This window comes from Schistocerca americana, chromosome 6, assembly GCF_021461395.2.
Source record: "Schistocerca americana isolate TAMUIC-IGC-003095 chromosome 6, iqSchAmer2.1, whole genome shotgun sequence".
NCBI lineage: Eukaryota > Metazoa > Arthropoda > Insecta > Orthoptera > Acrididae > Schistocerca > Schistocerca americana.
Window position 1 is genome coordinate 31,048,134 of NC_060124.1, and position 72,089 is coordinate 31,120,222.

Genomic DNA, 72,089 nt, shown 5'->3' on the forward strand with positions numbered 1-72,089 from the left:
CTAAATCTATAGTGTACTTATATTTCAGCGCATATGGTCAGAAGATACTATTTGACCGAAACTGGTTGTCATTTATCAATAAACGTTCTATCTTGATATCTTAAAAGAATTGGGACTCGATGCTAAAACAACTGCAATAATTAAAGGTACTTTGACAAATACAAAATCGAAAGTAAAATTTAGGGGAGAGCTCTCACAATCGTTTGAAATAAAGTCAGGTGTTCGACAGGGAGATGGTCTGTCACCTCTGCTTTTCAATTGTGTCTTGGAGAAGGTAGTTCGAGAATGGAGGAAGGCCATCAATACTAAAGGTATTCAACTAGGGAGAAATCTAAACAAGATCACTGTCGACTGTTTAGCCTTCGCAGATGACATGGCATTGATTACAGATTCACTAGACAATGCCCTAGAACAAATAAGAGAACTACAAAAACAAGCAGCCAAAGTAGGACTACAAATATCCTATGAAAAAACAAAGTTTATGACAAACATCTGTGATGCTCCTCAAAATATTGCAGTTGACAACAACACAATACACAAAACAGATTCCTTTAAATACCTAGGAGAGTGGATTACATACAATGCCAAAGAAAAGATAGCTATAGAAACTAGAGTGCACAAAATGGAAAGAGTGTTTCATATGAACAAAAACGTTTATAATAAAAAATCCTTGTCCTGGAACACGAAATTAAGACACTACCAAACAGTGGCGAGACCTGAAGCTCTCTATGCGGCAGAAACACTTTAACTAACAAGAAATGGAGATCTTGAGAAACTAGAGAAGGTCGAAAGAAGAATTTTAAGGAAAATACTGGGAGCTAAAAGAAACGATAATTCTGAATACAGTTTAAGGCCAAACAGAGAGCTATATCTGAAAACGCAGAAACTAACTGATGTAATGAGGAAGAGGAGACTACAGTTTTTTGGACATATATTCAGAATGGATATCAACAGACTAACCAAGCGGATATTCACATTACTCAATAGCTACAAATCCAAGCCAGCATGGTTCATAGAGACTGAAAAGGACATTGAAAATGCTGGAGTTACAATAGACACAATAGAAAACAGAATACATTTCAGAAAGGCTGTTCAAAAGGCAGAATTTCAGGAGAGAAAGAAAACAACTAGACGAAAGTGGACTCAAGAAGAAAGGGAACAACACTCTAAAAGGATGAAGGAAATTTGGAAACTGAAGAAATCTAATACAATGAAGAGTAGCCAAAGTTGATTCATCGTACCCTCGAAATGGTTATTCGAAAGAAAAAAAAAAAGTTCTATCGCGATGAAGACTGTTTTAATATTAATTTCAAATTATAAAACCTACCTCACTTCTCGTCATACAGACACCTGGCGAAGAATGCTTCTGGCACTATTTAGTAGGATATTCAGATTGCCGCCCTTTCAAACTCGATGCCGCTTCACAGAAAGCCGTGAATCACGTGGCAGTACACATATTTCGCGGTATTCATGTGGGCACAAGTCCTTATTTAAAATTACTGGTTGTATATCAGTGTGCCCTAGTGACCGATGTGCACAGAAATGGAGTAGGCAAGTCATCAGTAACTTTTGGAAGGTTCATTAATAATCCACGGTACGGCTATTGAAAAAGTAAACGGAACAGCTGCGAACAGTAGCGGCCGATTACACCTGAACTGGAAATTTTACATTATTAAAAACAGCCAGTCGCTTTAAATATAAACGGGATTATTTATCGTTAAATAATGTACATTTGGGTGATAAAAGGTATGAGATACCTTTTAATATCGTGTCGGACTCCCTTTTGTTCGGTGTAGCGCAGCAAATAGACGTAGCATGGACTCAATAAGTTATTGGAAGTCCAATGCAGAAATACCGAGCGATGCTGCCCCTACAGCTATCTACAATTCCTGAAGTGTTGGTGGTGCAGGATTTTGTACTCGCGCTGACCTCTCGTTTTTGCCCCATACGCCTCTCTGACATGGTGCATTGTCATCCATAAAAATTCCATCGTTATTTGGGAACGTGAAGTCTATGGACGCTGCAAATGGTCTACAGGTAGCCGATCGTATCCATTTCCAGTTAATTATCGGTTCAGTTGAACCAGAGGATCTAATACTGAAATCGAGACTCACTTGAGTAGATCACGGTTTTCCAGTCACCTAGCATACAGTCGATATGGTCGCGAGTCCAGGAGAGGTGCTGCAGTTGATATCGTGCTGTCAGCGAAGGCACTCGCGTCGGTCGTTTGCTGCCACAGCCCATTAACACCGAATTTCGCCGCATTTGTCCTGACGGATAGTTTCCCACATTGATTTCTGCGGTTATTCACACAGCCTTCTTTGTCTGTTAGCACCGACAACTCTACACAAACGCTGCTAATCTCGGTCGTTAAGTGAAGGCCATCGGCCACTGCGTTGTCCGTCGTGAACTAATGCCTGAAATCTGGCAGTCTTCGCACGCCCTTGACACTGTGGATCTCGGAATATTAAATTCCCTAACCAAATCCGGACTGGAATGTCCCATGCGTCTAGCTCCAACTACCCCACTGGCCATTAAAATTGCTACACCAAGTAGAAATGCATATGATAAACGGGTATTCATTGGACAAATATATTATACTAGAACTGATATGTGATTACATTTTCACGCAATTTGGGTGCATAGATCCAGAGAACTCAGTACCCAGAATAACCACCTCTGGCCGTAATAACGGCCTGGATACGCCTGATCATTGAGTCAAACAGAGCTTGGATCGCGTGTACAGGTCCTGCTGCCCATGCAGCTTCAACACGATACCACAGTTCGTCAAGAGTAGTGACTGGCGTATTCTGACCAACCAGTTGCTCGGCCACCATTTATCAGACATTTTCAATTGGTGAGAGATCTGGAGAATGTGCTGGCCAGGGCAGCAGTCGAACATTTTCTGTATCCAGAATGGCCCGTACAGGACCTGCAACCTGCGGTCTTGCATTATCCTGCTGAAATGTAGGGTTTCGCAGGGATCGAATGAAGGGTAGAGCCACAGGTCGTAACACATCTGAAACGTAACGTCAACCGTTCAAAGTGCCTTCATTGCGAACAAGAGGTGACCGAGACGTGTAACCAATGGCACCCCATACCATTACGCCGGGTGATACGCCAGTATGGCGATGACGAATACACGCTTCCAATGTGCGTTCACCGCGATGTCTCCAAACAGGGATGCGATCATCATGATGCTGTAAACACAACCGGGATTCATCCGAAAAAACGACGTTTTCGCATTCGTGCACGCAGGTTCCTCGTTGAGTACACCATCGCAGGCGCTCCTGTCTGTGATGCAGTGTCAAAGGTAATCGCAGCCATGGTCTCCGAGCTGATAGTGCATGCTGCTGCAAACGTCGTAGAACTGTTCGTGTAGATGGTTGTTGTCTTGCAAACGTCCCCATCTGTTGACTCAAGGATGGAGACGTGGCTGCACGATCCGTTACATCCATGCGGATAAGATGCCTGTCATCTCGACTGCTAGTGATACGAGGCCGTTGGGATCCGGCATACCGTTCCGTATTACCCTCCTGTACCCACCGATTCCATATTCTGCTAACAGTCATTGGATCTCGACCAACACGAGCAGCAATGTCGTGATACGATAAACCCCAATCGCGATAGGCCACAATCCGACCTTTATCAAAGTCGGAAACGTGATGGTACGCATTTCATCCTCCTTACACGAGGCATCACAACAACGTTTCACCAGGAAACGCCGGTCAACTGCTGTTTGTGTATGAGAAATCGGTTGGAAACTTTCCTCATGTTAGCACGTTTTAGGTGTCACCACCAGCGCCAACCTTGTGTGAATGCTCTGAAAAGCTAATCATTTGCATATCACGGCATCTTCTTCCTGTCGGTTAAATTTCGCGTCTGTAGCACGTCATCTTCGTGGTCTAGCAATTTTAATGGCCAGTAGTGTATCGTTCCTCGTTCAACGTTAATTCTCGTCGTGTGGCTGTAATCACGTGAGAAACCTTTTCACATGAATCACCAGAGTACGAATGACAGCTCCGCCAATGCACTGCCTTTTATACCTTGTGTACGCAACAGTACCGCTATCTGTATATGTGCATTTCGGTATCCCATGACTTCTGTTACCTCCGTATACAATTATACAAACACAGTAGTGCGTCCTTATGTTATGAGTGTTCCTGTCGAGTGATGCATATAATGATCTCAGTTTCTGCGATTGCGCTTGGCCTATTCCATCTCTACTAGAACTAGTAACATTTAAAAACTGGAAAACCGTCTTATTTCAACTGTTACGGCATGTGCACATAATCACTCCAGGCTTCCAGCTAAAAGTATCATACAGCATCACGATTGCATCATGGGAAAAGAACAAAAATCATGACAACATACATTTGGGTTGTTTTCCTGGATACATAATGATATCCACAAGTTGTTGAAGCTTTATTCAGTTCCGCTGTGATGCGTACATACGAAGGTGGATGCGTAGCAGGAACGAACAATGTAACAAGTGACGTAGCAACCAACAGTTTGTTATGTCGGTTTTATCTGTAGCGAGTACTACTCGATGCACGTCGATACTTGCTGTGGAGTTGTTAAAGCTATATTACCTCTTGAGTCACATAGAGCAAACACAAGTATTAGGTTAAGAAGTGATAGAGATATGAACCATAAGTTTCTCTCAGGATATAAAATGTTCAAACAGCTTACAGGAATGCAGCCAGTGACGACAACAGCCAGTATTGCGGCAGTTAACCAACAACAAACCTCCGTCCCTGTTTATACACTCACCTGCTAATATAATTTCACTGCTTCCTTAATAATACTGTCCAAATAGCAGAAAACATACATTTTTCTAGAATGAAATTATCACTCTACAGCGATGTCTGCGCTGATATGAAACTTCCTGGCAGATTGTGTGCCGGACCGAGACTCAAACTCGGGACCTTTGCTTTTCGCGGGCAAGTGCTCTACCACCGAGCTACCCAATCACGACTCACACCCCGTCCTCACAGCTTTAATTCCGCCAGTACCTCGTCTCCTATCTTCCAAACTTCACAGAAGCTCTCCTACGAACCTTGCAGAACTAGCATTCCTGGAAGAAAGGATATTGCGGAGACATGGCTTAGCTACAGCCTGGGGGTTTCTTCTAGAATTAAATTTTCACTCTACAGCGGAGTGTGCGCTGATATGAAACTTCCTGGCAGATTCGCAGGAGAGCTTCTGTGAAGTTTGGAAGGTAGGAAACGAGGTACTGGCCTAATTAAAGCTGTGAGAACGGGGCGTGAGTCGTGCTTGGGTAGCTCAGTTATACCCCACCTGGAAGAAAAATGCCGTCAACTGGTTGAAGGGACACGCGGTATTTTACCTGCTGTCCAGTAAAGAAAGGAGCGAAGAAGATTTTTGGACGTACATTTCCGACCAGCATCACAAGCTACTACGCATGAATAATTATTATGATACATACGCCAACTTCCTCAGAAGAACAGTCATGTGAACTCCATTTTCGATGATGCGATTCAGAACATGAAGAAACGAGAGACAATTTGATCTTTGAAAAACAAATACGATCAAGTGACGAACATCACTATCTGGTTTAGACTTGGATTTTTTTTCTAAAATGCCAAGCAACCTTTGTTTTATTACTTTTAAATGTCAGTTGAAAAATATGTACTAGAATGTTATGACTAAAAAAAAAAAAAAAAAAAAAATGGTTGGTAGAGCACTTGCCCGCGAAAGAAAAAGGTCCCGAGTTCGAGTCTCGGTCCGGCACACAATTTTAATCTGGCAGGAAGTTTCATACATTTTTCTGTTTTATTCTGTAGGATGAAACGGTACGGAAGTAATGTTTTGCAATATCAGATCTGCACGGCTGTTGTAAGCGTGCGTGATGCTTATACTCTAACACCAGTCTTCACAGTCCTAATGTGTGACATACCACAACTGTGTGGGATACAGTGGACACAGGTCTTGTGTAAACCAACATCATTCCTTGACGGTGAGCTGGGAGGTGATAAATATCAGCCTGAAAATAAAAATTTCTGTGAGCACGCTTCCTATAAACGCTTCCTGTAAACGTCGCCCTGACCAACACAACAAGGATGGGATGGTAAACATCCTTTTACAATTCCATAAATAAAGGATCATTCGGGTGGATTGAATCCAGTCATTCTACATCTACGTACCCCGCAAGCCACCGAACGGCGCATGGTGGAGGGTGTACCACTGTTAGTCCTTTCGTATCCTGTTCCACTCGCAGATACAGCGAAGGAAACGACTATTTATATGCCTCCGTATGAGCACTAATTTCTCCAATGTCCAATGTCCTTAAGCGAAATGTACGAGTATGTCGGCGGCTGTAGGGTCGTTCTGCAGTCAGCTTCAAATGCCAGTTCTCTGGATTTCTCAAGAGTGTTCTTCGGAAAAGATGTCGTCTGCCCACCAGTGATTCCCGTTTGACTTCCTGAAGCATCTCCGTAACATTTGCGTGTTGTTCGAACCTACCAGTAACAAATCTAATATCCTGCCTTTCAATTACATACAGGGTGTTTCAAAAATGACCGGTATATTTGAAACGGCAATAAAAACTAAACGAGCAGCGATAGAAACACACCGTTTGTTGCAATATGCTTGGGACAACAGTACATTTTCAGGCGGACAAACTTTCGAAATTACAGTAGTTACAATTTTCAACAACAGACGGCGCTGCAAGTGATGTCAAAGATATAGAAGACAGCGCAGTCTGTGGGTGCGCCATTCTGTACGTCGTCTCTCTGCTGTAAGCGTGTGCTGTTCACAACGTGCAAGTGTGCTGTAGACAACATGGTTTATTCCTTAGAACAGAAGATTTTTCTGGTGTTGGAATTCCACCGCCTACAACACAGTGTTGTTGCAACAAGACGAAGTTTTCAACGGAGGTTTAATGTAACCAAAGGACCGAAAAGCGATACAATAAAGGATCTGTTTGAAAAATTTCAACGGACTGGGAACGTGACGGATGAACGTGCTGGAAAGGTAGGGCGACCGCGTACGGCAACCACAGAGGGCAACGCGCAGCAAGTGCAGCAGGTGATCCAACAGCGGCCTCGGGTTTCCGTTCGCCGTGTTGCAGCTGCGGTCCAAATGACGCCAACGTCCACGTATCGTCTCATGCGCCAGAGTTTACACCTCTATCCATACAAAATTCAAACGCGGCGACCCCTCAGCGCCGCAACCATTGCTGCACGAGAGACATTCGCTAACGATATAGTGCACAGGATTGATGACGGCGATATGCATGTGGGCAGCATTTGGTTTACTGACGAAGCTTATTTTTACCTGGACGGCTCCGTCAATAAACAGAACTGGCGCATATGGGGAACCGAAAAGCCCCATGTTGCAGTCCCATCGTCCCTGCATCCTCAAAAAGTACTGGTCTGGGCCGCCATTTCTTCCAAAGGAATCATTGGCCCATTTTTCAGATCCGAAACGATTACTGCATCACGCTATCTGGACATTCTTCGTGAATTTGTGGCGGTACAAACTGCCTTAGACGACACTGCGAACACCTCGTGGTTTATGCAAGATGGTGCCCGGCCACATCGCACGGCCGACGTCTTTAATTTCCTGAATGAATATTTCGATGATCGTGTGATTGCTTTGGGCTATCCGAAACATACAGGAGGCGGCGTGGATTGGCCTCCCTATTCGCCAGACATGAACCCCTGTGACTTCTTTCTGTGGGGACACTTGAAAGACCAGGTGTACCGCCAGAAACCAGAAACAATTGAACAGCTGAAGCAGTACATCTCATCTGCATATGAAGCCATTCCGCCAGACACGTTGTCAAAGGTTTAGGGTAATTTCATTCAGAGACTACGCCATATTATTGCTACGCATGGTGGATATGTGGAAAATATCGTACTATAGAGTTTCCCAGACTGCAACGCCATTTGTTGTTGAAAATTGTAACTACTGTAATTTCGAAAGTTTGTCCGCCTGAAAATGTACTGTTGTCCCAAGCATATTGCAACAAACGGTGTATTTCTATCGCTGCTCGTTTAGTTTTTATTGCCGTTTCAAATATACCGGTCATTTTTGAAACACCCTGTACATATCTTCCTTTAATCCGACCTGGTACGGTTCCCAAACACTCGAGTAGTACTCAAGAGTAGGTCGCACTAGTGTCCTAAATGAGGTCTCCTTTGGAGATGGAATATCCAATAAAACTAAATCGACCACTCACCTACCCTACCACAATCCTCACATGCGCCTTTCATTTCTCACACGGTCGTTTCATTTCTCATCGCTTTGCACCGTTACGCCCTTATATTTAAACGACATGACTGTGTCAAGCAGGGCCCTATCAATGCTGTATCGGAAAATTACGGGTTTGTTTCTCCTACTCAACCGCATTAACTCACGTTTTTCTACCTTAAGAGGCAGACAAAATTTGTAGTTGGGGTGATGGATGATAGCTAAGTCCTCTGGTATCATCCTGCAGCCACTCATCTTCGACACCTTCCTGTACACCGAAGCATCATCAGCAGCTGTAGATTACTGCCCACCCTATCCGTCAGATCGATTATGTATATAGAAAATAATAGAGGTACTGTCACCGCCGGCCGTAGCGCCCGAGCGGTTCTAGCCGCTACAGTCTGGAACCGCGCGACTGCTACGGTTGCAGGTTCGAATCCTGCCTCGGGCATGGATGTGTGTGATGTCCTTAGGTTAGTTAGCTTTAAGTAGTTCTAAGGAACTGATGACCTCAGAAGTTAAGTCCCATCGTGCTCAGAACCATTTCAACCAGGTACTGTCACCTTTCTGGGGCAATCCTGACGATACCTTTGTCTCTGACGAACTGTAACGAGACAAATCAGCAAAAGTTTGGTCTGTATGTCCTAAAAAGTGCGCATTGCCTACAACTCCAGGCACGTTCCTAGAAACGTTTCACGAACTGACTGGCAATAACAGCAAAGGGCCCGCCATTGCATATCCTTGAATTCCCTCGTAACATTAGTCACAGAAAAAAAAGTAAGTGGAAGTCAGTATATGTCCCGTTGCCTCCGTAGCTGAGAGGTGAGCGCGTCTAAGCGGTATGCGGAGGAGCCGGGATCGATTCCCGGTACTGCCAGGGATTTTTTCTTCGTACGAGGAATGGTAAGGCGTGCACTCATCACCGTGGTGCCAACTGAGGAGATATTTGACCTATCAGTGGCGGCTCCACGTCACGGAAGCCCACAACAGCTTGGAGAACAGTGTGCTGACCACACGACTCTAAATACCGCATCCATAGACGCCATTTTCAGTGGATGACAGGGCGGCCGATCGATACTGATTGGCCCGTCAGGTACTGTAGACGGACTTATGGTGAATCACCAAAAACGTACACCGCAAATATTGCAACAGTTGAAATTGCTGTTGATATGCGGTTTTCACAGAACGGATTGGTAGTCTGAGGCTCGTATTGTTAGCCAACAAACAGATTCTAACTATACTTAATAAGTGTGTTTTTTGTACAAACATACAATGTCTATTGACATAACAAACTAAAAGTAGATTCAAATGGTTCAAATGGCTCTGAACACTATGGGACTTAACATCTGAGGTCATCAGTACCCTAGAAGTTAGAACTACTTAAACCTAACTAACCTAAGGACATCACACACATCCATGCCCGAGGCAGGATTCGAACCTGCGACTATAGCGGTCGCGCGATTCCAGGCTGAAGCGCCTAGAACCACTCGGCCACTCCGGCCGGCCTAAAAGTAGAGTTAATTACAATGTCAGTGGTGTTGGTTGAAGGATTCTAGTGTGAGTCGTTTACCAGATATCCTATTTTATTATGAAAAGGCAACTTGCTACTCACCATATAGCGGAGATACTGAGTCGCAGATAAGCACAACATAAAGACGGTCACGAGTAATATATATGAAGATGGAATCTGTTCTTTCGGACATGTCCGGAAGAACAGATACCATCGTCATATAGTTAAGGCTAACCACCCATTGACCTTCTTCTTCTGTGCTGGATGCACACGCATCGGCCGAACTCTTACGGGACTCGGTAAGATTGTCTACCGCGAGTAATGAGTGTAATGGGCAGGGGAACTAGTGTGTGACATTAAGTGGGGAATGTGGGTCTCAAGGGGAGCGTGCAAGGGATAAATCACTGCAGTCGCACTATCCTCTGTGCCCTCAGTGTCTCAGATGGATAGAGCGTCTGCCATGTAAGCAGGAGATACTGGGTTCGAGTCCCAGTCGGAGCACACATTTTCAACTGTCCCCGTTGATGTATATCAACGCCTGTCGACAGCTTAGGGTGTTGAGTTAATTATCATGTCACAAATAAAGCTTTCAGCCATTAAGGCCTTCGTCAACAATAGACGATAGACACACACGCACACACACACACACACACACACACACACACACACACACACACGCAAACCCAACTCTCACACACGACTCCAGTGTCAGGCAACTAAAACCACATTCAATCAGCAGCACCAGTGGATGATGGGTGTGGCGTCTGGGTGGGACTACCTGTGCAACCAGTCATGTGCTCTAGAAGCTAAGCTGCAACCACTGTGCTGCATCGTATGTGGGTATGACAACCAACGAGCTGTCTGTCTACATGAATGGCCACTGACAAACTGTGCCCAAGAAACAAGTGGACCACCTTGTTGCTGAGCACGCTGCCAAACATAACATCCTTCATTTCAATGAGTGCTTCAAAGCCTGTGCCATACGGATCCTTCTCATCAAAACAAGCGTTTCTAAATTGCGCAGGTGGAGACGTTCCCTGCAATACATTCTACGTTCCCGTAACTCTCTTGGCCCCGACCTTCGTTAGTCACTGTCTTCACAAGTCCAGCCCCTTCCCTGTTCCTATTCCAACACTGCACAGCTGTCATTCCTCCATCACACCCTGTCTGTTTACTTCCCTCCTTTCCACTAATTCCCCTCATCCTCCCTCTCCACCTCTCCTCTGCCATCCGTCTAACCAGCAACACTTCACTGTCCGCCACCCCTATCATAGTATCCCTCCCCCTCCCCGCCCCAACCTCCTCCTCACACTCACCCGGTCGCCAGTCACACCATGCACTGGTGCTGCTGCTCGCAGTGTGGTTTCAGTTGCTGGGACTGCAGTCGTGTGTGTGAGCTGCGTGTGTGTGTGTGTGTGTGTGTGTGTGTGTGTGTGTGTGTGATCTATTGTCGACGGAGGCCTTACTGGCCGAAAGCTCTATTTGTGGCAGTCCTTTTGTTGTGCCTGTGTGCGACTCAGCATCTCTGCTACGTGGTGTCAATTTTCCTTTTCTAATATTGTTACATTCCATCCTGAATTTTCCATTGTTCGAGATATCGTATTTTTAAACTTTCCCACACCCACACTTGTACAATACCTGTGTTAGCACACAATGAACAACAACATAAGTGCATACGGTAGTTATGTGGGTTCTGACCAATAGCGAGATAATTGACCATCACAGGTTGTCTTCTAATTGAGCACCGACAACGGGAACACATACTTCTAGGCTGCTATGGAACGATTGCCGTACGCGTGCTAGCATTTCAGTGGAGATTTCCGAGCAGCCTACAGTAATATGTCGATGAATATCATTTGGTGTAGCTGGTGTGTCCTTGTAGACAGCGTATTTCAGCTTTCCCCACAAAAAAAAAAAAAAAAAAAAAAAAAACTACAGGCGTCAAATCCGGGGAACGGGCTGGCCAAGGTACAAGTCCTCTGCATCCAAACCAACGATTTGGAAACAATCCCGGATACATGCTCTAGTACTTCGTGCACTATGGATGAGCTGTTGGTTCACTATACCACACGACAAGTTTACACCCTATGGACGCTGACGTTCCACGTGATGAAGCCGACAGGGAGTGACAACAGACCAACAGTGCATGTTTCGGCCGTTTCCCTGGCCATAATTGGTGCCGGCCGGTGTGGCCGTGGGGCTCTAGGCGCTTCAGTCTGGAACGCGTGACCGCTACGGTCGCAGGTTCGAATCCTGCCTCGGGCATGGATGTGTGTGATGTCCTTAGGCTACTTCTAGGGGACTGATGACCACAGATGTTAAGTCCCATAGTGCTCAGAGCCATTTGAACCATAATTGGTAAATGTGGCTTCTTCACTAAACAAAATATGCGACCCATCTGGAGTATCCTGTGTTAATGCCCATGGACAGAAGTTAACACGATCCTCATAATTGTTTCCATCCAGCTCTTGATGGACAGAGATGTGGTAGGGATGAAACCTATGGGAGTATGTAGGACTCTTCCCTGACTCACCACATCCTGGTGCGACTTCTTGCGCAGGGTCCAACGTGTTTATCAGCTGCAGCGGCAGTAACAAGAACATTAATTATCCCCTCTTCTGCCTTCTCTTACTTCGCCTACGTGTTACAAAACCACTTTCACGTTACTAGTTGAAGAGGTTGATAAATATTTGGCGAGATCGTCGACGTCTATCGGGATATCTTGCCGCACACACCGTGAGCATGTCGAATTCTTCTGAGCTGGTAAATCACATCATCCATTTTCGACCTACTGCTTCGACTGCCGCACACTAGCTAATTAACAAATCGAAGTGCACTCAATAAACACTTAAGCAAACGAGGCAGCATCGTACCAATGAACCACGCATGTTGAATGGCAGAAACAGTGATTGGTGTGGAAACTTTCAAAAATACGATATCTCGTAAACAAGTCGCATAAAAAATGTACTTTCAAAGTATTATTGCAAGGAACTTGAGTTTCACAATTTAAATTTCGTGGTAAGATTAGCGTTCAACAACACAGAACTTAAGCATAGAGCAAAATGGCCATCACAAACTGATGATTAAAACCATAGTAAAATATACAGGGTGAGTCACCTAACATTACCGCTGGATATATTTCGTAAACCACATCAAATACTGACGAATCGATTCCACAGACCGAACGTGAGGAGAGGGGCTAGTGTAATTGGTTAATACAAACCATAAAAAAATGCACGGAAGTATGTTTTTTAACACAAACCTACGTTTTTTTAAATGGAACCCAGTTAGTTTTGTTAGCACATCTGAACATATAAACAAATACGTAATCAGAGCCGTTTGTTGCATTGTAAAATGTTAATTACATCCGGAGATATTGTAACCTAAAGTCGACGCTTGAGTACCACTCTTCCGCTGTTCGATCGTGTGTATCGGAGAGCACCGAATTACGTAGGGATCCAAAGGGAACGGTGATGGACCTTAGGTACAGAAGAGGCTGGAACAGCACATTACGTCCACATGCTAATACCTTCTTATTGGTCTTTTTCACTGACGCACATATACATTACCATGAGGGGTGAGGTACACGTACACACGTGGTTTCCGTTTTCAATTACGGAGTGGAATAGAGTGTGTCCCGACATGTCAGGCCAATAGATGTTCAATGTGGTGGCCATCATTTGCTGTACACAATTGCAATCTCTGGCGTAATAAATGTCGTACACGCCCCAGTACATCTGGTGTAAAGTGGCCGCAGGCTGCCACAATACGTTGTTTCATATCCTCTGTGGTTGTAGGCACATCACGGTACACATTCTCCTTTAACGTACCCCACAGAAAGAAGTCCAGAGGTGTAAGATCAGGAGAACGGACTGGCCAATTTATGCGTCCTCCACGTCCTATGAAACGCCCGTCGAACATCCTGTCAAGGGTCAGCCTAGTGTTAATTGCGGAATGTGCAGGTGCACCATCATGCTGATACCACATACGTCGACGCGTTTCCAGTGGGACACATTCTATTCCACTCCGTAATTGAAAACGGAAACCACGTGTGTACGTGTACCTCACCCCTCATGGTAATGTACATGTGCGTCAGTGAAAAAGACCAATAAAAAGGTGTTAGCATGTGGACGTAATGTGCTGTTCCAGTCTCTTCTGTACCTAAAGTGCATCACCGTTCCCTTTGGATCCCTACGTAAGTCGGTGCTCTCCGATACACACGATCGAACAGCGGAAGAGTGGTACTCAAGCGTCAACTTTAGGTTACAATATCTCCGGATGTAATTAACATTTGAGAATGCAACAAACGGCACTGATTACGTATTTGTGTATATGTTCAGATGTGCTAACAAAACTAACGGGGTTCCATTTAAAAAAACGTAGGTTTGTGTTAAAAAACATACTTCCGTGCATTTTTTTATGGTTTGTATTAACCAATTACACTAGCCCCTCTCCTCACGTTCGGTCTGTGGAATCGATTCGTCAGTATTTGATGTGGTTTACGAAATATATCCGGCGGTAACGTTAGGTGACTCACCCTGTATAATTGGTATTCGAGGTGAATCCTTAGAACAATAACACGCGTAGAAAGTGGCCCAGACAAACGGCTCGTTTTCAAGTGAATAGCTCATGCATCTAATGCACACGATGCTCACCTTTTGCAAACAGCACCCTCTAAAATGATGCTTATAGCAGTCTGAGTCAATACTGAGCCCGAACCACCTCACGTCTGCAACCACCATGCTGCACAGTGCGCCATGTCACACCTCGCCCGAAAATTATCAAAGTACGTTCGACGCCAACAAATGACTCACTTCTACCAAGATAACTCCGCGTCACGTAATTCACAAATGATGTCGGGCACAGGGAGACTTTGGCTGCCCATAGCTCAGTGAGAATGATGTTTGCTCCTTGCAGCTAGCAGACTCGGACATCAGCGTTATCACTGATGCGCCTACGCTCCTTATGGACTCTGTGCGTATCTCGACAAATAAAGATTAACTGATGCAGACAATAAATCACAGCCACGGAACAGAACTTCAATGTTTCGCTTCACGGGCCGAATGCTCGCTAGTGTTTCAGCTCATCGCTAGAAGTAGTCTCGCCAAAACCTACGAGGCCGCCACCAGAGCGGCTGCTATCAACTTTAGGCGAGTGACAGCACACGTAAAATCAAATCGAGTATTCGCACTCGAGATGGAGCCAGCACCGAACTGGCTCGGAAGCCCTTGAAACTTTTTACTTTTGCTCTGAACTATTCTCTTTCTACTATTTTTTAGACCGTTATTTCCATTTCTCTCAGGTCTGTGTTAATTTATTTTATCTAGGTCATTGATGTTTTTTAGTTTCTGTAAAAAAAATTAAAATTTTTTTGTTATCCTCTTTCCATCTATTCGGCGTTTAGGTGTCGATAGACACCAGCTCTTCTCTTTCTCATTGTGTCTGATGTTAGCTCTATTTCTCCATACATTTCTTTATTACTTCTTAATTTACCATTCTCATATTATTATTATTATTCTCAAATTATTAATAGTAGCACTGATCGTACGGAAAACACTGGCAGCCTGTAGTATTCCAGTTTCTGCCAATTCAGAAGTAAGGAGACTAGCGATCAAGTGATTTACAAACAGTAGTGCACACAAGTTAATTTGGTTGATATTGGATAAAGGGGCAGGGTGTGGGTGAAGCAAGTGCCAGTAGGGTGTAGAGCGGTGCAGGGAAAGCACAGAAAAGATTGTTATAAATAAGTAGTGCCAACTGTTTTATTGACTCATTACTTAGCAATATAATAAAACACCAACAAAAACTAAATATAATTTAGATTTTGTCATTTTAAAGTTTAGATGTCCGCTAACGTTGGTCATAATGAGGGGAGGAGAGGGGGAGGGGGAACAGCTAATATTACGTTGGACCCAGGATAATGATCTCAGAAACGCCGAGAATCGATGTTTTAAGCGTTTTCCGCCTGTTCCCAGGAGTCTTGTCTCTCCTCCCACACAGAGCATGGACTGCATGAAGTATCGTCTCAGGCAATACAACACCGCAGGTGCTATGTAGTCGACTAAAAAGCAGCCGGAGCTGTAAGTACACGTAACAACGTCTCAATAACTGGTATCTACTCACACTATACAGGGCTATTACAAATGATTGAAGCGATTTCATAAATTCACTGTAGCTCCATTCGTTGACATATGGTCACGACACACTACAGATACGTAGAAAAACTCATAAAGTTTAGTTCGGCTGAAGCCGCACTTCAGGTTTCTGCCGCCAGAGCGCTCGAGAGCGCAGTGAGACAAAATGGCGACAGGAGCCGAGAAAGCGTATGTCGTGCTTGAAATGCACTCACATCAGTCAGTCATAACAGTGCAACGACACTTCAGGACGAAGTTCAACAAAGATCACCAACTGCTAACTCCATTCGGCGATGGTATGCGCAGTTTAAAGCTTCTGGATGCCTCTGTAAGGGGAAATCAACGGGTCGGCCTGCAGTGAGCGAAGAAACGGTTGAACGCGTGTGGGCAAGTTTCACGCGTAGCCTGTGGAAGTCGACGAATAAAGCAAGCAGGGAGCTAAACGTACCACAGCCGACGGTTTGGAAAATCTTACGGAAAAGGCTAAAGCAGAAACCGTACCGTTTACAATTGCTACAAGCCCTGATACCCGATGACAAAGTCAAACGCTTTGAATTTTCGGCGCGGTTGCAACAGCTCATGGAAGAGAATGCGTTCTGTGCGAAACTTGTTTTCAGTGATGAAGCAACATTTTTTCTTAATGGTGAAGTGAACAGACACAATGTGCGAATCTGGGCGGTAGAGAATCCTCGCGCGTTCGTGCAGCAAATTCGCAATTCTCCAAAAGTTAACGCGTTTTGTGCAGTCTCACGGTTTAAAGTTTACGGCCCCTTTTTCTTCTGCGAAAAAAAACGTTACAGGACACGTGTATCTGGACATGCTGGAAACTTGGTTCATGCCACAACTGGAGACCGACAGCGCCGACTTCATCTTTCAACAGGATGGTGCTCCACCGCACTTCCATCACGATGTTCGGCATTTCTTAAACAGGAGATTGGAAAACCGATGGATCGGTCGTGGTGGAGATCATGATCAGCAATTCATGTCATGACCTCCACGCTCTCCCGACTTAACCCCATGCGATTTATTTCTGTGGGGTTATGTGAAAGATTCAGTGTTTAAACCTCCTCTACCAAGAAACGTGCCAGAACTGTGAGCTCGCATCAACGATGCTGTCGAACTCATTGATGGGGACATGCTGCACCGAGTGTAGGAGGAACTTGATTATCGGCTTGATGTCTGCCGAATCACTAAAGGGGCACATGTCGAACATTTGTGAATGCCTAAAAAAACTTTTTGAGTTTTTGTATGTGTGTGCAAAGCATTGTGAAAATATCTCAAATAATAAAGTTATTGTAGAGCTGTGAAATCGCTTCAATCATTTGTAATAACCCTGTAGTTTTGTTCAAGTAGGAGGGCGGAAGCGCGATGTTTTATATTTTACTCTTTTCTGCGCCTTTATATCCTCTAATAGTATCTCTAGCACTGAGGAACAAAACGTTAGGCATAAAAGTACTTTTTGGGCGAAAGCCTAAAACTAAATGATCAGTACTTGTCTCGTTTTCTTCTTGAGGGCCATAATGACCATTTTAGTGGTTAAATATCATCACAGCTATCAAACTAACATGAAAACCAACGCCAGGTTTTCCACACATGCGCTACAGACGGACGCAGCAGAGCAATCTACTGTCTGGAACGTGACCTGGTACACTGCTCTTCACTATCAAACATCGCCGTACCAACCACGTTCTTACGCGCACACCACTGTAACGGCAGTTGAAGAGGATCACAAATGCAGAGCCGTGCTTGGCTCCGTAAAGTTGTAAGAGAGCGCAGTTATCGACAGAGGAACGCCTGCAGACAGAATCTTGTCAGAGGGTTTATGGGGTGGAATTTATGGCCCACCAGCTAAATACAGTCCTCACACCACACAGCAGAAGCCACAATGGTTTTTCCCCATAGAAGAACGGCTGGAGCTTATGATACGAAGAACAGACAGGGAGGACCCTGCTGACGTCAACATTCCCTCTCTGACACTCACTCACTCACTCTCTCTCTCTCTCTCTCTCTCTCTCTCTCTCTCTCTCTCTCTCTCTGTGTCTCTTTCTGAATGTGTACGTGCGTGGGTGTTTGCGAGTGTGTGTGTGTGCTGAACGCGTCAGTCCATCTGTCTAGCTTACACATCACTCTACAGCTCGGTGCAATGACATACGGCGGCTTCATAAAAATTAATACGGTGTTTTGCCGTTTTGTGATCTTCGCTTAGAACATCACCGAGTTGTTAACAATTGTTCTGCATGGCTAATTTCTGGCTGTAGAGAAGAGCTATCACACCCTCTTGTTCATAGAACCTATAGAAATACACAAACATGAAAATAACTTCAACAAGAAAGAAGAAAGCCACAAGTTGAACGGATCCTTGATCCCCGTGCTGCAGCGAACGACAGCTACGGGTAACAAGAGGAGAACCGGACCGGAAATGACCAAGGAGAAGCCTTTGGACGTTGGTGCGCCAGATACATATAGTCTGCGGCCACAAGTTCGACTCCAGTCCACCGCCAGGTGTGGAGGATGAAGTGTTGAAGTTGCCTGCCACTAGTGCTGGCGAAACGTCAGAAAAATCGTCAAACAAATGTTGGCCGAAAAAGCTGAGACAGAAGCCAACAATCAATTTGTCAACAAGTGCTCACGAAAATCACAACAATTTTAAGCTACGAATTTCTGGAAGTTTGTTCAGGTTTACTCTTTGGGTTTATTGATGTAAGAAACCCGTGCTCTCCAGTATCCCATTGCAGAATAATTGGATTCCGCTTGGTATCTTACTCCCACTTATCTTAGCATCGTACTAAAACTATATACGCTACACTGCAAATTTTGACGGTATATGCTATGTGCCTTGTTTGGAAACGAACATATTGCTATTACTCACGGTACTTGCTGTTGATAACAGTAGTTATCGCTTTATTCTTCTCTCTCAAGCTTGCATTCAGTACTGCTCGATTCTGGCTCAGGTTGGCTTTTCTGACGGTATTAGTTGTGCCCTGACACTGTGGATAAGCTTAAGGCAATAGCTGCAGATGCAAAAGTATTGTGAAGCGGCTACTATAGCCTCGAGAACAGCTCAGCAGGTGCTTATCGGCCAACTCTTCCTCAGTAAACCTACGCATACTGCTGTGTATCTCTGTTAACGTGTAACTGACCAGGGCAGTGCAGTATATTTGTTGACTATTCCAGGAACGTACTCTCTGGAAACTTAAAGAGAACGCAGATGGGATGCAGAATGCCATGCTTGCACTGCGTGCCGCTGGAGTTGGTACATCATCTCCGTGGCAAGTTCGTGCTTGCTAAATGATCTTATGATCTTCTCTATTTTCTCAGTCCTTCCCGGAACGGATCCCGTGTTGACCAGCAATATAGAAGTACTGGTCGAACGAAGGTTTTGTAAGTTACGTCCTTTGTCAACGGACTACAATTCCTGAAGGTGAATGAATCCCAATCTGGCACCTGCCTTTCCTGCGATTATTTTCATGTGGACGTTCCCATATGAATGGCTCCGATCTCATGCTTCTAGAAATGTCCCAATCCATGTGCGCAAAAGCATATCTGGAGTGAAACTTCCTGGCAGATTAAAACTGTGTGCCCGACCGAGACTCGAACTCGTGACCTTTGCCTTTCGCAGGCAAGTGCTCTACCAACTGAGCTACCGAAGCACGACTCACGCCCGGTACTCACAGCTTTACTTCTGCCAGCATCTCGTCTCCCACCTCCCAAACTTTACAGATGCTCTCCTGCGAACCTTGCAGAACTAGCACTCCTGAAAGAAAGGATATTGCGGAGACATGGCTTACCCACAGCCTGGGGGATGTTTCCAGAACGAGATTTTCACTCTGCAGCGGAGTGTGCGCTGATATGAAACTTCCTGGCAGATTAAAAACTGTGTGCCCGACCGAGACTCGAACTCGGGACCTTTGCCTTTCGCGGGCAAGTGCTCTACCAACTTTTTTTTTTTTTTTTTATTATGAGTCCATCCTTCTACCAACTTTTTTTTACTTTTTTTATCGTATGTACTTTTTTATGTTTTTGATGCCAAGTCCTCATTTTTCTAACTTTTTGCGAGTGCTCGGCCACTTCTTCTTGTTTTGTATTTTTTTGTTTTATTTATTTTTTTTTATTTTTATTTTTTTTTATTTCGGCTTCTTAATTTTTTTTTTTTCTGTAAGCTGGATGTCTAAATTACCTTAGCTAACAGAAATGAGAAATAAATGTTTCTTCTTAATATTAATTAAAGGTAATGAATCTTCCTCTTGCTAATGGAAAGATAAGTATATTAAAATAAACTGATACGTGAAGTCTCTCATCTTCATAAGGAAAACATAAAATCTTGCAACCCCTTGAAGAACGTTTTTTTATAGAACTGAAAACTTCTCCGTGTATGGCATAAGATAACTAAAAAAAAAAAAAAAAAAAAAAAAGAATACAATACAGAAACTTGATGTCTAATTTCTTCATGAGGATATAGTCCTGTGCGTCTTGCCACGGACTTGATTTCTTTTCTGCTGTGTCTCGTGAAAGGATCGAAGACATTCCGGTTCCAGGTATCTGTAATCGTGCAGGGCTGACATCTCTGAATTCCGTACCAATCTTAATCTGTCTATTGTTCTCTGTTTAATTTTATTCCATGATTCTATTTAGGAAGCATGCGTAATTTTTTTTTGTAGTCTTTGGTCCGCATGAGATGATGGTGCTGAGTCGTTAGATACACCCAATAATCTTCTTTGCTTTTATTTTCTGCCTTCAAGATATAGTGCACAGTGTGCCCTTTTAGCCAGTTAACAGCATTTCTTTTCGTTTCAGGGTATGGCACTGCGTCTGGAGTCAGAAAATCTGCGGCGGTGAAAACGGTTGGAGATGTTCTGTTAACGGTCGCTAATTTCTGCTTAACTATATGCCATATGTCTCTTACTCTTTCACACACGAATCGGTGTTCTTCAGTGTCAAGAAGGTTACATGACGCGCACAAGGGCGAATTTGTGAGATGTATAGCGTGCAATTTGGAATTAGTTGAAATTTTCCTGTTTACTGCATTATACCAAGTTGCTTTCACCTTAGAGGGTAAGTTCCGATCGTCGATATTTTTCCAAATTGCAGACCAGTCGTTGTTGGGGTATTTTCTTTCAATAATATTTCCGTCCTTAGCTTCCATCAAATATGTATAGATGTCCTTTACTCTCTTCAACTGCTGTTCTGAGAGCCTCGAGGAGATATAACTGTACTCAACGAGAAAAGTTTTCAGGTGACAAAGACCAGCTGGTATATGCTTCACATCTATAGGCGGCTGCATGCTTGTTGGAGCAATTTCATTCAGCAAGTGGGCCGTTAAGCTGTCGGGCATCTGTTTCCATTGCTTGCACATTCGACACACATATAACGCTCGTGACCTGTAACTGACATCAACAAGGTTTAAACCTCCTTTCCTTGTTGGGAGTGTTAGTGTATTGAACTTCACTTTGAAAATGTTGCCTTGGCATACAAAGCTTCCTATCGCGGATAAAATTCTTCTGGCTGTTTCTAATGGCATCGGAAAAGCTTGGACAACATAGTTAAGTTTGGATGTTATATACACATTTACTAGTTTGATTTTCTGTATCTCGTCCAGTTGCCTCATACTGTTTCCTTGTACAGATGCTCGTATGCTTGCAAGTAGTTTTTTATAATTGACGGCAATAGTGTGTTGGATGTTGCTCCTAAATTCAATACCCAAACATTTCAATGTGGATACTTCCGTCAATTGTCCCCGATTTTGCATGGATATTCCTCTGCCTAGGTTCATGATGCCTGACTTCCTTTTATTTAGTTTGGCGCCAGAAGCAAGTTCATATGTGTGTACAATCTGAAGAGCTTTCGCCACTTCATCTTCATTTATAACCAGGACGCCCACATCATCTGCGTAGGCGTTGCACACTATTTCCTTGCCGTGTATATGCAGTCCTTGCAGGTGATGCGTGAGTGTCGCGAGGAGAGGTTCTATTGCTATTGCGAAAAGGTCCATTGATATTGGGCAACCTTGACGTACGGATCCAGTCAATTCAATCTCTCTACTTAGTTGTCCGTTTATCATTATTCGTGCTACACTGTTTTTCAGAATTTGTTGAATAATCCTCACGAATCGTGGTGGGAATCCCATTACTCCCATGATACCAAGAAGATACTTATGATCGACCCTATCAAACGCCTTCTCGAAGTCTAATGACACTAAAGCACATTTTATTCGGCATACATTTGCGGTTGATATTATATCCCTATATTCGCATATATTCTGATAAATGTTTCTGTCTTTGCCTACACATGTTTGGTACGTGCCAGTTACAGAGTTAATAACCATTTTTATTCTTCTTGCTAATACGCGGGCCATAATTTTGTAATCACTGTTGAGTAATGTTACTGGGCGAAGGTTTTCAATCGCTTTGCTAAGTGAGTTTTTAGGAATTAGAACTATGATCCCTTCAGGAAATTCTTTGGGAGCGGCAACAGTGCCACTCATGATTTCGTTGTACATACATAGCAACTTGCTTTTCATTTGTGGCCAGAACACTTGGTAGAATTCCACGGGGATACCGTCAGGTCCTGGAGACTTATTTTTAGGACTCTGTGCTATTGCGTCTTTCAATTCGTCCTCTTCTATTTCGGCCATGAGATTTTCTACTTGCTCTGTACTAATTCGTCCTGATACGTTTCTAACAAGATCACGCCGCGCCTCGTCGACGGTAGGTTTGGTGGACATCATATCTGAGATATATTTATGAACAGCGTTTTGAATGTCATGCTGTTTTGTGTGCCTGGTCCCATCAGGTAACTTAACTTCTGTCAGTATTTTTCTGTTTCCTCTCTTATTCTCACGCATTACATGGTACATAGCCGTTTCTTCCCCTTCTACAAAGTTGTGTAGTCTCGCTCTGACTTTAAAACCTTCTGACTGTCGCCGCTTCAGCGCCAAAAGTTTTGCTTTGACTTTCTGAATCCGGCTAAAGTTCTCCATTAATCGTGTGTCCAAGGTGTACAGGTCTCTGAGGCAGCTAAAATAAAATTCAGTCGTCTTTTTAATCCAGAAACTTTTCTGTCGCGAGTAATCCATCAGCATTCTTCTTATTTTAGGCTTCGCACATTGTAACCACCAAGCTATGGCAGAACTGTATCGCGGGAATCGTTTCTCGCATTCTTGCCACACATTAGTAAATGCTACGCGACATTCCTCATCTTGGAGATGTGTAATGTTGAGTTTCCATATGCCCCTCGCTCGGTAAGTCTCTTGTTTTTCCAAATTTACTGTGGTGATGTACGCGGCATGGTCAGAAAACATAGTGGGCCAGACCTCAGACTGGAGTACATGGTTCTTAAGGTTGGACGACACGTAAATTCTGTCTAGCCTGCTTGCTGAGTGACTGTTAAAATATGTGAAACCGGACTGTGCGCCATGGGTATGTTCCCAGGTATCGGTTAACTGCATTTGGTGGACTATTCTTTCCAGTTCTACGGACTTGTTGAAATTCGGTGTCTGGTCTTTCGGGCTAATTACAGAATTAAAATCGCCGGCTAGGATTATATAATCTTGACGTGTACCGAAGAGATGAACGATTTCCCTTCTAAAAAAATCCGCTCTAGCACGCCTGTTATTGTTGCCTGACGGTGCATAAACGTTGATGATGCGGGCATTGTTAACAGTCACTGCAACCCCTCTGCTGTTTTCAAGTTTTGCTATTTGTGTGACACGGATGCCTTCTTTCGTGAGAATTGCGGTTCCCAGCTCTGCACCGTAACCGGGGTTTATTGTGGCGTTGTATCCACGTATCTTCTCTAATTTAATATCTGTTACTTCCTGTAACAGTAGTATATCAACGTCAGCAGCGTATAGAAAGTCTTGCAGATGTTGTAAATGCAGGGAGGAGCGTACCTTATTAATGTTCAACGTAGCGATTTTGTAGGGTTGCGCTGCGTTCATATTGTCCTATTCATTACCGAAGTCAGTATTCGTCATACGAAGTGCTGTCGGAGGAAAATCCTTTTTCACATGTATGTTCCGGCAATGATGTATTCATCGCCTTCAGTTGATCTCTTGCGGCAGAAGTCTGTTCCGTTCCTCCAGTTTCGTTCAATTCTTCATCTTGATGCATTTCATCCGATTCATCAGCCCAGGTTTTGTGTTGATTAGCTTTCGATGTCTCTTTTTCTGCATTTCTAGTATCAGGGAAAACCTTGTCTGCATCGAAATTTACTATCAGCTTCAACCTCTCGTTTGACGACTGCTCCGTTGACATGGGGCATGGTGTATTTGATTTGGCTTGCAAGGGGTCAGGTGCCTGCATACTCAGAACCGGATTACGATGTTGTTCTTCATGCAGTTTGTTGCTAATCTGCTTTGCTTTTTCTCGCAAAGGGGGTGCCAGTTGTTCAGCTCCCTTATGAGCTAGTCTCCTCTTTTTATGTTTCCTTGGAGGACTGACTCTTGGGGAGGTTTCATCGTTTTCCATTACAACTTGGGTTTCTGGCGCTCGGTCTTGTTGTCTGGCAAGTGATGGGTTGGTTTCCTTGTGGTTTTCTGGAGACTGCTCATTCTGAAGGACTATAACCGGTTCAGGAGTTTGTTCTATTTGAACAGAGATATTTGGTTCTTTTTCTTGACTCTTTGGCTGTGTTGTCCCCGTCGAGTCGCTAACTTCCATTATCACTTCATTGTCGCGAGCTGCATCATCCTGGGTAGCGTCCCGAGTAGCGTCAGGAGCGTCACGCGTGTGGAGTTGTCCAGCGGCTGCCGCTGCGTAAGTTAAAGGCAACGTTGACATGGCCGGGGGTCTCACTGCTTCGCCCGCAGGTAGCTGGGCCACTCGGCGTTGTATACACTGCGAGCGGACATGGCCTGTGCCGCCGCAAGACGCGCAGGTTCTTGGCTGCCCATCATATATTACTATAGCCCGATAACCACAAACATTTATGTACGAGGGTATGTGCTTGTGTAAATCCACTCGCAGTTGCCTGATACCATTCAAGACGGGGAACGTGTGAGCAGCAGACCACTTTTCTGCAAAATTGCTAATTATTCTCCCATAAGGAGCTATCACGGAATTGATCTGCTCAGCGGTGATTTCAAATGGTAGCTCAAAGATACGGACAGTTCTTAATCCAAAGCCAGCGTGCGTAACACGAACTTCACTAACATTGCCATCGTGATGTTTGAACTTAAATGTTCCGCCACTAGATTCAACAATTTTGTCACACAATTCCGTGCTTTTAAGCTTGACATACACAATACTACTCACAATTGAAAGGTGAATACCTATAATATCCTCAAACGAAATTTTCACAACTTCTTCTAACCACGTCTCAATTTCGAACGAATTCGGTCTCTGCCCTTTCTGGTCAAAAACAAATTTCAATGTGTCTCTCCTATTAGGCTGATCCATCTCTCCTTCTAATATGAATCCATCAAGAGTCTCAAATAACGCAGTAACTACTGCAACAGGCGCTTGACTTACCGAGCGGAGCGCAGCAGACCGCAGCGCACAGCACACGCCGGAGGTCCGCACACCACGGCCGCCAAAAGCCGACTGCCCAACTGAGCTACCGAAGCACGACTCACGACCGGTACTCACAGCTTTACTTCTGCCAGTACCTCGTCTCCTACCTTCCAAACTTTACAGAAGCTCTCCTGCGAAACTTGCGAAGACATGGTTTAGCCACAGTCTGGGGGATGTTTCTAGAATTTTCACTCTACAGCGGAGTGTACGCTGATATGAAACTTCCTGGCAGATTAAAACTGTGTGTCGGACCGAGACTCGAACTCGGGACCTTTGCCTTTCGCGGGCCAGTGCTCTACCAACTGAGCTACCGAAGCACGACTCACGCCCGATACTCACAGCTTTACTTCTGCCAGTATCTCGTCTCCCACCTTCCAAACTTTACAGAAGCGCGGTAGCTCAGGTGGTAGAGCACTTGCCCGCGAAAGGCAAAGGTCCCGAGTTCGAGTCTCGGTCGGGCACACAGTTTTAATCTGCCAGGAAGTTTCATATCAGCGCACACACCGCTGCAGAGTGAAAATCTCATTCCATATCTGGAGTGATGGAACTACGGCATCCACAGTTCTCTAGAGACCGCCAACGTCACGTACAGACGAGGCATAGACAATGCCTTCCACCTAACCCCACAATAAGACACCCAGGGGGGCTATGTTCGGAGACTCGCGGCCAATTGCTTGGTCCACCCCGTCCCATCTATCGCTACGGAAATGTTCGATGCAGAAGGTAATGAATACCTAAGCTCCTGAACGGTGCTGCACCGTCCTGCTGAAAGCTCATATTTGGCTGCACGAGAAGAAGCTGAGGGACAATACAATGAGGAGATAAATGCCATGGGATACCTTCTTACGTCGTTTCGGACCTCTTTTAGCTCGCCGTAGTGCAGAAATTCGACGTAGCATGGACTCAACAAGTCGTTGCATGTCCCTTGCAGAAATATTGAGCCATGCTGCCTCTATAGCCGTCCATAGCTACGAAAGTGCTGCCGGACAGGATTTTGTGCACGACCTGACCTCTTGTTGATGTCCCATAAAATTTCGATGAAATCCTTGTCGGGCTATCTGTGAGGCCAAATCATTCGCGCGAATTGTCCGAAATGTCCTTCAACCAATCACGAACAATTGTCTCAGTAATTCATGAAATTTCCGTCGTTCTTTGGGAGCGTGAAGTCCATGAATGGTTGCGAATGGTCTCCAAGTAGCTGAACATAACAATTTCCAGTCAATCAACGGTTCAGTTGGACCATGCAAATACAACCTACGCCATTATGTAGCAGCCACCAGTTCCCACAATTCAGCGATGTCTTGCTATTAGCGAAGGCACTCGCGTCGGTCGTGTGCTGTCATAGCCCATTAACGCCCAATTTCCTAACGTCATACGTCTCGCGCACTGTTGCTTGTCTGTTAGCACTGACAATTCTCCGCAAACGCCGCTGCTCTAGGCAGTTATGTGAAGGTCGTCGACCATTGTGTTGTTAGTAGTGAGAGGTAATGCCTGAAATTTGATGTTCTCGGCACACTCTTGACGCTGTGTATCTCGGAACAATGAATTCCGTAACGATTTCCGAAATTTAATGTCACACCCGTCCAGCTCCAACTACAATTCCGCGATCAAAGTCTGTTAATTCCTGTCGTGCGACGATAATCACTTCGGAAACCTTTTAACACGAATCACCTGAAAACAAATGTCAGCTCGACAATGCACTACCCTCTTATACATTGTAAACGGGAAATTCTCTAATACAGAAATACAATAGACTTAGGAATGAAAGAAACAGGAAATACTGGGAAGCTAAAGCGAAATCCCTACATCAAAAATGTAAAGAAATCGAGAAATGACTGTGGAAAGGACTGACTCAGCATATACACTACTTGCCATTAAAATTGCTACTCCACGAAGATGACGTGCTACAGACGCGAAATTTAACCGACGGGAAGAAGACGCTGTGATATGCAAATGGTTAGCTTTTCAGAGCAACACACAAGGTGGGCGCCGGTGGCGACACCTTCAACGTGCTGACATGAGGAAAGATTTCAACCTGCGTTGTCTGGTGAAACGTTGTTGTGATGCTACGTGTAAGGAGGAGAAATGCGTACCATCACGTTTCCGACTTTGATAAAGGTCGGATTGTAGCCTATCGCGATTGCGGTTTATCGTATCGCGAAATTGCTGCTCGCGTTGGTCGAGGTCCAATGACTGTCAGCAGAATATGGAATCGGTGGGTTCAGGAAGGCAATGCGGAACGCTGTGCTGGATCCCAACAGTCTCGTTGCACTAGCAGTCAAGATGACAGGCATCTTATCCGCATGGCTGTAATGGATCGTGCAGCCACGTCTCGATCCCTGAGTCAACAGATGGGACGTTCGCAAGACAACAACCATCTGCACGAACAGTTCGACGACGTTTGCAGCAGCATGGACTATCAGCTAGGAGATCATGGCTGCGGTTACCCTTGACGCTGCATCACAGACAGGAGCGCCTGTGATGGTGTACTCAACTACGAACCTGGGTGCACGAATGGCAAAACGTCATTTTTTCGGATGAATCCAGGATCTGTTTACAGCATAATGATGGTCGCATCCGTGTTTGGCGACATCGCGGTGAGTGCACATTGGAAGTGTGTATTCGTTATTGCCATACTGGCGTATCACCCGGCTTGATGGTATGTGGTGCCGTTGGCTACACGTCTCGGTCACCTCTTGTTCGCATTGACGGCACTTTGAACAATGGACGTTACATTTCAGATGTGTTACGTCCCGTGGCTCTACCCTTCATTCGATCCCTGCGAAACCTTATATTTCAGCAGGATAATGTACGACCGCATGTTGCATGTGCTGTACGGGCCGTTCTGGATACAGAAACTGTTCGACTGCTGCCCTGGCCAGCACATTCTTCAGGTCTCTCACCAACTGAAAACGTCTGGTCAATGGTGGCCGAGCAACTGTCTCGTCACAATACGCCAGTCACTACTCTTGATGAACTGTGGTATCGTGTTGAAGCTTCACGGGCAGCTGTACCTGTACACGCAATCCAAGCTCTATTTGACTCAATGCCCAGGCGTATCAAGGCCGTTATTACGGCCAGAGGTGGTTGTTCGGGGTACTGATTTGTCAGGATCTATGCACCCAAATTGCGTGAAAAAGTAATCACATGTCAGTTCTAGTGTAATATATTAGTCCCACTGAATACCCGTTTATGATCTGCATTTCTCTTGGTGTAGAAATTTTATGACCAGTAGTGTATATAAACTCTTCTACAATCTTCTTTTCTATTTTTTTGGGTGGCATCATGAGTTCATGACACTCCATCGTGACACTGCCCCTAGGATTCACTCCTCCAAAACACCTCCCTTTATGAATGGAAAATTCTTGATTTCTGGCACCTACTGCTTCAGTTTGCTATTTGGTGCACCATCTCCGGGCAGTTTTACTTTGATGTTCCTTTTAAGAGTTCTTGTCTACTTTTAGAACAGACCTACAGTTGTAAGCTATGACAACAATAAAGAGTTCTGGTGCTTTCGATAATGTGGAACAGCTCTCAAGAAAGAACATCGCACTCACAGTCTGAAAAAGAAAAAAGGAAGTTACTGCCGATGGCGACGTACTACCTAGCTGGAAGAGGCTCGTCTGCCGCCGTCATTGCCTTGACGAGAAGCCACGCAAATAAATCTCCTCTGGCCGTCGTTCGGCACGCAGAACGCTTTTCGTTTCATCTTCGCTCAGGTTCCGTAATTAAATTATCGCATCCATTAGCGGCTAACTTCACTTACCGGCGAGCCAGTGAAATCCGAACTTACTGGTCAAAGGGCGTCTTTCACAAAGCCTGATTGAATTACGTCCTCGCCGCCACCACCGGAATGGACCTCAGCAGGGGGGCTCCGATTTCGTATTTGCCCCGGCCTGCCGTCACCAGGTGCCGAACAATAGCAAAAGGCCGCCAGCTACTTTGAATACCTCTCCTCAATCGGACAAAGGTCATTGTGCCTACTCCAGCTGACACGTAACCTTTAGTATATGATGATAGTAGTTAAATACAGGACACAGAAGCGCAGATTCTACCTTCGTGGGGACAACAGTGGCTTCAGTGCTCTTATTCCTTTTCTGCATCGTTTACTCACAACATTCTTTACAGTTTAAAGAAAAGAGTAATATTTTCCTCTACAGTAATTTAGCTCTTAGTACACTGAAGCAGTATTAAAATTAGGACAATTCGTTAGCTGCTGGGATACGTACGTGGTGGTTTAAAAAAGTTCCATACGTTCCTACAGGTGGTAGTATAGATCACAACTAGAAGACGAGTTCTCGTAATGAAACATCAGCAAACCAGAACTTGATGAGAAACAGGCCAATCTGTTCTCTCACTCCCATCTGCGTTATACGTGACAAAAGCAATGGGGCCGGCCGAAGTGGCCGTGCGGTTAAAGGCACTGCAGTCTGAAACCGCAAGATCGCTACGGTCGCAGGTTCGAATCCTGCCTCGGGCATGGATGTTTGTGATGTCCTTAGGTTAGTTAGGTTTAACTAGTTCTAAGTTCTAGGGGACTAACGACCTCAGCAGTTGAGTCCCATAGTGCTCAGAGCCATTTGAACCATTTGAAAAGCAATGGGCTAGCGACATGCATACATATACAGATGCTGGCAGTATCGCTGTTATTGTCATCTGTACTCAGGTGATTGATGAGAAAAAGTACCGAAGTGCTAATGGCCGCTGACAGGAATGAACAGACTTTGAACGCCGAATGGTAGTTCGAGCTAGAGGCATGCTACATTACAATTCGGGAATCGTTAGGGAATACAAGGAAATCAATATCCCGAGATCAACAGTATCAAGTGTTATTTTCATAATGTGGGGCCACGGTCACAATATATTTCTTTAAAGTCAGTATCGCAATTAGACTGTTGTTTATTTGCAGTGTTACATTTACATTTACACAATCATGATTTCGTCTTCAAAGTGGCATTATCAAGTGTTTTCTGAAAGCAGGTTAGACAATAACAGTGAAATATAGAACAAGTGATGTAACCGTATAACAATCCGTATTTGTAATGCTTACTTACACGTGCTATAAATTGCCTGGGATGGCATACTGTCGTATTAAAATATACTATTAGACACATTATCTAAGACTCGGTATTTCTGGCAAAGCCTACTGCTTTGTATCATTACTGTATACACCATCTTGACTGAATGACAGTTGGCTATGTGTCAAATTGCCTTGGTCAAAGAAATTCCTATTACAAGCAGGTGACCTTTTTTAGTCTTTGGACTCAGTGTCCGGCAGGATAGGAAAGGTTAGAAGTAATTTATTTTCTTTGGTAGTTGTTACATCTTTGCAGTACCTGTTTATCTTAGTATACCATGATGTTGCCTGCTCATAAACATAAACAGTAACAAACCTCTCGATAATATTCGCAACATCCATAAACATAGATGTCCAGCTAGCCATTGACGTTGTTTAAAGTACATTTAGTAGGTAACAGTGCAATTACTTATTCTACTCACTCATTAATTAACCAGTGAGGTTTGAAGCAATATTTATGATGTACGTATCATCAGGCATGTAAATCCTGTTATATGTGTTGGAACACTACTTAGGAATAAGTGCAAAGAACACAGGTATGTGAAACATATGATGTACATCAAAGCATTTAAGTAAGTAAAAGAATCAAAAGATTTTATGTTAAACAGGACATTTAAATTTAACGTAATGTAAAGAGTAGGGATATCCTAATATGCCTTCAGTCTTCAATGAATGATTTATAGTATTCTAGACCTGGTGTTTCTTCTCAATTGCTTATTACCTCTCTAAGAAGTACCTATGATCAATAATGTCACATGTATCTTCGTTGTTAAGAAATAGGAATTAACCCACTTGGGGCTTTCATACAGGATAACAGATGGAGTTGTTAACATTACTATGTCATCTTTCCGTCATATAAATAAGATGTCACTACTATAACATGTAAACAAGGTTTATAGCACCAAGATTACAGCCATATGTATATGTATCAATACCACTGGGCATTCACGTTCGTCATTGTATCTCATCAACCATAAATATTAGAATATCCCTACTGTTTACATTATGTTAAACTTAAATATGCTGTTTAACATGAAATCTTTTGATTCTTTTATTTACTTAAATGCTTTTATGCACATGACATGTTTCACATACCTGTGTTATTTGCACTTACTCCTAAGTAATGTTCCAACGCATATAACAGGATTTGCCTGATGATACGTACATCATAAATATTGCTTCAAACCTCACTGGTTAATTAATGAGTGAGTAGAATAAGTAATTGCACTGTTACCTACCAAATGTACTTTAAACAACGTCAGTGACTAACTGGACTTCTATGTTTATGGATGTTGCGAATATTATCGAGAGGTTTGTTACTGTTTATGTTTATGAGCAGGCAACATCATGGTATATTAAGATAAACAGTTACTGCAAAGATGTAACAGCTACCAAAGAAAATAAATTACTTCTAACCTTTCCTATCCTGCCGGACACTGAGTTCAAAGACTAAAAAGGTCATCTGCTTGTAATAGGGATTTCTTTGACCAAGGCAATTTGACACTTAGCCAACTGTCATTCAGTCAAGATGGCGTACACAGTAATAAAAAAAAAAGCCAGTACACTTTGCCAGAAATATCGACTCTTAGACAATGTGTCTAATAGTGCATTTTAATACGACAGAATGCCATCTCAGACAGTTTATAACACTTGTAAGCAAGCATTACAAATATGGATTGTTATACGGTTATATAACTTGTTCTGTATTTCACTGTTATTGTCTAACCTGCTTTCAGAAGACACTTGAAAATGGCACTTTGAAGCCGAAATCATGATTGTGTAAGTGTAAACGTAACACTGAAAATAAACAACAGTGTAACTGCGATACTGACTTTAAACCGTGTCAAGAGTGCGCCGAGAACACTAAATTCCAGGTATTACTTCTCGCCACGGCTAACACTGTGGCCAACGACCTTCACTTGACGAACAAGAGCAGCGGCGTTCGCGTAGACTGGTCAGTGGTAACAGACAAGCAGCATTGCGAGACGTAACCGCAACAATGTGGGACCTAGACGAACGTAGCCGTTAGGACAGCGCGGTGAAATCGGACATTAATGTGTTATAGCAGCAGACAACCGACGCGAGTGCCTCTGCTAACAGCACACGACTTCGCCTGCAACTTCTCTCCTGGGCTGATGACCATAACGGTTGGATCCTAGACGACTGGAAAACCGTAGCCTTTCAGATGTCCCAGTTTCAGTTGGTGAGACCTGCTGGTAGGGTTGCAGTGTGGCGCAGACCCCACGAAGCCATCAACACATGTTGTCAACAAGGCACTCTGCCCTCTGGTATGGCTTGATAATGGTGTGGGCTGTGTACGCATGAAATGGACTGGACGGTCTGGTCCAACTGAACGCCCATATACTGGAAATTGTTATGTTCGGCTACTTGGAGAACATTTGAAACCATTTTTGGACATGTCCCCTAACATTTCATTGCTTTGGGTTTGAAAGAACATTCTAGACAGTTCGAGCCAGTGCATTGGCCACACAGATCGCCCGACATGAAGCCCACTGAACATTTATTGGGTATAATCGAGAAGTCAGATCGTGTACAAAATCCTGCGCCGGCAACACTTCCACAATTATGCACGGCTATAGAGGCAGCACGGTTCAGTACTTCTGCAGGGGACTTCCAGCATCCTGTTGAGTCCACGGCACTTCGTGTTTCTGCTCTGCGCCGGACAAAAGGAGCTGTTCCATGCCTTTTGCCACCTCAGCCTAGGAAGTGCTGCATGAGGTTGATAGGTGTCCCAACACGACCTCCAGTCCTTCTTTGCAGTTGATCACGCACTCTTTCAAACAACCTGGCTTCATTCGGATTGCATCTGCACATTGTCAATGGTTTGGGCATTGCCTTTAAATATCCTCAGAATCAGGAATCCAACGGACGGAGGTGCGATGAACGAGGAGGCGATGCTACCGGACCTCTTCGACCAGATCGTCGCCCATGAAACGTCGCGTTGAGTTTTGTTGCACCGCCCGTGAAAAGTAGGGTGGCGCTGCGTCCTCAATAAACCGTGGTCGTTCACTTTCTGAAACAGTAAAGTTCTCCAATAGAGCTGCTAACTCATCACATAGAAATTGGTGATACACAGCATGTGTTAACCGTTTGGCAAAATGTATGGCCGTACGTCACGGACAATTCCTGTTACTACATAAGTAAAAGGGTTCATATCTCAACACCTATTGGTTCTGGATATATAATTATTACCGTAAATTTTATTCTGGTTTTGATCCATACTACCGCGTGTGGGAATGTGTGACAGTTTTTTAAACATCCTTAATAGAAGTAGATTTGGGTGACCCTATCTGTTTTGCAGAACTGACATCGAGTGTTCGAGTGCCACATCCGAAAACAAAATATCGGGATTTGTCAGCACAACTCGAGACTGGATCGAGACCAGTTCTTTTCTTTCGCTTCTCATACCTTCCCGTACGTGTATTCGGCCCGTATGCTCGCAGCTGCCTCTATTGTGGGAAGTAGGGAAACTGCTTTCACATTTTCACTTAATGAAAAGAATGCATTGAAAGATGTGTTTGATTAACAATATGAGATTACAAATAGTTTATATTTTTATTAACAGACCCTCATACAATTTCGCTCAGAACTCTTCTATTAATTTTCAAAAATACTTATGAAAACACGAGAAGATAAAACAGTGAAGCTGTTTGATTTCTGTTTCGTTCTAGAGACATTTTCTCGAAAATTCTTAACATCTTTCTGCACAAAAAATACATTATATCGTTACTTTTCTCTGCAATAAAATGTGCCGCTCTTTATGGACGCAAGTCGCGAGATCCACATCCGAGAACCGATGACGTCACTTCGGCTGTGTGACTGAACTTCCCAGTACGTCGAGTCGCTACTAGGCTGTACACTTAAAATATTTCTGTTCTCCGGCGTGTACTCAGCTCCTTTTAGTTTCGAATGCTTAGTCCTCGGTTCGTTGAAGTTCTTGATTCTAAAAGGTGTGACGTGAAGTCACGAAAGAGGTATGCGCCCATTTTTACGTACTTTGAAGGCTGTATCGGTACTATTATGGACGCTATAAAAACGCGTGGAAGTTACAGGTTGTGTAGTGACTACTTCCTTGAATTATGCGTTCAGATATGTACATAATCATCATCAGATTAATCTGAAAAACTCCGTAAAGAAACACAAATAATACATAGTGCAGAACAGTAGTTACTGACCACTAAAAACCAGGAACTATGTCAAAGTACAAGGTGAAAACATACCAAAGTTTCGGTGAACACGTCATACATAGGTATGGCAGCATCTGTCTTATTCATAAGAAAATGCCAAATTGAATCATAAGGGCAGTTGCCCCGTTCAGGGAGACAAGTAGACCACCATGCGCCAGTACTGGTGAGCAGTAAATTTAAGAGTTAAATACAATTATTATAATCCAATTAAAGTGACGAAGATACCACCTTGAGGTTGTGTATAATTACAAACCAAATATCCATCGTACAAAATGCCATACAATAACAAACGTATTGGACACAAAATCAAATCTCATGTTGTAGGAGAGGGAAGCCTCCAGGTGAGGGAGGAATGGACGAGTCCAAGCGTCGGCACTTTTTCTTGCAAAATACTAATGTTCAATATAGGTACGGTTGTAGAAAAAAATTTACTAATCATTTTTAGTACTCACAGAGTAGATACGGATGTGTAACATCTTCATGAGGCTATAATTTTTCCTCTAGAGGTTTTATAAGATTGAATTTTCTCATTCACAGAGTACTGAAGGGCGATATGTTTTAAATGTTAAAAACCACTCAAAAGCCAAGCTCGCACGAAAAATTTCTTTATTTAAGACGACCATTTGAACAGTCATTGCTGTCATCTTAAGGTATTTAACATCTTTTGTTGTAAAACACGTTCATTTTACGCTGAACTTCACGCAAAAGATATCAAGCGGGTAAAACTTGACATCTTGTACGTGAGGTTTAGCGTAAAATGATCATGTTTTACAACAAAAAATGTTAAAGACCAGAAGATATTAGAATCACTGTTGAAACAGATTGATTTTGAATGGTTTTTAACAGTTTTATAAGATATGTGGTTGGAAATTGTCTTCTGCGCAACAGTTACTTCCGTGATAAATATTATCTTTTCACTTTGTGTTTCAAATGTTAGCAAAATACGATTGGGGGATGTCCTGCCGAAAGGTAGATAACGATTATGGTCCCATAATGGCAAGAGGACTGTATACATCAATATTATGGTCTCTGTCCTGCTGACCAACGGCAACTTCTTTTTGGGGAGGGCTGACATGTGAAACTTCCAAATAAATGAGATTATTTCTGCGTTGCCAAAACTACATCTGTTACGTGTGACAGTCTTAACTTATTTTCAGTCCACCAGAGTTGTAAATATGTAGTGTATGCAATGTTTCTGTGCTTATGATACGAAGTTTCGTGGATCAGGCCAAATGTGAAAATCAGTTTTAGAATAGGAAGTCTGTTTCGGAAATAACAGAGCTGAACATTATAAGGCGAACGAGTTGTAGGGTATGTTTGCCAGTGAGACGCGACAACCCACGAACTCCTGTTAGCGATTTCCAACCAACTGAAAAAAATGTGTATGAATTCCTAAGGGACCAAACTGCTGAGGTCATCACTCCATAGACTTGCGTGTACCGCAGCGGTCCACAGGAAGTTTTAGTTTTAATTCCTGCTGACAGCAGATCTCGCGTAGTGTTTGGCCTTTTGCCACTTTCCCGTGATTGTGCTATTCTTCTATGAAGACTGATTGGGCAGAGATGGAATGCTCAATATTAGCAGTAGAGAGGTCGAGATTCCCAGATCAATAGCTACGAAAACCCAACAACAAAGATTTTCGGTGAGTTTGTGGGTGGACGCAATCAATTATTTCTTAATATGGGCGTACGCACTTCTTCCTCGATTAATTGCAATAGTGTAAACTATATTTTTAAGGACAAACAATCCACGTAGTCAGAATATATCCCACTAGATATTCGTGGAATTATGTAATATGTGCTTTCAACGTTGTGGCGTCTTACCTCGTTTTCCATATTTTTTTCGTGCACCTACGTTAGATTTCCTCTCTAATGTAAATATGACGACGATTCACTTTTCGTGGCCAGCTACTTGCCCTGTTCTGACGTCAGTTGGTTTCATCTTGTTGGCTCATATGATCGGTCTTGTGAGAGAGTCATATGTCGAAACTGAAGATGATTTCCTGCTACGAGTTACCTCTGCCTTTGATATTGTACAGCAACACTTGGATTGCTAGAACACCTTACCGGAGAACATTGTGCGAGAGTATCATGCCTGCGTGGAAACTGTGGATCGCCATTACCAACAACTATTGTGATAACAGCACAAAAGATTATTACAGAGCTTACGCAATTTCATTTTTATACCCGCCAGCAGAACGAAAATTAGCTAGAATATTTCTCATTTTGTATTACAACTCTCGTCTCAGTTGTTTATGTACCATAGTTCTTCGTGTGAGATTTAAATATCTGTACTTTTTTTTGGTCATCAGTCTACTGACTGGTTTGATGCGGCCCGCCACGAATTCCTTTCCTGTGCTAACCTCTTCATTTCAGACTAGCACTTCCAACCTACGTCCTCAATTATTTGCTTGACGTATTCCAATCTCTGTCTTCCTCTACAGTTTTTGCACTCTACAGCTGCCTCTAGTACCATGGAAGTCATTTCCTCATGTCTTAGCAGATGTCCTATCATCCTGTCCCTTCTCCTTATCAGTGTTTTCCACATATTCCTTTCCTCTCCGATTCTGCGTGGAACCTCCTCATTCCTTACCTTATCAGTCCACCTAATTTTCAACATTCGTCCATAGCACCACATCTCAAATGCTCCGATTCTCTTCTGTTCCGGTTTTCCCACAGTCCATGTTTCACTACCATACAATATTGTACTCCAGACGTACATCCTCAGAAATTTCTTCCTCAAATTAAGGCCGGTATTTGATATTAGTAGACTTCTCTTGGCCAGAAATGCCTTTTTTGCCATAGCGAGTCTGCTTTTGATGTCCTCTTTGCTCCGTCCGTCATTGGTTATTTTACTGCCTAGGTAGCAGAATTCCTTAACTTCATTGACTTGGTGACCATCAATCCTGATATTAAGTTTCTCGCTGTTCTCGTTTCTACTACTTCTCATTACCTTCGTCTTTCTCCGATTTACTCTCAAACCATACTGTGTACTCATTAGACTGTTCATTCCGTTCAGCAGATCATTTAATTCTTCTTCACTTTCACTCAGGATAGCAATGTCATCACTGAATCGTATCATTGATATCCTTTCACCTTGTATTTTAATTCCACTCCTGAACCTTTCTTTTATTTCCATCATTGCTTCCTCGATGTACAGATTGAAGAGTAGGGGCGAGAGGCTACAGCCTTGTCTTACACCCTTCTTAATACGAGCACTTCGTTCTTGATCGTCCACCCTTATTATTCCCTCTTGGTTGTTGTACATGTTGTATATGACCCGTCTCTCCCTATAGCTTACCCCTACTTTTTTCAGAATCTCGAACAGAACGTGTCTTGATTTTTCGTTAGCCTTGCTTCCATTACTAGCCGTAACGTCAGAATTGCCTCTCTCGTCCCTTTACTTTTCCTAAAGCCAAACTGATCGTCACCTAGCGGATTCTCAATTTTCTTTTTCATTCTTCTCTGTATTATTCTTGTAAGCAGCTTCGATGCATGAGCTGTTAACATGGTTGTGCGATAATTCTCGCACTTGTCAGCTCTTGCCGCCTTCGGAATTGTGTGGATGATGCTTTTCCGAAAGTCAGATGGTATATCGCCAGACTCATATATTCTCCACACCAACGTGAATAGTCGTTTTCTTGCCACTTCCCCCAATGATTTTAGAAATTCTGATGGGATGTTATCTATCCCTTCTGCCTTATTTGACCGTAAGTCCTCCAAAGCTCTTTTAAATTCCGATTCTAATACTGGATCCCCTATCTCTTCTAAATCGACTCCTGTTTCTTCTTCTATCACATCAGACAAATCTTCACCCTCATAAAGGCTTTCAACGTATTCTTTCCACCTATCTGCTCTCTCTCTCCTCTGCATTTAACAGTGGAATTCCCGTTGCACTCTTAATGTTACCACCGTTGCTTTTAATATCACCAAAGGTTGTTTTGACTTTCCTGTATGCTGAGTCTGTCCTTCCGACAATCATATCTTTTTCGATGTCTTCACATTTTTCCTGCAGCCATTTCGTCTGAGCTTCACTGCACTTCCTATTTACTTCATTCCTCAGCGACTTGTATTTCTGTATTCCTGATTTTCCCGGAACATGTTTGTACTTCCTCCTTTCATCAATCAACTGAAGTATTTCTTCTGTTACCCATGGTTTCTTCGCAGCTACCTTCTTTGTACCTATGTTTTCCTTCCCAACTTCTGTGATGGCACTTCCTCTTCAACTGTACTGCCTACTACACTATTCCTTATTGCTGTATCTATAGCGTTAGAGAACTTCAAACGTATCTCGTCATTCCTTAGTACTTCCGTATCCCACTTCTTTGCGTATTGATTCTTCCTGACTAATGTCTTGAACTTCAGCCTACTCTTCATCACTATTATATTGTGATCTGAGTCTATATCTGCTCCTGGGTACGCCTTACAATCCAGTATCTGATTTCGGAATCTCTGTCTGACCATGATGTAATCTAATTGAAATCTTCCCGTATCTCCCGGCCTTTTCCAAGTGTACCTCCTCCTCTTGTGATTCTTGAACAGGGTATTCGCTATTACTAGCTGAAACTTGTTACAGAACTCAATTAGTCTTTCTCCTCTTTCATTCCTTGTCCCAAGCCCATATTCTCCTGTAACCTTTTCTTCTACTCCTTCCCCTACAACTGCATTCCAGTCGCCCATGACTATTAGATTTTCGTCCCCCTTTACATACTGCATTACCCTTCCAATATCCTCATACACTTTCTGTATCTGTTCATCTTCAGCTTGCGACGTCGGCATGTATACCTGAACTATCGTTGTCGGTGTTGGTCTGCTGCCGATTCTGATTAGAACAACCCGGTCACTGAACTGTTCACAGTAACACACCCTCCGCCCTACCTTCCTATTCATAACGAATCCTACACCTGTTATACCATTTTCTGCTGCTGTTGATATTACCCGATACTCATCTGACCAGAAATCCTTGTCTTCCTTCCACTTCACTTCACTGACCCATACTATATCTAGATTGAGCCTTTGCATTTCCCTTTTCAGATTTTCTAGTTTCCCTACCACGTTCAAGCTTCTGACATTCCACGCCCCGACTCGTAGGACGTTATCCTTTCGTTGATTATTTTCTCATGGTAACCTCCCCCTTGGCAGTCCCCTCCCGGAGAACAGAATGGGGGACTATTCCGGAATCTTTTGCCAATGGAGAGATCATCATGACACTTCTTCAATTACAGGCCACATGTCCTGTGGATACACGTGACGTGTCTTTAATGCAGTGGTTTCCATTGCCTTCTGGATCCTCATGTCGTTGATCATTGCTGATTCTTCCGCCTTTTGGGGCAATTTCCCACCCCTAGGACAAGAGAGTGCCCTGAACCTCTATCCGCTCCTCCGCCCTCTTTGACAAGGCCGTTGGCAGAATGAGGCTGACTTCTTATGCCAGTAGTCTTCGGCCGCCAATGCTGATTATTTATCAAAATTCAGGCAGTGGCGGGGATCGAACCCGGGACCGAAGACGTTTTGATTATGAATCAAAGACGCTACCCCTTTTTTTTGTTTTTTTATTTTTTAGACGCTACCCCCTTTTTGGACCACTTTTTTCCCTTAAAAAGCCCCTTAGGAAAATGGAACTAAAAAAATAAATAAATAAAAAAAATAAAAGAACCTAAGTGCCACCGCCACTTGTCATATGATTACATTTAGGGAGCGTGTACAAATGAGAATTCTAGTAACTAAGTGTTACAAGTAAGTGTTACAACAACAAAGGTGGCATAAAAGAGTAATCAAAAAATAAAAATATAAACCACTGATGTAATTCTAACTAAAAGGTTCTTCAATAATGTAACTGGTTCCACTTGGAGCCTCGCCATCGTTATCTGAAATCTCCAATAGCGCCTTTGAAGGGCATCTGCAACGGAGGCATTCTGCTTCGCTAGTGCCTCAAGGAAAACAGTATCCTTGCAGCAGCTTGTCTCTTCCTTTGGTCATGGCTGACAAGGCAGAACGTTGAGCCGTTAGTGTGATGCGGCACAGCACATTAACCACAGCCTGGCACTCCCCAGCTGAGTGGGGGGTTAACGAAAACGCTGCGTAAATAATTTGCGAAGAGCGTACGGTATTTCGGTGTGCTTTCGAGGGCATTGTGAGCATTTTGTAGGAACCACCAGTAATCAAGCTGCTCTTTCTCTCCGTCGCTAAAGATGTAGGCGACGGTAAGTCCTTTGAACCATGTAAGCGCATGATATTTTGCAGCCGGAAAGTAAGTTTCATCGGGACAGAGTAGGGTCTGCGGGTCAATCATATCAGGTGTGACCCGGAGGTAACAAGCCAATATCTTCTGTGTTAGTCGCCAAACTCCGGACGATGATGTGCAAGTAAAACGATGTTCATCGGTGTCTAAAAGGTGACAATCTGGGCAATAAGGGGAGTCTGCCAGTCCAATACTGTGAAGTCGCTGGCGTGTGGCATATTTTTTGTTGGCGATCTGATACCACTTCGAACGCACCGTTGATGACAGAAAGTGGTGGTGTATCGTTTTCCACACTCTTGGCCAATGAACCGTAGGGTACTTGTTTTCTACCACGTTATGGTGAACAGCCCGCAGAAGGTTGGTATAAAAATCTTTCGCCTTCGGTGGACGTGTGGCGGAGAAGTTCAAGCTGACATAGCTGTAATCAAGAATGAAGGTCGACACATGGGAGTGCTGTGGTGCGACGTGCGCAACCGACACCGGCGGGACGTTAGAGGCTGGCATCAGAACCTGTAGTAAACGACCCGTGAGAGTGGTATATTGACTTTTCCATCGTTTCCTCATGTTGTTCATGTAAAGGGCAGCTGCTCTCGCCCTGACGTTGACCAATCCCAGCCCTCCTTTGTGCACTGGGTGGGTAAGAGTGTCGTATCGTACTTTAAAGATATGACCTGCGGAAACGTAGTAACTGAAGGCCGCCTGAAGCCGGCGACCTATCTGCAGCGGTAGTGGGAGGACCTGTGCCACGTGGTGGAGTTTTGATGCTACGTAGAGGTTCAGATATTCAACACGTTGTAGCTGATTCAAGTCCCGGAGCAGGTTCTGTCGCACCATTGCGCGTATGATCTGTAATAACCGTCGGTAGTTTGCTGCAGCTGTTTTACGTTCATCTTTCTTGAACGTGATTCCCAAATATCGCAGATCAGAAACTGGTGGGAGGGGAGCGAGGGCTTCCGGTCCGAGACCACGCCCAATGTCCAACGCCGCCGACTTGTTGATGTTCAGAAGACTGCCTGCGGCCTGTCCGTATCGCTCAATCCAGGTTAGTACGCTTTGAACTTCGTCATTGGAACGAACCAGCAGTAGCAGGTCGTCAGCGTATGTCCTATAGCGAAAGGTGACGTCCCGCAGCGTGATGCCAGATAGGCGGTGGTTAAGGCCCCCTAGGAGTGGCTCGAGTGCGATTGCATAAAGGTAGGTAGAAAGGGGACAACCCTGTCGTAGAGACCTCTTAATGGGTACTGGTCCTACCGTCCTTCCATTGACCTGGACGTGTGAGCTGGGTGGGGTCCAAAGACGCCGTAGGGTGTCGATGAGGCCCGGGGGGAATCCCATACAGCCCATCACTCGTAGTAGGAAGTTGTGGTGCACTCTGTCAAAGGCGCGGTTGAAATCGACGGAGACGATCGCCGCTCTCAGACGGCACGCAGAAGCGATCGCTATTAAGTCCCTGCAGTCACCGGTGGCCATGTGTATGTTGGCTTCTCCCCCCTGCGACGTCTGTTCTGGAGCGAGGATCATCGGCAAAGTCGTCTTAATACGGCTCGCCATAATCCTGGTGAAAATCTTGTAATCGGCGTTCAGCATTGTAAGTGGCCGATAGTCGTTAATCGATAGCCCTCCACCTGGCTTGTGTACTGGTATGAGGGGACCTTCTACAAACGCTGGCGGCACAACACAGTCTGGAGACATAAGTTCGCGGAACATTATAACCCAGCGAGGCATCATGATGTCACGGAAAGTCCGGTAGAATTCGATGGGCAATCCATCAGGTCCAGGAGATTAATTGGCCGCACCTTTGCCCACGGCGTCTTCGACTTCATCGAGTGAGATTTCCTCTGTTAGTGCATTCACGGTAGCTTCGTCGATAGTACGTGTTACCTGCTGTAACACTTCAGTAGTGGCCTCGTCATTGACGGTTCTTTCCTTGTAAAGATGACGAAAATGATCCTCCACCGCCTTTACTATGGTTACTTGGGTCGTACATAAGCGACCGTCGTGTGTCCTGAGTTGTGTGATTAAATGATGGCGTTGTCGGCGCTTATCCGCCACAACGTGGTGCATAGTGGGTTCCTCTGCAACCGTTCGGTCGTGCCGTCGCGAGCGGACTACTGCACCTTCTAGTCGACGCTTCGTCAATGATAGTATGTGACCCTTGATTCTGCTTTGGTCATGTTGTCTCTCTGGGGAAGGGGGTAAGGCGTCGAGGTCCCTGAGTGCCGCGTAGTAAAAATCGAGGGTCTGTCGATGCCACGCAGTCACGTCCTTGCCATATCGCATAAGTGTCCTACGGATTGCTGGTTTGGCACAGAGGAGCCACCACTCCAGGGTCGAGGTGTATCGTGGGTGGCGGCGTTCACAGTCAGTCCACGTTGCTGCAACTTGCCGACGGCAATCCAGGTCCTGGAGATGAGTTATGTTGAGCTTCCAAAAGCCATTGCTGCGCCAGACTTGTTGGGGGCGTAGGTGTATAGTGCAGATATAGGCACTGTGATCGGAATAGGCTTGAGGCCATAATTCGGCGTCCACCACACCTTGTGTGAGATCTTGTGACACATATATGCGGTCAAGTCGGCTGGCCGAATGACTGGTAAGATGAGTGTGGCCAGAGCGGTTACCGTGGACTTTTTCCCACGTGTCGCACAAGTGAAGTTCTTGGATCATCGCACCCAGTTCCGGACAAGGCATGTAATGTGGGATTTGGTCCTTGGGGTGAAGTACGCAATTAAAATCGCCGGCGAAGACGCTGTGGTCGTATCGTCCAAGGAAAAGGGGAGCGACATCTGTGGAGTAGAATCTGGCGAGGTCGTGACGTCTTGTGGTACCCGACGGCGCGTAAACATTAATGAATCGGGTGTTAAGTGCCGTAAATGCAATTCCTCGCGCGGAGGGAAGAAACGTGACGTCGGTAACTTCAATACCTTCACGCACTAATATTGCCACTCCGGTGTCTGCAGGGCTACCGGGCGTCACATGTGTGGCGTAACCGTAAAAGTGCGGGAGTGCAGTCGTTTTCACATCTTGTAGGAAAGCAAAGTCAACTCCCATGGCTCGTATGGTTTCTTTCAAAAGTTGGATCTTGACAGGAGAACTGATCATGTTGATATTCATTGTCGCCAGGCGGTAAGCCTGGCAACGCGTTGTTTGGGCGAGGTTATCCATGTTGAAGTTGGAGAGAAGCGAACATCGGAAGTGATGTCACCCCCCGCCAAACGCGGTCCTCCTTGTGCTACTTATGCTGCATGATCCGGCGGCGCCTCAGCTGGCCGCGGGTCGGGATCTTGTGTCTCGACGTCCTCGGCCCACGAAGCGGGCGCGGATGTCTGTTCATATTCCATAGCCTCGAAATGTTTGGTAGTAAGGGACCGGGCGACTTCGCTGCCTACACTGGTACCTTCCCGCTGCTCACTGTGTCTGTCAATGGGCTGATGTTCGAAAGCTGCATGTTTTTCTGTCTGTTCTGCAAGGTTGGAGTCAGTGGAAACAGCCTCAGCTTCGCGGCTGGCTTCTTGAGTGGTCAGTTGTTCTTCCCCGGCCGAATGCGAACCGCTGTGTTCCGACACGGTCCGACGACGGCGCTTTCGGCGTTTCGGTGATCGCTGTTTCCGTACATGGCCTTCATTGTCAGAAGACGGCACTGACTCACGCTCCGCCGGAACAAACGCTTCAGTCGGTACAATAAGGGAATCAATTGCCATCTTGCCGGCGTCAATGTCTGTCGCGGTCGGTAGCTCCAGAGTCGTAGTACTATTTTCCACCACTGGCCAGGTCGGCGGATCATCCAGCTTTTTGTCCGTGGAAAGTGATTCTTGTACCGCTGAAGCGGTCGGCCGTGTCTGTTGTGTGGAGAACGTCGTGAGCGCCGCCGCGTAAGTCACGGGTAGAATAGTCTTCGCCGCTGGTGGTGCAACGTCCTTCGGTGGGAGTTGTGTGATCCGACGCTGGAGGCTCTCGGAACTAAGGTGTCCTTCTTTGCCGCATCCGGAACACGTCTTCGGCTGTCCGTCATAAATAACTACGGCCCGCCATCCTCCTATCTGTAGATAGGATGGCACGTGTCGTTGGAGATCTATGCGCACTTGGCGTACTCCATTGAGTACGGGATACGTCTTAAACTGGGTCCATTTTTCAGCCACGTGTTCGTGTACCGTGCCGTAGGGGCGGAGCGCCGCTACAACTTCTTCCGCCGGGAGTTCAAATGGAAGTTCGAATATGCGGATAGTCCGCAGTCCCATTGCGGCATGGCCGACCTCGACGTTGCCAACATTGCCATCTGCGTGGCAGAAGCGGAGTTCTTGTTTCATCTCACGAAGCACCTTGTCGCATGTAGTTTCGTTTATGAGCTTTACATAGACCGTGCTACTGACGATCGAAAAGTGAATGCCGACAATGTCGGCAGCCGGGATCTTGGCTTCCTCTTTTAAAAAGCGTTCGACTTCGAGCGCCTTTGGCCGGGTAAAGTCGTTCCGAAATGTGAATTTCAAGGTTGATCTTCTGTATTGGTTTGCCATGGTCTTGTAGCGCTACGGCGTCACGTTAGTGTCGGCCGAAGAAAGTAAACAAGGCGCGCGGGCTCTCTCTGACAGCGGAGAGCACACACCGCACGCCTGCTTCGCTCGGCTACGAGAGCCGCACTCACCCCTAGACCATGGGTACATTGTCCATCTTTATCGAGCGTAAAAACGTATATTATTCTCATAGAAACGATCTGTGTGGGTATGTGTGCGTAGATCTCGGAAACAGCATACAGCACGTCACCAGAACCTTTCAACAGCTTTCAAAACATTTAATGCAATTCCAAAATTACACAACATTTATCCCATTAATCCCAAAATTGCCGGCCGGTGTGTCCGTGCGGTTCTAGGCGCTTCAGTCTGGAACCGCGTGGCCGCTACGGTCGCAGGTTCGAATCCTGCCTCGGGCATGGATGTGTGTGATGTCCTTAGGTTAGTTAGCTTTAACTAGTTCTAGGTTCTAGGGAACTGATGACCACAGATGTTAAGTCCCATAGTGCTCAGAGCCATTTGAACGATTTGAATCCCAAAATTTTATAAGCGAGTTTCTTGACAACTTCGATTTTGCTCTGGTATTGTGTAAGCTTCAGTGATATATGTCATTTTCGAACGATCAGTAACGTCCTGTGTCATTTATTAGTATGAATTAACATCCTGCAAAATGGCAAGATGGTTACCGAGCGTGACATGATTTCCGAAGACAAGTACTACAAACTAAATAGAGAGTATCCCATATGGTAATCGAAACCAAATACATGGACAATTTTACACAGAAAGATAAATAATATCATTCATTTATTTAATTCTGTGCTTCATAGGTTACTGCCTCTTAGCACGAAATGGTTATTGTGTTCAGTAAAGCATGTAGGAACTCTTTTTTCTTTGTATCATCACTTTTATGTTGTTAATGGCCGTTGTTGTGTTAACCTTCAGTTCCGCCAACGCGTGCGATCTCTTTTTATAGACCCTCCTTAAAGGTAGTTAGAAAGGAAGAAGTCTGGAAAAGATAAATCTGGAGAACGCGAGGGCACTAAATGAATTGTCTCATTGGATGTGTGACAAGTGGGAACGTCAAGCTGCAACTAAAACCAATGTTCATCTGTCTCAAGGAGAGAGATAAGTTTTGTACTGATGTCTTGGTACACAACACCAATCACTGTATTTTCAAAGAAAGCAGAACTATTTGACGATGCGATGCAGCACATCACATTCGTATTTGACGTGCTTGGAAGAAATTTTGATTGACAATATGTTTGACAATATGGCGGACTCTGTTTGTGTCAATGTTTCACCACATACGTACAGTGAAACACTGATTTATTACAAAGTGTTCTCATGAAAGGCATGTGGATTTTCTAGTGACAAACTTCTTGTATTTTAGCTGTTCACGTATATAGTAAGGTGAAGCCAGGTATCGGTGGAGGAAAGACTTTCCAGTCCTGCGATGCCATCGATGTCAAGAAATGACTGTGACCATGTACAATACGTTAGACTCTTTTCTTTATCAGACACCTTCAATTTTTCCTACATATTTTTTCTGAGTACTACCGTACGAGATCAGAGACTGGACTGATAGTCTCCTTAAACGTTTTGAAAGCGGACGCAGTGCCATATTTTTTTCGCCCCAGCCAGCCAGCCAGCTTCCGTCAAATGGCTGGTCTTGAAATTCTCTTGTCTGCAAGCTGATCGGCACTCCAGGAAACGTGCGATTTACCTCGTTGTAGTATAATTTTTCAGCATTGTTGAATGTAAGTATTTCCCACGAAATGCGTCCTCAACATAACTGAAAACTAACGTCTTGTTTACCAAGCAGTGACATGGGCCTCCGTAGACTATCAATTTGCCAACCTGTGCTATATCTGCGAAACATTGGATCGTGTACGGTACTATTTGACGTGTTTGTTAGACATAGGTCGTCTTTGACGTGCTTTCAAGAAATTCTGGTTGAAAAATGTTAGACAAGATGGCGGACTCTGTGTCAATGTTTCACCGCATGTGTTTACTGAAACATTGTTTTATTACAATTTATCTGACTATGTGAAACATTGTTCCGGAACCGCGCGACTGCTACGGTCGCAGGTTCGAATCCTGCCTCGGGCATGGATGTGTGTGATGTCCGTAGGCTAGTTAGGTTTAAGTAGTTCTAAGTTCTAGGGGACTGATGACCACAGATGTTAAGTCCCATAGTGCTCAGAGCCATCTTTTTGAAACATTGTTTTATCACAATTTATCTGACTATATCGTGAGTTTCCACACCTATGGAAATTACTATTAAGGATAACAACTAAAAGCACTGACCATTTCCAAAATTGTAGATATATCATGTTTGTCCCAGTCGTATATTACTCAGGAAGAAGTTAAGGAGAAAAGCAACATCTTACTCATGACATACACGCGGGAATGCAGTGAAATAAATGAAATCGAAGTTCTCCGGTTCTTCGACGGATGATGCGGACTATGTGGTCCCACGTTGTGGTATTTTAGTGAACTCTCATTAGAGGATGAAGTGGAAGAGGATAAATTTTCGGATACGTGTGGCATCTTTCTTCAGTGTGAGGGCGAAGTTAAAAAAATCATTAAAAGTTTCACCGTCCATCCGCAGAAACTTGATGTAATCATCAGGTTATGAGTGTAACACTTCCTTTAACACGTTTTCATGTGTACATTACTCTCTCGTTTTAAACTATTCCCTGGTCCAGCGCCACAATACAGCAAACACGAAAAGCGTCCACTTCAACTAAACTGACTAGCTTTCTTGGTAAGTGTACAGGCCTGTATCACACATCCGTCACTAGATATGAATGAATTTGACAGACAAGTTTTCTCATTTACGAAGGGATTAGTAAGTTTTTAAAAGTTTCATTGTCCACTCGAAGAAAATGATATAGGCTAATAATCAGATTCTGAGAATGATATTTTCTTTAGGAGATTTTCAAGGTTAAACCGTTCAAATGGTTCAAATGGCTCTAAGCACTATGGGACTTACCATTTGAGGTCACCAGTCCCCTAGGCTTAGAACTGCTTAAACCTAAATAACCTAAGGACAGCACATACATCCATGCCCGAGGCAGGATTCGAACCTGCGACCGTAGCAGCAACGCGGTTTCGGACTGAAGCACCTAGAACCGCTCGGCCACAGCGGCCGGCGATAAACCTGTCTCTCATTTTAAGCTATTCTCAATATCAGCATCTTGTTTTTCTCCTTTTCTTTAACCAGAGCGCCGAAGTCAAAGGCAGGAGTGCTTTGTCTGCATTTGTGGCCATTGTCACTACTGTCAAAATACAGACGAACAGAGTCTGCTTCAAAGTGAGATTAAACTGACAAACTTTGTTTGTACGCTTACGGGCTTGTTTGAAATGGTTCAAATGGCTCTGAGCACTATGCGACTTAACTTCTGTGGTCATCAGTCGCCTAGAACTCAGAACTACTTAAACCTAACCTAACCTAAGGACATCACACACATCCATGTCCGAGGCAGGATTCGAACCTGCGACCGTAGCGGTCGCTCGGTTCCAGACTGTAGCGCCTAGAACCGCACGGCCACTTCGGCCGGCACGGGCTTGCTTGACTCATCCGCGGCTAGATAAGACTCATATGACATACTATTTTACGGGGCATTTCTCTTGGCTTCTTCGTTTGTTGTCGGTAATACCTATAATGCTATCTTGTGGCGGCTGATGAAACGAATGCAGTGTTGCTCTTGTTTACAGAGACATTTCTTTACATTTGCGCGACTTTTCGATCGCACTGTATATAAAAATATCGAAACAGTGATTGAGTTCGCGCGTATTTATGATGTAAAGAAGAAAGAAGAAACTACACGAATTTTTAAAATCTTCGCATAAAGGCTGTCTGTGCCGTATTCAAAAGCTTCATGCAATTCTGGTTTGTGTTGATTTACGGAAGTATTCATACGCGAGCATTTCGGAAAATAACCTCCATCTGTATACTGCACAGGTCAGATAGCATCTGGCAGTCGGCGGGCATGTGCCTCGTCTGACAAAGATTGGGATGACTTCTGCACTCGCAAATCGCCCTATCTGTGAAGGGTGCGCAGTCATTCGTTTTCTGCACACGTAAAACTAAAATCTCGCAGACACTCACTGCAAAATTCGTTTAGTTTATGGAGAGAATTTTACGAGAGGCGGTCCTGGCAGATATTGGTGCCACGTGTTTCAGGAACGGAAAGTTGTGCTCGATCGGGTCGGACACGCCGGTGAACTTGTGGAGAACGTGGACTGAACACTTAAAATTGGAATAGAGCGTCCATTTTATTTTTATTAAAAAACGGAAAATTTTAAAACGCTTAGAAAATACCTATAACAACTAAGAAACAAACGGGACACAAATTCTAGAAACAAAATTTAATGGTCACAGAACTTTACCTGTGCGTCATCCACTTAGATGATCCCAAATGACATTTTACAGTTATTATACACACTGTCCCCGTACTTTTCAGTTTAATGTATTTTATCGAAAAGTGCATTGTCGTTCGAACACTCGCATGATGTTTCTTCTACTTAACGTGATTCACAATGTCAGACATTCTGCCATGTCCAACAGCAAAGTTGTATTTGCACAACGTACATACTATATCTCCACCGCCATTGGTAAAAGTAACTTTTTACGCTGCTGTTAAAATTACAATTTCGTTTTGGCGTGATGAACAGTGAAAATGAATCGGTACTATCCACAGCGCAAAATATTAACAGCAAATAAAGATTGTAGAGCACATTCTGAAAGCGGGGGTTCTTAGCTTTTATATTTTATAACTGCAAATCAAACATCCGGTAGCATACTTTAGCCAAGCGGGCATCACAAAAAAGCGGGACATTCGAACGTTCCCAGAAAATACTTTCGTGACAGCGGGCCATTTTGAAAAGAACCAGACGAATTGACACCATAATTAGAGAGGAACGACGATTCACAACACAGAATAATTGTAGCTCATTCCTTCTGTACCGTTAACAGTTCTGAACGATGTGGTCACAAAGTACCCCAATAGACAAGGAATAACTTCTGCATCCCTTTACGGTACGCTTACGTAGGTAACTGATGAGACATGACTCTTGTATCTGAACGTGTCGGCGAAACGGTGTTGTATGGAGAGAGCCCACATTACCAAAGATAAAGTAAAATGGTAAAGCTATCTTCAGGCTGGAGACTGGTTTGGACACTCTAGTGCTTTACTAGACATAGTCTTGCTTTCTTGACGTATCTCCTATCCAGTTTCTATTCCAGCTTTTTATTACACTAATTTTATTTGCTCTCCACACCCCCTTACTTCTTCACTTTTTATCGATACTGGTTTCTTTTTCAAACCTTCATGTCCGTGTCAGTACAGTCCCATCTATTTTGTAGTCTTTTTTCTCATTGTCTACGTTTCAGCACCATACATGAGGACACTACATATAAGGCAACCAGTCTTTCCCTCAAATCTTGGCTGCAGAAATTTTCCTAGTCTGACAGAAGCCAGCATCCTTGTCTTAGTCCTTTTCTCAATTTAGAGCATTTATTACTACTCCTCTCACTATGCGCATTTTGATTTAAAGATAATGAGTTTGTAAGCTGTCTGTTTTTCCGGTCCATTCCTTTTTACCTCATTCTTGTACAATACATCAGCCATGGTCTTTTACAGTGCAATAAAACACGTGTATCAGTCTCCTTCCTTCTAATAAACTTGCGTACTAAAAAATTCGCAAGAGTCTAGTTGCATCTCTTGTGCTTGTATTCCTTCCATAACCAAACTGCTTACAGCCAAATTCTCCACCATCATCTTTTCCAATCTTTCATTCATGATTCCTGACAAACGTTTGCTGCATGTCCTGTGCTCATCACTTTTCTGTTTCTTTCTTCTTGTGTATTCGAAGCATTACTACAACCACAATATTTTCTGACTGTTCGCTAGTCGTATCTTTGTTACATCTACATTTACTTCTACAGCTACAGATTACTCTGCAATTCATGTTTGAGAGTTCGGGAAAGGATTGACAGACAACCACTTTCAGACAATTTCTCTACCTTTCCACTCTGGAATAGCACATGTGTAAAATGAAACCTAAATCTCTCCGTGACAAATATGATTGAACTCATCAGAATAGTCATTGCTCTCCAGGGAGGGAGAACAAACAAAATATTGTGGTATTCGAAGTATAAAGTTTAAATCGTAACCTTGCAACGAAAAAGGCCTATGATTCAATGATTCCCATGCCAACTCGCTTATCATATAGGTGGCGCTCTCTCCCCTATTTCGTGATAAAACAAAACGAACTACCCTACTTTTAACGTTTTCGATGTGTGCCGTCAAGGACTACACACCGCGCAGCTGTATTCCAGAAGAGAATGCACGAGCGTAGAGTAGACAGTCTCCAGCAGATTTGTTGCACAGTCTAAGAGTTCGGTCTCTAGTTGAATCGACAACGTATAAATTTGATATTTGTCGCGTAATCAAAATTTAGCTCACTAACTTTTACTAACCGATAACCGACAGCATCATCCCCGAAGAATATAAGAGTACTGCTCAGGCTGTTACCTAAATCGCTTATGTGTGGAAGCACAGCGAGAAATGCTTACTTGAATATACACTACTGGCCATTAAAATTGCTACACCAAGAAGAAATGCAGATGACAAACAGGTATTCATTGGACAAATGTATTATACTAGAACTGACATGTGATAACATTTTCACGCAATTTGGGTGCACAGATCCTGACAAATCAGTACCCCGAACAACCACCTCTGGCCGTAACAACGGCCTTGATACGCCTGGGCATAGAGTCAAACAGAGCTACGATGGCGTGTACAGGTACAGCTGCCCATGCAGCATTTACCACGATACCACAGTTCATCAAGAGTAGTGACTGGCGTATTGTGACAAGACAGTTGCTCGACGACCATTGACTAGACGTTTTCAATTGGTGAGAGATCTGGAGAATGTGCTGGCCAGGGCAGCAGTCGAACATTTTCTGTATCCAGAAAGGCCCGTACAGGATCTGCAACATGCGGTCGTGCATTATCCTGCTGCAATGTAGGGTTTCGCAGGGATCGAATGAAGGGTAGAGCCACGGGTCGTAACACATACGAAATGTAACGTCCACTGTTCAAAGTGCAGTCAATGCGAACAAGAGGTGACCGAGACGTGTAACCAATGGCACCCCATACCATCACGCCGGGTGATACGCCAATATGGCGATGACGAACACACGCTTCCAATGTACGTTAACCGCGATGTCGCCAAATACGGATGCGACCATCATGATGCTGGAAACAGAACTTGGATTCATCCGAAACAATTTCGTTTTCCCGTTCGTGCACCCAGGTTCGTCGTTGAGTAAACCATCGCAGGCGCTCCTGTCTGTGATGCAGCGTCAAGGGTAACCGCAGCCATGGTCTCCGATCTGACAGTCCATGCTGTTACAATCGTCGTTCAACTGTTCGTGCAGATGGTTGTTGTCTTGAAAAGTCCCCATCTGTTGACTCAGGGATCGAGACGTGGCTGCACGATCCGTTACATCCATGCGGATAATATGCCTGTCATCTCGACTGCTAGTGATACGAAGCCATTGGGATCCAGCGTTCCGTATTACCCTCCTGAACCCACCGATTCCATATTCTGCTAACAGTCATTGGATCTCGACCAACGCGAGCAGCAATGTAGCGATACGATGAACCGCAATCGCGATAGGCTACAATATGACCTTTATCAAAGTCGGAAACGTGATGGTACGCATTTCCCCTCCTTAAACGAAGCATCACAACAACGTTCCACAAGGCAACCCCGGTCATCTGCTGTTTGTGTATGAGAAATCGGTTGGAAACTATCCTCATGTCAGCACGATGTAGGTGTCGCCACCGGCGCCAACCTTGTCTGAATGCTCTGAAATGCTAATCATTTGCATATCATAGCATCTGTCGGTTAAATTTCGCGTCTGTAGCACGTCATCTTCGTGGTGTAGCAATTTTAATGGCCAGTAGTGTAGATCTAACACTTCACATCTCCCGTTATCTTTGCAGGTCGTTTCTCATTATCATCCACATCATTCAACAATTCGAGATCCAGTGTTGTTCATTTGTGACCTTTTGTTATATAGCTCTTGTTATTATTGTTTTCCATCTCTGGAGAACTTCTCGGTGATATTTATTTCTACAACGTCCAATTGGCTGTCAAATGTTAGCAAAACTGAAAGTGTTATTAACGCAGTTGTAGACAGTTTATATCGGCTGACAGAAGGATCGCATTTTTACTTCTTGTCGTTCTTCTTTCTTATTAATAACAATTGGTTTCCACACAGACCATCATTTGACACATAATAATTTCAACTTCAAGGTAAGAGAAGCAACTAAAGGAAAACGTTATTAAGTTTCATAGAAACTGATTTTCATACCTTTCGAAGCCAACTAGCCTCGCTCAAAATTTAATGGAAATGCAACCTTTTCAGTTTACTTACTGTCGCCATTAATCTCATAATACATAACAATAAATTCCCAAATTTTAACAAAAGTTTTACAAACAGATACTACATGCAAGGAATAAAGTAAATAATATCTATGTTCCTAATTTGAACTCTATCATCGAGATTTACATCACATACACTAAATTAAAGTAATTGACTTGTTCGATACATAAAACGTAACGGCTAGAAAATAAATAGAAGATGCTATGAATTCAGTGTACTATGCGTCGCAATGCGTCAAGGAAGTCTACCTTCGTCCTCCATTGCTTTAGGATTAACTATAAGATATGTTTCCCAGTAGACGTTTGGGACCGCGTCATGAATATATACAACGAGACCCTGAGTCCTAAGCGTTGGAGCACTATATCAACGGGTAACATAGGATCACGATTACCAGCTTGAATAGTAAATGGGGATCTCGAAATGTTATCAACATAGCTCGAATTATCAGCAAACTTCGGATAAGTTCCGTGGAAGAAAGCTGTGATCTTCTATAGAACGCTGGATAGAAGTGAAGGATAAGGTCTGAAAATTATCAAGGGATCGGAGGTGCTATTTTCTCATAAGTTTCGTGAGAGGAGCCTCTTTTTGATTTATCGGCGTGCGTTCACTTAATGCATTTTTAAGAGAACAGTCTAGTGTATTGACCAAAATTAGACTATCATTATATTTTGTTCCAGCCGTAATAAGGAAAGCCCACAAGTTAGAGGTTTCTCTTGCAGGAACTTCTTCGCCCTTATTTTCGTCTTGCAGAGGCAATAAAAAAGATTTATTGTCCTTTGCTGCGTTCTTAATGCATACCACGCGGAGGATGTGGTTTTATTTTTCCCAAAGTGCTTGTGAGGGAGACTGCCACAGGAAGGTCGTTCTGCGAGCTGAGAAGGGTAAGGGGCGCGCCATAAAGAAAGCGGATGCATTACTGGACGCTGATTTAGGGACTGCTTTCTTTCACCCAGTGGCAATCTGGAGAAAACGAGTTGGTTACCTATGTCAAACAGTCTTGCAATCTGTGAGAAGGTACTAGGTCAGCCAAGATCTGGTGACTCTTGTATTTATCCAGTTTTTTTAACAAATGAGGAGCAGTGTGCCACCTCACACGATGACCCAGTCACTTTAGTGCGATTGTCTGCTAATATCTAGAGAACTCCAGTTCGCAGCTGAACGAAGTGGAGTGTTTCAGTCAGATCGGTGTGGTCTTGCACAGTTATCTGGGGCCATTTTATCTGTAGCTCTCCTCAACGCTGCTGGAGAGTGTCTGATGGATGCTTCTACTCATGTGACACATCTCTCCGAAATTTTATGTTTACTACAAGTATGAAGTAGCAGAGTACCCAGCGTTGTCAAGATATGTACACTGATCAGCCAGGTCATTGTGACCATCTACCTCATAGCCGGTATGACCACGAATACAAGCTGCGACGCTTAGGGGCATGGAAACAACGCGGCCTTGGTAGGTCCCTGGAGTTGGCACCACATCTGCACACACAAGTCACCTAATCCCGGTAAATTCCCGGGAGGGAGGCTATGACACCACGTTCAATCATATACGAGATATTCAAAAGATTTCAGGCTTGCAGTCGGTCGTCGTTAGCTTCCATCCACGATATTTCGACTGGAAAACTGCCAGACATCCTCAGGTGAGCCATCGAAGACTGACGAAGACGCCCTCCGTTCCGTGCATATGTCAAAATCATATTGACAGACGAACCACACCGCTCACCAGCAGAGCCCTCGCTAGTGGAACTGCAAAACTCAGCTGTCTTCGGCGTTGTCAATTGCCGCGGCCATCGGAGTACTCTGACGTCTTCGTCTGGAGCAGATCTTAGAGATGACGGAGTTCCACGCATTATCTAGCTGGTAGCCATTGTCACGGTTCATAAGATTGTCTGTCATGCGAATTTCCACTGATTGTTTTATGACGGAGTGCCAAAAGGATGTTGCTGCGGCCAAAATTGTTGTCTTATCATACTCCATTGAGTGTCCAGTGGAAATGCAATGCTTAGCAATTGCAAACTTGCTAGGTTGCAAAAGGCGAGTACAGCGTTGATGTTCAGTGCAACGTTCTTCTACTGTTCGTAATGTTTGTCCTATATATGACATGCCACATTGACAAGGTATTTTATAAATTCCCGCCTTCCGCAATACCAGATCGTCTTTCAGTGATCCTAGCAGGCCGGAAATCTTCGATGGTGGAAGGAAAATCACTTTCACTTCGAAACCGTGGAGGATTCCTGCAATTTTGAAGGAAATGTTGCCAAAAAAGGGAAGAAAAGCTAAAGATTTAGTATACGAGATGTCTATGGACAGGTTCAGGTCTGATGGGTTGGGGGCCATGCACAATTGGAACTCGCCACTGTGTTCCTCGAACCACTCCATCACACTCCTGACCTTGCGGAATGGAACATTATGTTGCTGAAAAATGACACTTCTATCGGGAAACATGATCGTCATGGAGGGGTGTAAGTGTTCTGCAACCAGTGTCGACCGTGATGCCTTGCACGATTTCCACTTGACCGATGGATGCCCACTTGAATGTTCTCAGAGAATAATGGAGCCACCGCCAGCTTGTCTCTGTCCCGCAATAAAGGTGTCAAGGAGCTGTTCTCCTGGAAGATGACGGATTCGCTCCCTCCATGGGTCAGAAGAAGACGGTATAGGGATTCATCAGACCACGCTGCGCTCTGCCACTGCGCCAGCGTCCAGTGCCGATGGTCACGTGCCCATTTTAGTGGTAGTTACCGATGTCATGGTGTTAACATTGGCACATGCTTTGTCGTCAGCTGCGGATGCCCATCATTAGGAGTGTTCGGTGCACTGTGCGTTCACACTTGTACTCTGCCCAGCATCAAAATATGATGTTAGTGCCGCCTTTCCTGTTTGCCAATCTGCATTCCCTAAGACGACTGACATCTCTAACGAGGGGTGACCGCCGAAACCCACCACGTCTGGGCGTTGTTTCACCTTAGTTTCGCCACGTGTTGACAGTACTCACTACAGCACTCCTCGAACACGCGACAAGCCGCGCAGTTTCCGAAATGCACGTGCCAGGGCTCTGGTCGAATTCAAATACGCCGTGCGCTTTCCCTGTTCCACCTTTGGTCGAATTCATATAGACCGCGCGGCTTCCCTGTTCTATACAGGGACAGCACGCTCACTGATACTATAGGCACCTTGCGTGTGTCTGTCTAGCAATCATACATCTCCAGGTGATGTTGCTATCGGCTGGACTCGTTTATATCGATTGTAGGTCGGTGGTCATTTTCTACTCGCTGATCAATGTATATATTCCCAACATCTCTTTCTTCCCGCTCTGTTCGTCTTCTCTTGCACCCCCTGTGTCCAACTCCCCCATCTCCCCACTCATTCCATCTCCTCATGCCTCTCTCTCTGTCCATCTTTTCCCATCCCCACCTCTACCCACCTGATCCTCCCCCTCTGTCCATCTGCTCCTTACAATTCTTTCCATCTTCTCTTTCCCCTCTAATTCCACCTCCGCCTCATCCCCTCTTTGCCCTTCTGCCCCTTCTCTCTGTACGCCAGCTCCTGCCGACTCTCCTGTCTATTTCCTACTCTTACCTTTGCCTGTCCCCAGTAGGAGGCTGGCAGTAACTATCTGCACAGTATTTCTTTTGACATCGTCATTAACGTGAGTACGAAATTTGGCTAAAATAGTTTCAGCTATTTAGGACGAGCTTTTTTTCGTTACTTTACCCACGTACACACACTAAAAATATGTTCACATGTATTTAGCATATTTCACACGTATTTTTATAGATATTTCACCTGCACCACGTTCAGCACAAGAGCCTACAGACCGACCTCGTCTGTTGACTGACAGAGACCGGTCTCTCACGATGTCTAATGACTACTGAGGTCACTGGTAGTACTTGGCAGCACAATGCACCTAATATGAAAAACGTATTTTTTGGGGGTGTCCAGGTACTTTTGATCACATAGTGTACGTACGTGTCACCTGTCAGAGTCGTATTTAGACGTATCAAGGGTTCCACATCACTCCAACTGCCCATTCCCCACACCATTACAGAGCCTCCACCAATTTTAACAGTCCTCTGCTGAAGTGCCGGGTCCTCAGATTCATGAGGTCGTCTACATACCCGTGTATGTCTATCCGCTCGATAGAATTTGAAACCACACTTGTCCGACCACACAACATGTTTCCAGTCATCAACAGTCTAATGCCGGTGTTAAAGGACCCAGGCGAGGCGTAAAGCTTTGTGTCTTGCAGTCATCTAGGGTTCACCAGTGGCCCTTCGGCTCCGAAAGCCCATATCGATTATGTTTCGTTGAATGGTTCGCACGTTGACACTTGTTGATGGCGCAGCATTGTGGAAGGGCTGCACTTCTGTCACATTGAACGATTCTCTTCAGCCGTCATTGGTCCCGTTCTTGCAGGATCTTTTTTCCGGCCGCAGCGATGTAGGAAATCTGATATTTTACCAGATTCCTGATGTTCACGGTACTCTCGTTAAATGGTCGTACGAAAAAATCCCCACTTCATCGCTACCTCGGGGATGCTGTGTCCCATCACTCGTGCGCCGACTATAACACAATCAAACTTAAATATTGATAGCCTGCCATTGTAGCAGCAGTAACCGATCTAACAACTGCACCAGACACTTGTTGCCTTATATAAGCATTGCCGACCGCGGCGACATATTCTGCCTCTTTACATATCCCTGTATTTGAATACGCATGCCTATACTCGGTTTATTCATTTTTTTTTTTTTTTTTTTTTTTTTTTTTTTTTTTTTTTTTTTTTTTTTTTTTTGCATAAGAGTTAGTTAGTAGCTCCGGAGAACACCATGGAAATGTTTCAGCTTCCGGAACGTTGCTTCATTGCGGGGTACCTGTTAGCCCTCTGGTTTCTTATAAAGTTAGCCAATTCACTTAAAACCTATCACGCCCCCATGCACTACCGAACTCTCACACGTGATTACCAAGTGTAACTTCGCAGTCTCTGCCAGTGTGGTGTCATAATGCCACACTCGTTTCTTGACGCCACACAGGCTCGAGCGCCATTCCAGTGGTCCGAAAGATGATAATCATCATGCGCCAGCAAAAACATTAGGGACCCAACCAAATTAGTGACTGCTGAACTGCCTCCTATAGCTCGCCGGTAATGGTCGGAACTGATTCCAAAACGACCTCTTCATTCGGTGGCGTCCCAGACGTGCTCAATATGTGACCAAGAGGAGCCGAGCCGCAGAAGCACTCTCCATCCCTGACGTCTTCGTCAAATATTCTTACACCATCCGCTAGCAATGAGTTGGTGCGTTGTTTCACTGGAAGTACACATACACTACGGTGATCTGAAGACGACTAGAAAGTTGGAAAAGACCGAATACCATTACGTGGCACTCGGGTCTGTAGAAATTGTGAATCAGGATTCCGCCGAAAGACTTTCAGAGATGGTACTATTGTCCAAAACAAAACAAAAATTCTAGTAAACAGGGACTTGTTCACCTCTGCTACTACGAGACACATCGGTTCTATTGAAAGTTCTTCGCTTTTCATATTTTAAGTAGAGGTAATATGGAAGCAAAACACGGAAAATAATTCCAGTAATCAGGTTTGTAAGGTGTAGACTTTAAGAGCTGTGAGTACTTGTTCACCTACACTACAGCGAAACACATCTCTTCTACTGAACAAGTGCGCATAGGTTTTAGAGACCATGTTCGTTGGACGTTTTTCCTTGTTTTAGTCCACATAACCTACGCCCAAAATATGAAAAGTGAGCTTGCAGTAGCAGGGATGTGTTTCACCCTATCGGAGATGAATAAGTTTTCATAGCTCTTACGGTTGCGTTTTACAGCACATGATTACTAAATATTTTTATCTTGTTTTGGCCCATACTGCCATATCAAGAAGTTTGTCGGTGCAGGTGCATCTTGCATACCACAAAAAGAAGTCCATAGTGCACATGATGTTGCAGTATGATAGTGACATGGCCCCGCAGGTTAAAGGCGCTACAGTCTGGAACCGCGCGACCGTTACGGTCGCAGGTTTGAATCCTGCCTCGGGCATGGATGTGTGTGATGTCCTTAAGTTAGTTAGGTTTAAGTAGTTCTAAGTTCTAGGGGACTGATGACCTTAGAAGTTAAGTCCCATAGTGCTCAGAGCCGTGTGAACCATTTTGGCCCCGCAGGCGTTAGCTAGGATAGATACCGGGCAAACCATCAGCCAACGCCCGAAGGCAAATACCTTGAACGCGTGGAAGTTGTGGGGAGTACGAGCAGGCACCGTTTCTCTAATAAAAGTAATTTTTTTTACCTTTAAAATTTTACAACTTTATTAACTTTATTTTAAAATAGTAAGTGAACATTCGTTATCATGAACAGCAAGATCATCAATATAGTTTGTTAATTTCAAGATTTTAAACATGGCTGAAACAGCAACTGTTGAAATTCTTCACGGTAAATGATGACAGCCAAAACAGTTGCAGGATAAAGAATTTGTTAAGATTCTTGACCACGGTTTCGGTATATCTAAATATACCTTCATCAGAAGTAAAATTTACTAAAATCACATCCTGCAATGGAGATTCATAAAACAATTGTGCCACAGGCGTCGTCAGTAGTTAAAACATCATCTCCATTTATACAACATAATTGTGGACAGAAGGTCGATGCGAACACTGCTTAACATCAGCACTTCTCCTATGAACATAGGCCTATGAATATAGGCGAACATACGCGAAGTACTGATGTTAAGCAGTGTTCGCATCGACCCTCTGCCCATAATTATGTTGTGTAAATGGGGATGATGTTTTAACTACTGACGACGCCTTTGGCACAATTGTTTTATGAATCTCCATTGCAGGATGTGATTTTAGTGTATTCTACTTCTGATGAAGGTGTATTTAGATATATCGAAACCGTGGTCAAGAATCTTAACAAATTCTTTATCCTGCAACTGTTTTGGCTGTCATCATTTACCATGTAGTTTGTTAATGAAAGTTCCTGAAGCATTATTTAACCAACAGTCTCTGGAATAATAAAAGATCAAAGAATAGCTCTCAGAATCAATTTGCAACGCTTAAAACTCAATATCCCTTTTCATGCAAAGGAAAAAAATGCAAATCGCATAATGCAAAGTTAAATTAAAGATTCTAACACCATATGGCAATACCAAAACTTTCCTAGACATCACCTGCGATCACTAAAGGCAATAAAATATTGATCACAAAGTTTAATTAAAACAACAAATTGTTCAAATGGCTCTGAGCACTATGGGACTTAACATCTATGGTCATCAGTCCCCTAGAACTTAGAACTACTTAAACCTAACTAACCTAAGGACATCACACAACACCCAGTCATCACGAGGCAGAGAAATTAAAACAACATCTTAAATGCAATAAAATCTGATTACTATCAACATACACTCAAACCCCGTAGCCTATACGACGTGCACCATATCACAAAATATTTTCCATCCTTTTAAACACTTTACACCATAAAACTCCCTACATATGATGCATACTACACCCAACAAATTATGAAAAATGATCAAGCATAGATGTTATAATTAAGCAAGTATGTAAATCTCTTCGTTTCAAAATAAATGAAAAAAACCACACACATAAACTCTTAAGCTCAGTGGTTACATCCGTAAAAAAAATGTACAATACATATATACAGAATTATAGATAGCGACTGTAGTCTACTTTCTCATACTGCCGCTACTTTTACCAGTTTTACTTGTAATTACGTTCTTACATCTTGGAAAGAACATTGCGGCTAATAATTCAAAATATGTCATACGTATAAGTCTGGACCTACTTTTCGATAGAGCTTCACAAGCGCTGTCAATGTATAATTTGTTTACTAAAATCGCTTAAGGCGTTCGCCATTTGTTACTTTTAGACGTTCATATATATTTACAAAATCTTGTACCTTGGATATCTTCTGTTGGGGGTACCGATATATATATATATATATATATATATATATATATATATATATATATATATATATATATATATAGGGAGAGAGAGAGAGAGAGAGATAGTTAGAAACTGATGAGCCTCAAGCAGAGGTAGGTGTAGACAGGACACAACAAGCTTTCAATAGGAAATTGAAAAAGAATGTAGGAAAGTCATCGAAAAGGAAGAAAGTTTTGTTGTTAGGCAGTTCTCATGCCAGAGGTGTAGGCCAACTTCTGCAGGAGGAATTAGGACCAGAATACCAGGTCACAAATTTTTTCAAACCAAGTGCTAGTCTGGATCAGGTGACAGAGGATTTAGGTTCACTCTGTAAAGGATTTACCAGGGAAGACACCGTGGTTATTGTGGGAGGGCCAGGGAACAGCATCGACAGAGATCCTGGGTACAGTATAGAGTGTGACCTGGTAAAGATTGTGTCAGCATCGAGACACACCAATGTTGAATTCGTATCTGTCCTGAGACGCCATGACCGGCCTCATTTGAACTCTTCTGTTGGGAGAGTTAATTTGGAGTTGGAACGGCTGCTTGGATCGGGTGCGGGGGCTCATATTGGTGTGGTTCCTGTTGATTATCTCAGTAGGTGGGACTATACCAGGCACGGCCTACATCTCAACAGGAAAGGGAAGGGGAAACTGGCTGGGGTAATAGCAGGAAATTTAAGGGGGGGAGGCACTGCCATGAATGGTAAAATACCAGTGGTTACAGGTGTTGGAGCAGTACCTTTTTTAGGATAGATAAGACAGAAAGATGTCAAGTTCTACGAGAGGTCAGGATTGAAACAAATCTTCAGTTTAGGAAAGAAATTAAACAGCACAATTCTAGCACATTGGATCACCAATCACAGCTATCAATTATAAATTTTCACCAATCACCAGAAATTTTATCTCCACCAAGTTGTATCTCAGTCCTAGGTAATTCTATTGATGAATTAAAGTCACCCAACCCAGTTGACATAATCTGCCTCTCTGAACACCATGTGACCACTGGTATAGGAACTAGGCCTAAGCACAATGAGAAACTCGGACGGGAGAGTACTGCAAATGTTAGAATAAGGAAAGGTTCTCATAAAAGTATAATTAAAAATAATGTAAGTATATTTCATCAAAATATTGGGAGTTTAAAGAATAAAGTAGATGAGCTTCTGGTTTGTTTAGAAGATTTAGAAGCTGAGAATGAAATAGATATACTATGCCTGTCTGAGCATCACATTGTTACTGATATGGATAAGGTAAATGTAAGTGGTTATAAGCTCTCTGCACATGTAATGAGAGAAAATATGGAGAAAGGAGGAGTTGCCATATATGTCAAAAGTTGTCATTGTGCAAAAAGTATAGAAACAAAAAAGTTTTGTGTAGAGAAACATATAGAAGCATGTGCCTGTGAGCTTAAATTAAATAAAGGCACATTTATAATTGTAACTGTATATAGGTCCCCATCAGGAAATTTTCATCTATTTCTGAAAAATTTGGACTCCTTGTTGTGCTATCTGTCAGACAGGGGGAAGCAAATTATTATTTGTGGGGACTTCAATGTAGATTCTCTGAAAGAGGGTAATAGGAAAAATGACCTTGAAGTATTACTCGGTTCTTTCAATTTGACACCCGTTATTGATTTTCCTACTCGGGTGGTAAAGGATAGCAGCTCACTGATAGATAACTTCTTTATAGACCAAGATAAGTTTAACCAGATAAATGCTCAGCCTGTTGAGAATGGTCTTTCTGATCATGGTGCACAGCTAGCTACAATATATGACATAGCTCCATTCAGCAATACTAAACAGTCCTCCAAAGTAGTACGTTCAGTCAACGATTTAACAATTGCAAATTTCAGGGAAAGCCTACAGCAGTTAGACTGGGATGAGGTGTACTGTGAACCTGATGCCAATTTAAAATATAATTTTTTTCATGACATTTTTGTAAATGCATTTGAAAACTGCTTCCCCAAGAAAATAGTTAAATATACTCGTAAGAAACCTTGTAACAAACCATGGCTTACTAAGGGTATAAAAATATCTTGTAACCGGAAAAGGGAAATGTATCTGACAGCAAGAAAGAGTAGTGACCCAGATACTATCAAAAATTATAAAAACTACTGTGTTATATTAAGAAAAGTTATTAAAAAATCCAGGAGTATGTGTATCATGTCTGAAATCAGCAACTCTGATAATAAAATTAAAACAATTTGGAATATTATTAAAAGAGAAACAGGTCAACCAAGAGCAGAGGAAGACAGTATTACCATCAAATTGGATGAAAACTTTACAAACAAAAAGTCAGAAGTTGAAAATATTTTTAATAATCATTTTCTAAATGTTGTGGATATAGTAGGATCCAGGTGTTCATTAGAAGATGCTAGGCTGTTAATGGAAGAGGCCATACCTATGCAATTTGATACAATTGAAATCTCACCCACTTCTCCCTCTGAAATTAGGAAAATAATAAACTTGCTTAAAAGCAAAAACTCACATGGAATTGATGGCATTTCCAGCAAAATACTAAAAGCTTGTTCTCAACAGATAAGTAAGATTCTCAGCCACCTGTGTAATAGCTCTCTGGAACAGGGCATTTTCCCTGATAGACTGAAATATGCTATTGTTATACCTTTGCATAAAAAGGGGGATAGATCTGATGTCAACAATTACCGTCCAATCTCCCTTCTAACAGCTTTATCCAAAATTTTTGAGAAAGTAATGTATTCAAGAGTAGCTTCACATATCTGTAAAAATGAAGTACTAACAAAATGTCAGTTTGGTTTCCAGAAAGGTTTTTCAACAGAAAATGCCAGATATGCTTTCACCAGTCAAATTTTGAATGATCTGAATAACCGAACACCTCCCATTGGGATTTTTTGTGATCTCTCAAAGGCTTTTGATTGTGTAAATCATGAAATCCTGCTAGACAAGCTCAAGTATTATGGCATGAGTGGGACGGTGCACAAATGGTTTAATTCGTACCTAACTGGAAGAGTGCAGAAAGTTGAAATAAGTAGTTCTCGTAACATGCAAAGATCAGCACATTCCTCAAACTGGGGAACTATCAAGAATGGGGTTCCACAAGGGTCAGTCTTGGGTCCTTTGTTGTTCTTATTATATATTAATGACTTGCCATTCTATATTCATGAAGAGGCAAAGTTAGTTCTCTTTGCTGATGATACAAGTATAGTAATCACACCTGAGAAACAAGAATTAACTGATGAAATTGTCAATACTGTCTTTCAGAAAATTACTAAGTGGTTCCTTGTAAACGGACTCTCACTGAATTTTGATAAGACACAGTACATACAGTTCCGTACAGTGAATGGTATGACGCCATTAATAAATATAGACCTTAATCAGAAGCATATAGCTAAGGTAGAATATTCCAAATTTTTAGGTATGTCCATTGATGAGAGATTAAATTGGAAGAAACACATTGATGATCTGCTGAAACGTTTGAGTTCAGCTACTTATGCAATAAGGGTCATTGCAAATTTTGGTGATAAACATCTTAGTAAATTAGCTTACTACGCCTATTTTCACTCATTGCTTTCATATGGCATCATATTTTGGGGTAATTCATCACTGAGGAATAAAGTATTTATTGCACAGAAGCGTGTAATCAGAATAATAGCTGGAGTCCACCCAAGATCATCCTGCAGACATTTATTTAAGGATCTAGGGATATTCACAGTAGCTTCTCAGTATATATACTCTCTTATGAAATTTGTTATTAACAACCAAACCCAATTCAAAAGTAATAGCAGTGTGCATAACTACAATACTAGGAGAAAGGACGATCTTCACTATTCAAGATTAAATCTAACTTTGGAACAGAAAGGGGTGAATTATACTGGCACTAAAGTCTTTGGTCACTTACCAAATAGTATCAAAAGTCTGACAGATAACCAACAAGCATTTAAGAAGAAATTAAAAGAATTTCTGAATGACAACTCCTCCTACTCCATAGAGGAATTTTTAGATATAAATTAAGAAAAAAAAATATTAAAAAAAAATAAAAAAATAAAAATAAAAAAACACAAAAAAATAAAGTTGTTATATTAACTTAAGTATGTTGTTAAATTAACCTAACTATGTCATGTATTGGAAAATTTGACTCGTTCCACATCATTACGAAATATCGTATTCATGATCCATGGAACTAGTATTAATCTAATCTAATCTAATAGATAGATAGATAGAGAGAGAGAGAGAGAGAGAGAGAGATAGAGAAAGTTTAGACGCCCATTCTCATCTCAATTTTCTCTTTAATTGGATGTACTCGCCCAATTCTTAGCTGTATCGTTTTGTATTTATGGATTTTGTGTCCGTAAAACCATTTTTCAGCCACTCCTTTTCCACCAACAGTCGAGCAGTCGTGTTTCTCCAGCGTCAATAAGCCAAGCCAGTGACACACCGCGCTGCCTGCTCCTTTCTGCCAGTCGTGTTACTATGAAGCTTCCCTTTTGCGCCAGTAGTAGAGTCTGAAACTACTGTTTGCTGTGGTTAGCAGTCGACTCCTATCCGCCACGTTATAGAATGCTTTGCGCACCTGCGAAAAGTCTCTCGCGTTGCCTCTTGTGTCAAAACAGACGCCGTGATCAATCACGCCTGTCTAAGATCTCGGCGTTTAGCTGGATATCTATGTAATGTCTCACACTCCAGTCAAACAGGCGGCCCATTTCTGGCCAACAGACTCACCAGCTCCCGTCACCGTGAACATCAAATTCACAAACTGCGTAGAGCCTTCGTACTGAGGAAATACATCAGTCAGATCGCTGCGCATAGAGAAAAATCTATCGAAACCGACGATCAACTACCTGGAAGGAGATATCAATAAAGAGGCCGCCGCGAGCTCTGTAGCCTGAGAAATGCTGTTCTGATGCTACCTCAATAGACACAAAAGGCTTTTAGCGCAGAGTGAAAATCTTATTCAGGGATGTTATTGTAGTGTAACCACTCCGCCACAAGCCGTGCATTATGTACAGGGGCTCTATCGTGCTGAAAGATAGAATCGCAGTCCCCGAATTGCTCTTCAACAGTGGGAAGCAAGAAGGTACTTAAAACATAAATGTAGGCCTGTGCTGCGATAGTGCCAAGCAAAACATCAAGGGGTGAAAGCCCCTTCCATGAAAAACACAGCCACACCATAACACCACCGCCTCCGAATTTTACTGTTGACACTACGCAGGCTGCCATATGACGTTCACAGGGCATTCGGCATAGCCACACCCTGCCATCGGATCGCCTCATTGTGTACCGTGATTCGTCACTCCACACAACGTTTTTCCACTGTTGAGTCGTCCAACTTTTACGCTCCTTACTCCAAGCGAGGTGTCGTTTGCATTTACCGGCGTGATGTGTGGCTTATGAGCAGTCGCTCGACCGTGAAATCCTAGTTTTCTCACTTCGCACCTAACTGCCATAGTACTTGCACTGATGCTGTTTGGAATTCGTTTGTGATGGTCTGAATAAATGTCTGCCTATTACACATTACGATCCTCTTCAACTGTCGGCGGTCTCTGTCAGTCAACAGACGAGGTCGGCTCGTACGCTTTTGTGTCGTACGTGTCCCTCCACGTTTCACATCGGAAACAGTCGACCTAGGGATTTTTAGGAGTGTGGAAATCTCGCGTACAGACTTATGAGACGAGTGACACCGAATCACCTGACCACGTTCGAAGTCCGTGAGTTCCGCGGAGCGCCCCACTCTGCTCTCTCACGATGTCTAATGGCTACTGAGGTCGCTGATATGGAGTTTCTGGCAGCAGTTGGCAGCACAGTGCACTTAATATGAAAAAAAGTATGTTCTTAGGTGTGTCCGGATTCTTTTGATCACTTAGTGTACCATAGGCCTTAATACAGTGGTGCACATGCATTACATACTCCTTGGGTCTAGGCCCCAATTTTTACGAAAGGCCCTTTTTGCCTTAGCACAAATATTCTTTATGAAGGAAACGTAGTAGTTCCGCATTCAAGGTTACCCCTATACTTCACTACTCCTCTACCAGCAGAGTTTCGCCGAGAAACTAGATAATCCAGTATATGTACCGGATATGCTTCCTCTTAAATGGTACTAGAACGGTTTTCTTGGGACTAACCCTAGATCTTGTTTGCAACATCAGTTGTGCACAATTTTCGGTGCACATTGTACCATTGTCCTAACGGTAATAGCAAATTTGCCACGTATAGCAAATTTGCCAAGTGTTACTATGACTAATTGCAATGTTTCTGTGTAATCTTGATGAAATCTCTATCAGCTGCTGCAACGAGATCAAAGATGATAGCAGAATCCTATGATGCCATTGTGAGGCTAGAGGGATGCAACAGATTGAACCTGCTCTGGGTCCCTAGTCATTTAGGAATAAATGGCAATATACAAGCCGATAGCTTGTTGTTGATAGCTTCGTCAAGATGATAGGCCAAGTGCGACAACTCCATTTAGTGCATCGGAAACTGTCCAAACCATCACCAACGCAATGGTAAAATAAAAACTACGTGTCTCGATCAGGAGGCAGCTCGTAGAATGGTTAGGCTATTATCCAAAAAGAAAAACATGACCCTTGAGGATACCAAGACCATGTTACAAGAGAATTTCCGTAATTCTGGATTTGAACCGGAGATGAACTAATGGTACGTATAATGATTGGACATGGGAACTTCAAGAAACAAGTACACATTATAGGCATACATAAAGAAAATCTTAAGTGTGCACTCTGTTGTGATGTAGATGAAACCGCACCACACCTAATCTTCCAATGCGAAGCTTTTGTCAGAAGACAGAATATTCGAGTCACTAAGTCATGAAGAAATCATATTTAACAAGGAAATATTGAAGGGCCTCGTACAACTCGTAAAGGGCTATTATTGGCTTTGGTTCAAAATGGTTCAAATGGCTCTGAGCACTATGCGGCTTAACTCCTGAGGTCATCAGTCGCCTATAACTTAGAACTAATTAAACCTAACTAACCTAAGGACATCACACACATCCATGCCCGAGGGAGGATTCAAACCTACGACCGTAGCGATCGCTCGGCTCCAGACTGTAGCGCCTATTATTGGCTTTAATAGAACCACAGAGGGGGGGGGAGGGTGAAACAGCACAATAAAGTCAGTTGCGGTGCAGATAATTGTGGGCCAACACCAACGTTGGTTTTGTGTCCCTCCACAAATCAGATCAGATCAAAACTAATGTTTTATGGAGGAGGAGGAGATTAGTGTTTAACGTCCCGTCGAAAACGAGGTCACTAGAGACGGAGCGCAAGCTCGGGTGAGGGAAGGAAATCGGCCGTGCCCTTTCAAAGGAACCATCCCGGCATTTGCCTGAAGCGATTTAGGGAAATCACGGAAAACCTAAATCAGGATGGCCGGAGACGGGATTGAACCGTCGTCCTCCCGAATGCGAGTCCAGTGTGCTAACCACTGCGCCACCTCGCTCGGTAATGTTTTATGGTCTTTATTGTTTTCCTCATTATCTCACCATTTACAATAACATTTTTTACACTTGACACGTCACTACCACTAAAGTATATCCTGTTTGTCCCATGTACAAAGATTTCGCTGTCGCTTATCCTCGGTTACGTTGACGTTAGCGCAGTGAAATGGTGAGAAAATAAAGCTCGCAATTAGCTAATGGGAAGTAGTGTTTTTCTTCTGATGTACAAGACTGAAGATCACATTTTAGCCTTCTTAAAAAGTACAAGTGAACTGCTTATTACTATCAGCATGTATACACGTAATTGCGTACTGGGCCTGTAATGTAAAAAAAAATTGTGTACGTGGCCTTTAGGACTTTTCTATCATAAAATCTATAGCGTACCTTTCCACAGAATATTTAAGGGAAGCTGTCATTCACTATAGTAACTTTGTCTAAGTCGTTTTGAATTTACCGTACGATATCAAACGAAAACTCATTATCATACGGAATATGGTCAGCAAACGATCTGCTTCTTATTAAGCGAGAATTAATGTGGTGTGGAATGTTCTTCTGAATTACGAATTTGACAGCTATATTAAATCTGCATGTACACCAACACCCCATACTTCTGGCATGTTTTATTACACTTTTCCGTTTCACAATACCCAACATTATTCATCACAGGCTTTTCCTTGGAGTTCAGGCAACTTCGCAGTCCATTTCCTTATTGGTTCCATCATCACCAACACCACCTGCTAAAGACAGTGGCATCTCATTTGAGCTTCAGGATCCTGCGATGATACTGGCATCCTCGAAGATTTTTCTTGCTCTTCCTCTCTGTTTCATTAAGATTCCCACATTTCGACTCCAAGGAATTTGTTATGAGTTGTTGTGACGTGACCCACAGAATTTTCCTTTCCTTCATTTGCTGAAGGTCAGATGTAGCTTTATTTACTTCTTCTATTACCAAACTCTTTTATTCCATATCAGTGGTTTTGTACTGCGTAGTCTCATCCGGTACATTTCCACCTCTTCAAGCGGTGTCTTTCTGACTTTGCTTACCTTTAAATACACTTTTTTCATCGTTATTTAATAATAAACTTCACAAACACGTTTTTTCATATTAATGTCGATGTGTCAGAATACATTTTTCTCCTTTCACGGCTTTTCTTTGCGAGAGTACACAGGACGCAGACGTAATAATTATGCGTGACTGTGTCTGTTTCCCGCACAAAGGGTACATACATAAAAAGCTTCAGTGACAACGAGCATTTGGTTATTGGATTACACGATACATTTACATCAGAGTGTAACATCTCCAAACGCTATTGTTTTCCTAGCGTATGTCTTTTTAATTTTTAAGTTAAAGAAACTCGTAAATTTAAGCACTCTTATTAGGATTATGTATTACTTCAAAATATCTGCAAGTAGGACATAGGAAAACGAGGGTAGAATGAGAACTACATCTTAGGAGAAACTTTTCTTGCAGTTGTAAACGTGACACACTACAGTATGAAGCGCCTCAGTTTGCACGTACACTGGCCATTGTACTCTCTCAATGAGTATGTTCACGTACAGAGTCAAAATATTGCATCGATGTCGTATAGTGCAAGTTGCACAAAATTCATTTCACTAAATAATAGTACAATTAGTGCTGTGGAACTGAGTTATTTGATTCGTGAGGCTTATTTCTCCCTTATAACAGGTCTTGAAAATTACTAAAATACCTTTGTTTAGTTAAACTTACATATTTAGTGGCTTAAAATCAACTCTCTCAAGAACTAGAAAGGATATATAAACAAAGAAATTTCCCGTGTCGATGGATCAACAGGAATGGAATGTATAGTGTGAGGCAATAAATCACGCACATTTATGGCTTTTGTGTCTAATCTCAGGTTCAGTGTAATACAGTCACTGCTGGACTTGAGTACTACTTACAAAATTAAGTGAAACGTGTTTGTGACTTCTTCAGTGGGTCTGTTGTTTTTGTTATGGTACTAGGCAGATAAAATAACTTCTTCATGAACAAAGCCATAATTGTATTTATCATGATTTTGTTATTACTACGTTTATCCCTCATTCGCTTAATTTCCGCTTACCACTCTTTGAAATCTGAGGAGATATTGAGCATCTTATATCTTTATAGCTATCTTCCAAATTCCCAATATGAACCTCGTTCGCTGTTCGCTCTTGACATTCAGTATACCACCCTCTGTCCTGTTTTACTGCTTCACTGTAGATTTTCGGAAAAATGCAATAAAACAGATCGTACACCTATCATAATCCATTTAGCTCACAATCACGTCTTCTATTGCCCCTTAGATTTTAGAAAACTTGTAAAAATGGCTTCTGTCTCTTCAGTCACTCCTTCCTTCAACGAACTCAGCGTTCGTTGCACATACAGATGAGTGTCAGTACAGCTTTTCCCGTCCCTTCCCCTTTCAGAACTAAGTTATGTTGACTGGAATGGTGTATCGAGTATCCCGTCCTCTTCAACTTACCTGTTTCCAGTGTAATGTTATTTCACAAATGTTCCTTAGTACTTTCTTCTCATTGTAAGATACCATTTACTCGTCTGTTATCAGTGGAATTCCTTAGTAACTTACTGTATTACATGCGTTTTACTGAGGCATGATCCAGGCGTTTCACTATTAGAGGTATAGACGAATGAGGACAATGAAACAAGGAAGTAAAGCTAATAAACGTAAGGCCGGAAACCATCTGTTTCCCAATTACGGCCACAGCCCCTACCTGTCCGACTTCGTATGTAACCAAATCTCCTGCAGCAACAGGCTAATCGACTATTTGAATGATGTTCATTATGGTGAGCCGATGTGCATGTTTTACATGAAGACTGTGCGCCGGCTC